The sequence below is a fragment of the Cryptomeria japonica genome, chromosome 5 (genome assembly GCF_030272615.1).
Source record: "Cryptomeria japonica chromosome 5, Sugi_1.0, whole genome shotgun sequence".
In the NCBI taxonomy this organism is placed as follows: Eukaryota; Viridiplantae; Streptophyta; class Pinopsida; order Cupressales; family Cupressaceae; genus Cryptomeria; species Cryptomeria japonica.
In genome coordinates this window covers 255,164,065-255,236,153 of record NC_081409.1, presented here as the reverse complement: position 1 = coordinate 255,236,153, position 72,089 = coordinate 255,164,065, and the positions used below count along the sequence as shown (strand labels likewise).

General features: G+C 37.1%; 1 protein-coding gene across 1 annotated transcript; it reads right to left on the bottom strand.

Moving 5' to 3' along the window:
• Window positions 1-42,516: 42,516 nt before the first annotated feature.
• Window positions 42,517-43,617, bottom strand: LOC131058567 (16.9 kDa class I heat shock protein 2). The gene is made up of 3 exons (XM_057992321.2): window positions 43,479-43,617; window positions 43,078-43,301; window positions 42,517-42,995 (listed from the first exon to the last, which is right to left on the bottom strand). Exons 2-3 carry the CDS (start codon window positions 43,295-43,297, stop codon window positions 42,724-42,726), a joined length of 492 nt encoding a protein of 163 aa, XP_057848304.2. The 5' UTR covers window positions 43,298-43,301; window positions 43,479-43,617; the 3' UTR covers window positions 42,517-42,723.
• Window positions 43,618-72,089: the final 28,472 nt, after the last annotated feature.

Here is a 72,089-nt window from a genome sequence, read left to right as displayed (position 1 = left end):
TCTCCCTTCTCCTTACCTCTATCTATTTGTACACTCCCTCCCTCTCTTCTCTCTCTCTCTCTCTCCAAACCTATCTATCTCCTCATTCTCTAGGTCTCTCACTTCCTCCATGTCTACCTCTCCATCCATCTCCTCTTACTCATCTCTTTGTTCTTCTATCTCTTCTATTCTCCCTCCCTCCCCTCTCCAGGTCTCTACCTTCCTTTCTTCCTCTTTCCCTCACTGTCTCCCTCTCCCACTCTCTCATCTTCTCTCTTCCTCTCTTATTCTCAATATTCATTGTCTAGGTCATTACCTCTCCATCCCACCCTCTCTCCCCTCTCTAGATTTCTCCCTCCCTTCCTCTCCACCTATCTACCTCTGCATATAGGTCTTGTTACCCACCTCTCTTTATCCCACTCTATCTATCTCACTCCTCTCTAGCTATCTAGGTCTCTCACCTATCTATATGCCCCCTCTATAGTTCTCTTTGTCCCTCTCTACCTCTCTCTCCCTCCTCCTTAACCCCATCCCTTTATGAACTCCCTCCTTTTCTCTTCCTCCCCTAACCTCTTTATCTCCTCCTTCCATAGGTCTCTCCCTCCCTCCATGTCTACCTCTCCATCCATCCCCTCTTACTCCTCTCTTTGTTCTTCTATCTCTTCTCTTCTCCCTCCCTCCCCTTTCTACGTCTCTCCCTTCATTTCTTCCCCTCTCCCTCTCTACCTCCCCATCCATACATACCCCCATATATATCTCACTCCCCCACTTTTTTATTCTCTCTTCCTCTTTTATTCTCTCTCTACATTCTAGGTCATCAACTCTCTCTCACCTCTCTAGTTTTATCACTTCCTTCTTCTCCACCTATCTACCTCTGCATCATGTCTCATTACTCACCTCTCTCTGCCCCCTCTATCTATCTCATTCCTCTATCTTGTCATCTAGGTCTGTCATCTCTCTTTCCCAACATAGTTCTCTCACCTATCTATTTGTTCCCTCTCTAGTTCTCTCCCTCTCTCTTCCCCTCTATCTCCCTCCCCTTTTACCCCTATTTATTTTTTAACTCTCTCCTCCTCTTCTCTCTTTCCCCCCACTTCTCTATCTTCTCCTTCCCCAAGTCTTGTAGTCCATCCATGTCTACCTCTCCCTCAATCCCCTCATACTCTTCTCTCTCTTTATTCTTTCATCTCTCCTCTTATCCCTCCCTCCCATTTATAGGCATCTTCATTCTTTTCTTCCCCTCTCCCTCTCATCTCTCTCTCCCTCCTTATCCCCATCTCTCTCTCCCTTCCCTACTAATTCTTATTCTCTCTTTACCATCTACATCATCAGCTTTCCATCACACCCCCTCTACCCCTCTCTAGGTTTCTCCCTCATTCCATCTCCACCTCTCTACATCTCCATCCATATCTCATTACCAACATCTCTCTCTCTCTCTCTCATGCCTATCTCTCCCTCTAGGTGTCTTATATCTCTATATAACCCATCTAGGTATGTGCATGAGCATGGTGGGCCATATGACCCCTTAGGAAACCATTACTATCTATCTTAGGACACCATATGACCTCTTAGAACAACATATGGTGTCATTACAAGTCATATGGTGTGCTAAGGGGTCATATAGTGTCATTAAGGGTCATATGGTGTCCTAAGGGGTCATATGGTGTTCTATGACCCTTTAGGATACCATATGATCTCTTAGAACACCATATGAGCCCTAAAGACACCATATGGTGTCCTAAGGGGTCATATGGTTTCCTAAGGGGTCATTTGGTGTTTTATGGCCCCTAAGGACATCATATGACCCCTAATGACACCATATGACCCCTAATGATACCATATGACCCATAAGGACACCATATAGTGTCCTAAGAGTTCACATGGTGTTCTATGACCCCTTATGACACCATATGGTGTCAATAGGGGTCATATGGTATCCTAAGGGGTCATATAGTGTCTTTAGGGGTCATATGGTGTCCTAAGGGGTCATATGGTGCCCTAATGGGTCATAGAATACCATATGACCCCTTAGGACACCATATGATCCCTAATGACAGCATATGACCCCTTGAGACACCATGACCCCTAACAACACCATATTGTGTCTTGAGGGGTCATATGGTTTCACAAGTGGTCATGTCATGTACTAGGGTGTCCTAAGGGGTCATATGGTCTCCTAGAGGGTCATAGAACACCATATGACCCCTTAGGACACCATATGGTGTCGTTAGGGGTCATATGGTGTCCTAAGGGGTGATATGGTGTCCTAAGGGGTCATATGATATCCTTAGGGTTCATAAACACCAAATGCACCCTTAGGAAACCATATGACCCCTTAGGACACCATATGGCCCCTAACGACACCATATGGTGTCACTAGGGGTCATATGATGTCCTAAGGGGTCATATGGTGTTGTTAAGGGTCATATGGTGTCCTAAGGGGTCATATGGTGCCCTAATGGGTCATAGAATATCATATGACCCCTTAGGACACTATATGACCCCTTAGGACACCACATGACCCCTAACTACACCATATTGTGTCTTGAGGGGTCATATGGTGCCACAAGTAGTCATGTCATGTATTAGGTTGTTAAAAGGGGTCATATGGTGTCTTAGGGGTTTATATAACACCATATGACCCCTGAGGACACCATATGACCCCTTAAGACACCATATGACCCCTTAGAACACCATATGGTGTCGTTAGGGGTCATATGGTGTTCTATTAACCCTTAGGACATGATATGACCCCATACAACACTATATAATCCCTAAAAACACCATATAGTGTCCTAAGAGGTCATATGGTGTTCTATGACCCCTGAGGACACCATATGACCCCTAATGACAACATATGGTGTCCTAAGGGGTCATATGGTGTTCTATGACCCCTTAGGATACCATATGATCTCTTACAACACCATATAAGCCCCAACGACACCATATGATGCCCTAAGGGGTCATTTGGTGTCCTAAGGGGTCATATGGTTTCCTAAGGGGTCATTTGGTGTTTTATGGCCCCTAAGAACATCATATGACCCCTAATGGCACTATATGATCCCTAATGACACCATATGACCCATAACGACACCACATGGTGTCTTAAGGGGTCATATGGTGTTCTATGATCCCTTATGACACTATATGTTGTCAATAGGGGTCATGTGGTGTCCTAAGGGGTCATATAGTCTCATTAGGGGTCAAATGGTGTTCTAAGGGGTCATATGGTACCGTACTGGGTCATAGGATACCATATGACCCCTTAGGACACCATATGATCCCTAATGACACCATATGACCCCTTAGGACACCATATGACCCCTAACGGCACCATATTATATCTTAAGGGGTCATATGGTTTCACAAGTGGTCATGTCATGTACTAGGATGTTAAAAGGGGTCATAGAACACCATATGACCCCTTAGGACACCATAGGGTGTCGTTAGGGGTCACATGGTGTCCTAAGGGGTGATATGGTGTCCTAAGGAGTCATATGATATCCTTAGGGGTCATAAACACCAAATACACCCTTAGGACACCATATGACCCCTAATGACACCATATGGTGTCATTAGGGGTCACATGGTGTCTTAAGGGCTCATATGGTGTCATTAGGGGTCATGTGGTGTCCCAAGGGGTCATATGGTGTCCTAATGGGTCATGGAATATCATATGACCCCTTAGGACACCATATGATACCTAACGATACCATATGACCCCTTAGGACACCATATGAGCCCTAACGACACCATATCATGTCTTGAGGGGTCATATGGTGTCACAAGTAGCCATGTCTTGTACTAGGTTGTTAAAAGGGGTCATATGGTGTCCTAGGGGGTTATAGAACACCATATGACCCCTCAGGACACCATATGACCCCTTAGGACACCATATGGTGTCATTAGGGGTCAAATGGCATCTTAAGGGGTCATATGGTGTTCTATGACCCCTTAGGACATGATATGACCCCATACAATGCTATATAATCCCTAAAAAATACCATATAGTGTTTTATGACCCAACATATGGTGTCGTAAGGGGTCATATGGTGTTCTACGACCCCTTAGGATACCATATGATCTCTTAGAACACTATTTGAGCCATAACAACACCATATGGTGTCCTAAGGGGTCAAATGGATTCCTAAGGGGTCATTTGGTGTTTTATGGCCCCTAAGGACATCATATGACCCCTAATGACACCATATGACCCATAAGGACTCCATATAGTGTCCTAAGGGGTCTTATGGTGTTCTATGACCCCTTCCAACACCATATGGTATCAATAGGGGTCATATGGTGTCTTAAGGGGTCGTATAGTGTCATTAGGAGTCATATGGTGCCCTAAGGGGTCATATGGTGCCTTAATGAGTCATAGAATACCATATGACCCCTTAGGACACCATATGATCCCTAATGACACCATATGACCCCTTAGAACACCATATGACCCCTAACAACATTGTATTGTGTCTTGAGGGGTCATATGGTTTCACAAGTGGTCATCTCATGTACTAGGATGTTAAAAGGGGTCATATGGTCTCCTAGGGGGTCATAGAACACCATATGACCCCTTAGGACACCATATGGTGTCGTTAGGGGTCATATGGTGTCCTAAGGGGTGATATGGTGTCCTAAGGGGTCATATGATGTCCTTAGGGGTCATAAACACCAAATGAACCCTTATGACACCATATGACACCTAACGACACCATATGGTGTCATTAGGGGTCATATGGTGTCCTAAGGGGTCATTTGGTGTTGTTAGGGGTCATATGGTGTCCTAAGGGGTCATATGGTGCCCTAATGGGTCATAGAATATCATATGACCCCTTAGGACACCATATGATTCCTAAAGAAGCCATATAACCCCTTAGGACACCATATGACCCCTAAAAACACCATATTGTGTCTTGAGAGGTCATATGGTGTCACAAGTAGTCATGTCATGTACTAGGTTGTTAAAAGAGGTCATATGGTATCCTAGGGTGTTATAGAACACCATATGACTCTCAGGACACCATATGGTGTTGTTAGGGGTCAAATGGTGTCCTAAGAGGTCATATGGTGTTCTATGACTCCTTAGGACATGATATGACCCCATACAACACTATATAATCCCTAAAAATGCCATATAGTGTCCTAAGGGGTCATATGGTGTTCTATGACCCCTTAGGACACCATATGACCCCTAATGACAACTTATGGTGTCGTAAGGGGTCATATGGTGTTCTATAACCCTTTGGGACACCATATGGGACCTCAAGGCATCATATGACCCCTAAAAACACCATATGGTGTCCTAAGGGGTCATATGGTATTTTATGTCCCCTTAGGACACCATATGGCCCCATACGATACCATATGACTCCTCACGATAGCATATGGTGTCATAAGGGGTCATATGGTGTCCTAAGGGGTCATATGGTATTCTATGACCCCTTATGACACCAAATGACCCCTTAGGAAATCATATGACCCCTTAGAACACCATATGGTGATGTTAGGGGTCATATGGTGTTGTAAGGGGTCATAGAATACCATATGAGCCCTTAGGACACCATATGACATGTTCTAAGGAGTCATATGGTGTCTCAAGGGGTCATAGAGAACCATATGAACCCTAAGGGCACCATATTACCCCTTAGGACACCATATGGTGTCGTTAGGGGTCATATGGTGTCCTAAGGGGTCATAGAACACCATATGACCCCGTAGAACACAATATGACCCCTAACGACACCATATGACCCCTCAGGATACCAGATGGTGGTCTTAGGGGTCATATGGTGTCCTAAGGGATAACACAACACCTTATATCCCCTTAGGACACCATATTACCTCTTAGGAAATCATATGACCCCTTAGGACACCATATGGTGACATTAGGGATTACATGGTGTCCGAAGGGGTCATAGAATACCATATCACCCCTTAGGATACCATATGACCCCTTAGGACACAATATAACATGTCCTAAGGATTCATATGGTGTCTCAAGGGGTCATAGAATACCATATGACCCCTAAGGACACCATATGACCCCTTAAGACACCATATGGTGTTGTTAGGGGTCATATGGTGTCCTAAGGGCTCATATAACACCATATGACCCCTTAGGACACAATATGACCCCTAACGACACCATATGACCCCCAATGACACCATATGACCCCTCAAGATATCATATGGTGGTCTTAGGGGTCATATGGTGTCCTAAGGGGTCATATGGTATTCTATGACTCATTAGGATGCCACATGACCCCTTAGGACACCATATGACCCCTAACAAGACCATATGGTGTCCTAAGGGGTCATATGGTGTTCTATAACCCCTTGGGATACCATATGATCCCTAAGACCACCATATGGTATCCTAAGGGGTCATATGGTGTCATTAGGGGTCATATTGTGTCCTAAGGGGTCATATGGTGTTCTATGACCCCTTAGGACACCATATGACCCCTAACAACACCATATGGTGTCCTAAGGGGTTATATGGTATCCTTAGGGGTCATATGGTACTCTATGACCCATTGAGACACTATATGACTCCTTAGAACATGTAATATGGTATCCTAAGGGTTCATATGGTGTCCTAAGGGGTCATATGGTATTCTATGACCCCTTAGGACACCATCTAACCCCTAACATCACCATATGGTGTCCTAAGGGATCATATGATTTCCTAAGGGGTCATATGGTTTCTTAAGGGGTCATAAGGTGTTCTATGACCCCTTAGGACACCATATGACCCCTAATACCACCATATGGTGTCCTGAGGGGTCATATGGTGTCCTTAGGGGTCATATGGTGTCTTTAGGGGTCATATTGTGTCCTAAGGGGTCATATGGTGCCCTTAGGGTTCATATGGTGTTATATGACCCCTTGAGACACCATATGACCCCTTAGGACATGTCATATGGTGTCCTAAGGGGTCATATGATATTCTATGACCCCTTAGGACACCATATGACCCCTAACATCACCATATGGTGTCTTAAGGGGTCATAAGATTTCCTAAGGAGTCATTTGGTGTCCTAAGGGGTCATATGGTATTTTATGACCCCTTAGGACACCGTATGACCCCTAATGACAACATATGGTGTCCTAAGGGGTCATATGGTGTTCTCCAACCCCTTGGGACACCATATGGCCCCTAAAAACACCACATGGTGTCTTAAGGGGTCATATGGTGTTCTATGTCCCTTTAGGACACTATATGACCCCATACGACACCATATGACGCCTCACCACACTATATGGTGTCCTAAGGGGTCATATACCACCATATGACTCTTTAGGACACCATATGACCCCTAACAACATCGTATGACCCCTTAGGACACCATATGGTGTTGTTTGGGTTCATATGGTGTCCTAAGGGGTTATAGAACACCATATGACCCCTTAGGACACCATATAACCTCTAACAACACCATATGACCCCTTAGGACACCATATAGTGTCCTTAGAGGTCATATGGTGTCCTAAGGGGTCAGATGGTGTGCTAAGGGGTCATAGAACACCATATAACCCCTTAGGACACTGTATAATCCCTTAAGACACCATATGCCCCCTAATGACACCTTAGGGGTCATATGGTGTCCTAATGGGTCATAGAATACCATATGACCCCTTAGGACACCATATGACCCCTAACGACACCATATGACATGTCTTAAGGGGTCATATGGTGTCTTAAGTGGTTATAGAACACCATATGACCCCTAGGGACACCATATGACCCCTAAGGACACCATATGGCCCCTTACGACACCATATGACCCCTAACGACACCATATGACATGTTCTAAGGGGTCATATGGTGTCTTGAGTGGTTATAGAACACCATATGACCCCTAAGGACACCATATGACCCCTAAGGACACCATATGACCCCTTAGGACACCATATGGTGTTGTTAGGGGTCATATGGTGTCGTAAGGGGTCATAGAACACCATATGACCCCTTAGGACATAATATGACCCCTAACAACACCATATGACACCTATCGACACCATATGACCCCTTAGGATACTGTATGGTGGTATTAGGGGTCATATGGTATCCTAAGGGGTCATAGAACACCATATGGCCCCTTATGACACCATATGACCCCTTAGGACACCATATGACCCCTAACGACACTATATGGTGTCGTTAGGGGTCATATGGTGTCCTAAGGGGTCATATGGCATCCTAATGGGTCATATAATACCATATGACTCCTTAGGATATTGTACGACCCCTTAGGACACCATATGACCCCTAACGACACCATATGGTGTCTTAAGGGGTCATATGGTGTCCTGAGGGGTCATATGGCATTCTATGACCCCCTAGGACACCATATGACCCCTTTTACCATCCTAGTACATGAAATGAGCACTTGCGACACCATATGACCCTGCAAGACACAATATGGTGTCGTTAGAGGTCATATGGTGTCCTAAGGGGTCATATGGTGTTGTTAGAGATCATATGGTGTCCTAAGGGGTCATATGGTATTCTATGACCTATTAGGACATAATATGACACCTTAGGATACCATATGACCCCTAACGACACCATATGATGTCCTAAGGGGTCATTCGATATTGTTAGGGGTCATATGGTGTCCTAAGATGTCATATAGTGTTCTATGACCCCTTGGGCCACCATATGACCCCTTAGGACACCATATGGTATCATGAGGGTCATATGGTGTCATATGGGGTCATCTAGTGTCCTAAGAGGACATAGAACACCATATGACCCCTTAGGACACCATATGGTGTTTTTAGGGGTCATATGGTGTCCTAAGGGCTCATATGGTATCCCAAGAGGTCATAGAACATCATATGACCCCTTAGGACACCATATGTTGTCATTAGGGGTTATATGGTGTCCTAAGGGGTCATAGAACACCATATGACACCTTAGGACACCATATGACATCATTAGGGATTATAAGGTGTTGTATGGGGTCATATGGTGTCCTAAGGGGTCATAGAACACCATATAACCCCTTAGGACACCATATGACCCCTTACTAAATCATATGACTCCTTAGGACACCATATGGTGATGTTAGGGGTCATAGGACACCATCTGACCTCGTAGGACACCATTTGGTGTTGTTAGGGGTCATATGGTGTCCTAAGGGGTTATAGAGCACCATATGACCCCATAGGGCACCATATAACCTCTAACGACACCATATGACCCCTTATGACACCATATGGTGTCATTAGGGGTCATATGATGTCCTAAGGGGTCATAGAATACCATATGACCCCTTAGAACAACATATGACCCCTTAGGAAACCATATGACCCCTTTGGAAACCATATGATTTTGTTAGGGGTCATATGGTGTTCTAAGGGGTCATAAAACACCATATGACCCTTTAGGACACCATATGGTGTCATTAGGGGTCATATGGTATCCTAAGGGGTCATAGAAGACCATATTTCCCATTAGGACACCATATGACCCCTTAGGATACCATATGGTGTCCTTAGGTGTCATATGGTGTCCTAAGGAGTCATAGAATATTGTATGACACCATATGACCCCTAACGACACCATATAACCCCTTAGGACACCATATGACCCTTAACGATACCATATGACCCCTTAGGACATGATATAGTATTGTTAGGGGTCATATGGTGTCCTAAGGGGTCATATGGTATCGTAAGGGGTCATATGGTGTCTTAAGGGGTCATATGGTGTCCTGAGTATAAATACGACCACTACCCTCAACCCTATCTACCCTTAACAATGTTCCATCAATCTTGTACCCCATACCACAAACCTTATATCCTACAACCTATTATCTAAATCCTATATAGGGGAGGGAGAAAAAAGAGGGGAGAGGTACGAATAAAGAGAAAGAGAGATCTATGAAGAAAGGGAGAGGTGGTAGGGAGTGGCTGAGAGACCTAGAGAGGGAAGAGTAGATAGGTGAGGGAGAGAGATAATAAAATAAGAGAGATAAGTGCACAAAGAGAGAAAGAGGGGTAAGGAGGTGGAAACGAAAGAATTAGAGGAGAGAGATATAGAGGTGAGAGATCTAGAGCCTAGGAAGAGAGAGGTGAGAGACCTAGGGTGGAAAGATAGAGGTGAAGGAGATACAGAGGGATTAAGAGACAAAGAGGGAGATGTAGATATGTAAAGATGGAGGGAAGGAGAAAAATCAGTATGGAAAGAGAGGTTAGGAGGGAGAGGTATTCATTAAGAGAACACAAAGAGAGTGGAGAGAAACAATAAGAAGAGGAGAGATGGAGGGAGGGAAGGATAGATATGGAGATAAGGAGGGAAGGTGAGAGAGAGAGGGAGAGAGTATAGGAGAGACCTAGAGAGGGGAGAGAGAAAAAATAGAGATAAGAAAGGGGGAGTAATAGATCTAGATTTTTTGGTAGATAAAGAGGTGATGATAGAGATAAGAGAAGGAGAGAGTTCATAAAGGGAGATGGGTAAGGGGTGATGGAGAGAGAGAGGTGGAGAGGAATGGAGAGAACTAGAGAGGGGATAAATAGATAGATGAGATATGTAGAGCATGAGAGAGAGATTAAATACCTAGATGGGAGAGATAGAGGAGAAATAGATAGAGGGGATTCAAGATAGGTGCCTAATGAGACATTAATGGATAATTATAGAGGTGGAGAGGGAATGAGGGAGAAACCTATAAATTTGAGAGAGGGAGGTAGAGAGAGTAGGAGTGAGAGGTGACAACCTAGACAATGGAGAGAGGGAATAGATAGAATAGAAAAGAGATGACTAAGAGGGGATGGATGGAGAGGTAGACATGGAGGGATTCAGAGACCTAAGGAATGAGGAGATAGATAGGTTTGGAGAGAGAGAATAGAGGTTGAGATTTTATAAATGGACATGGGTAAGGGAAAGGGAGATAAATATGGAGATGGGTGGAGAGAACTAGAGGGTGGACAATTAATTAGGTGAGATACCTAGAGGGGGGAGAAAGGTGGGTAATAATATAGGGAGGGAGAGGCAGTGAGGTGAATAGGGAGGGAGGAAGAGACCTAGATATGGGGAGAGAGAAAATAGAAGGGATAGGTAGTGACCAAGAGAATGGAGAGGGAGGGGAGTGAAATAATAAGAGAATGTGAGAGAAGAGAGAGGGAGGGAGTCAAGGATAGATATGGGGTTAAGGAAGGAATGAAAGGTAGATAAGTTGGGTTCACTTAGAGAGGGGAGAGAGAAGTGAGAGAGACAAGAGAGGGATAGAGTTAGGTCTAGAGTTTGGGGATGATAAAGAGAGTGAGATACATAGCTGAAGAATGCTAATAGGAACATGTTGATTACTAAAATTTGACTAAGTCATAAATTTTATATGATCCTCTTAAAACTAGAATCTACATTATAAGTCCTATAGAGCTGAAACCACTCTAAAAAATCCTGCCAATATATACATGAAATATAACTTAAAGTATAAGAAATAAAAAAGACATATTGAAATGTGACATACTTATTTCATGTATATATTCTCCTTTGAGGGTGGATATAAATTGTGCCCAGATTGGAAAATCTACACACTCACAAAACATTCACTTTGGACAACGCAAACCATTTGGCGTGCGCCAAATGGTTTGGATTGGAAACCACCAACCCTTTGGGTTGAATTGTACTTGGGCATCCAACCCAAAGGGTTGGACGACCATTTCAGGCATGAGACATGTTTTTATCAGAAGATTAAAAAATTTCACATATTTTTGGTTGTGCTCTCCATCAGGTTTGCACGTGTTTCAATGAAACTAAAAAAAACACCATAGCAACCTCAATCTATCTCTTAGCTATCCAAGCATGTAATTTGTTTTGCATTTTGATTTCATTAAGGCTTTCATCCATAATTTATTTTGTTAGTGTGTCCATTTTTTGTCAAAAACCAACATGCACTATTCTGGGTATAGTTTTTTACACATTCATCGGATTTTGAAGAAACTTATATTTTTAGAAACTAGACTCCATTCTACACAATTTCAAAAAAAAGTTTTGATTTTTGATTAGTTATCAAAGATTTTAGGGGGGAGCACGCTCAAATTTCTATTTTTCAGGATGTGTCCACTTCAAGAATTAGTAAAAAATCATATACTCACTAAAAAATTAGCTGAAAAATCTTGCATAAACTACAAGGTGTTAGCTAATTTCTCACCGAAGTGATTTTAAAAATTCAAAAAAAAAGTTAACATTTTAGGGGGGCCACAACAAATGCTATGTTACATTTTTTGCATAAAAACATGACCACTTTTTGTGGCCCCCCTTTTTGAAGCCCTTAATCTCCACCATTTTAATTTTTTTTAGTAGTTTAGAAAGTAGACTCGAAGCACTCTGACTCTTGTTCTTGTTGCATCTTCAAATTTGGAGTGTAACTATCTTCAATTTGTCATTGAAGTTCAGACTTTGTTGATTTCAGAAAAAAAGTGGCATCTTAAGACCCCCCTTTGGTACCACAACTTGGTGCACATACCCCCATGTTATAAGTAGTGAGCCACAAACCTCTCAGATAAGTCTACAAATTTTGGGTAAAAGCACAAAACTCTGTCACATTTCAGGCCAACTTATCAACACAAGTGAATTTAAGTAATTCTAAATAAAATTAATTTTAGTCAAACATATGGTTTATAAAGATGCATTATAGCTATCTTATACATGGTCCACAACTTTTCCAATTGGATTTGTCTACTAAATGTATATTTTATACCACTTTGGGTCTAATTACCAATTTTTTATTTTATTTTTGTAAAACTCGATGTTTCAACAACTCCCACTCTTATAGACCCAAAGTAAGTTATCAGCGGGTTTTGAATGGATATCAACTTTATATTTTAGTACTTGATATGTCACTTGGTGTGAATGGATATAGTTTGATTGTTGTGGTAGGTTTTGATCTAGCTTGTCACATTTTGATAGACAAGGGCTTGTTACTGGACAAGTGGTGGTTGTTGATATTGGGGTGGTTGTGAGTATGTTGCAACATTCTGTTGTGGAATGATGTATTGTTGTTGATACTGCACATTTGGAAGTTGTTGGACTTGAGGAGTACCACCCTGAAGATAAATACCCCTTGTATGGTTAGGATGAGGTACATTGGATTGAGAATTATACAATAGGGGATTCGGATTAGCACAACCTAGTAGTTGATGAGTGTTAGAAAAAAATGCAAGATGAAGGTAGTGCTTGCAAGTAACTAAATCACAGTTACAAGACGACAGGTTCTGAAGTCACTTGCAGTTGATACCATGGGACACTGACAACTTGTGGTATGAACTGCACAAATGGGGGTACAAATGATGATGGCACTGCATAACTCATGCCCCTAGTCATAGCCTACATGATAGGTGGTGGTGGATAACTCGACATTCTAGTAGTCCAAGCTAGTGTTTGTGTGGAAGACACATTTATAAGTCGTGTGACTGAATTAGCAAAGGGGGTAACATGCACAACATTGGAAGTCATGGGAATTTGAGCCAGCATGGAAAGTGACATAATAAGTTGTGTAGATGGTGCATAATAGATACCTCCCCTTGAAGGTGGAGGTGGTGCAAGTTCAGATGAGTTGGCATAAAAAGGTTGATAATGCCTTCCCAGGGTACCCATGGGTGGGAATCCAATTGATACAAGTTGGAAACTCTGTTGTGGTGCCCCTGATAATAAACACTCAAGATAATGATGATTAAGAAGGAAAAACTAGATAAACAACACAAATGCCAATTAAAAATGCAAACTTTGGATTCATCCTTTGATTTGATATTCCTCTGATTTAATGTGTGCTCGATTTGGTGCTTCCAAGGGCTCTAGATGCGCTCAATGATGATGGTTGTGCAAACTAAGATAAGATGAATACAAATGATAGATAGATGTGTTTACAAATGAAAATTATGTGAGAAATTATTTCAACATTACGATGATATGATTGTGTAAAAGTGGATGATTTGTGAAGGAAAAAGAGGGGGTTAAATAGGCATGAATGGGAGATGAGAGGGCCCTGAAAATTAGAAACTTGTCCTCAAAGAGGACAAGTGGATCAACCAAGGAAGACAAGTGTCCTTGAGAAGGACAAATGTCAAGAAGGGAAATGACATGTGTCCCTGGGGACATATGCCTATAAACACCCAAATAAACAAGATTCTTTTCTAAATATAAAATATATTAGGAATGTGCACACACATGTGAGGGGGAGGTTGGAAGGGATAAGGTTGGTTAGAAACCAAGGGTTACATAGTGGGTTAAATTAGAAGAAGGGTTAAATGAGGGTTTAGGTTAGGAAACATGTAGGGAAATAGGATTAATTAATTTAATTAATTAATTCTATAATTAGATAAAAAGGATGAAAGTGAATTAAATAATCAAATCATGTATTTTATCTATTTAATAGAAGAAGAGGGGGGGCTCATTTAATTAATTAAATAATTTATGGTCATCAAGTAATTAATTAAAAGGGGACCATGGTGTAATTAATAAAATTAATTAGCTAGACCTGCAGGGAACATTGGTTTTTTATTAAGGGTAAACAAGTTTTGAGGGGACCAAAAACCTCGTACAAAAAGTTTTGAGGGAACCCAAAACCCTAGGACTCGAAACCCTTAGATTTCACCAGGATCTGGAACCCACAATACAACATTGCTAAAAGAATAGAGCAACAACAAACTAGCAGCCACACCATAAACTGGACATAAAATCATCCCTAACACATAAACAAGGGTTTTACAAGGATCCCTTAACCTAAAGACACCAGATTACAATAGGTAGGCATACAAACACAATTTGGATACAAAGGGTTTTGAAAGGCTCCCTCAACCTTCAGCCTGGGTTTTGAAATAGCTCCCAAAACCTGCACATAAGTGTTTTCCAAGGCTCCCTTAACATGTAGCAAAAAAATCAGGTCACCCAAGGAAAAACCTACCCTTAACCAAAAAAAAAAGACAACAACTGGCCAAATTGGGCCCTTGAAAACTAGCTGCAACCAGCCTGCCTGTGGGTTTTACCAGGATCCCACAACCTAAACTAGGAATACAAGCCTTCTGAACCCAAACAGATCCAGGAGGGATTTGAAAGGGTTCCTCAACCCACAAAATAATCTGGGTAATAGGGACAAAGAGGACCCAAACCTTACCATGAATAAACACATGAGTGAAATGAAGGACAAACTCCACCACCAACACAAGCAACAACATCAACAAAATGCCTCCTCACACCATCTCCCCTCATCAATAGGGAAGAGATCCACCTCAATATGACAAGAGAGAAGGCAAATTGTTAGCTCCAAAAGCCCTCACATAGCAAGCAGAAACCTGACTGCTCTCAACCACCAAATCTCCACCTCTATAGGAGAAAGGGCCACCTCAGACAGGCAAGGAAAAGAACAACCCAGAAGCCCAAACATTTCAAACATAGTCCAACACAAGAAAAGCTCCTCCACCTCAATTGGAGGACCACCCAGATCAATGTCACAACCCTCCTTTATCACTTTTTGAATTAAATACAATTCTATTATGTTTTTGGTTAAATTACTTAAAATGATTGAATAAATGTTATAAAAGAATAAAATGAACACACACACACACTTGGAGAGTATAATTCAAAGGCATTATTTTATTTTTTATTTATTTTTCCCCACTCCCAATTATGGCACATGTTGTAGGAAGAATAAGAAGCTTCTAGAGGAATCTCCACCACCTTGCATGTAGCTCCCCCACTAAGTTTAATGAATTTGCATGAGTCCAATATTGGAAAAGAATCTCTTTTTTTAAATTCTCTAAATAGTGGAATTGAGGGATTTTTCTTATAAAATTGTATGCAAGTTTCAAAGAAGGGAGTTGATTATGTTTTGAAGGAAATTTCCCAAGTTTTAGTAGTAGGATCTTCTTTGGTAGTCTCATTTTCGTTGCAGGGTTTTTAAGTTGTTGTTTGAAGGATTTCTCTCAAGTTGCAAGGAAGGATCAAAAGGATAGCTAGAGGATTCAACATCAAGCTTCAGTAAACCAAGTTCTCTCCTTTTGTCATATGAGGAATTTGTATTATCAAAAAATATATAGTTTCTAGATTCTTTCGTTGAATATAGTTTTCTGGAAGAAATCATTTCGTAATTGCTAGATAGGAAGAAAATCTATTTTGTTTCCTTAAAGAAATGTAGTGATATAATTCTTTTTTTTTTTTAAATACAAATGCAGATTTCTCTTGCATATTTTATTTGATCTATTTAAAAGGTAGAAAATCAGATTTTTTGCTTTTCTATTTTCTCTTGAAAACTAGAGATGATATTGAATATAAAAATAAATCTCTCTCTCTCTCTCTCTCTCTCTCTCTCTCTCTCTCTGTGAGTGAATAAATAAATCTCTTTGTGTGAAGAAATAAATCTCTCTATGAGTGAAGAAATAAATCTCTCTGTGAATGAAGAAATAAATCCCCCTCTCTGAACATTAGTTGAGAAATAGAATATAAATCCCTCTGTGTGAGCTTTGTATTTCTCAGTATAAACATCTTCCTATTTCTTTGATAATCTGTGCATCGCTGGAGCAAATTATTTCTCTGTTATATTTTCATCCCTAGGATTAAATTTTATTCTCACTCTTACATTAATGTTTTCTTTTTATATATACACATACCTGTTATATACTCTTCTTTTATGTAATTTAATAATCTGGAAATGTAATCCTCATGTATATAAATATACAGAGAGAGAGAGAGAGAGAGAGAGAGACACACACACACACACACATATAATTTATTTCAAACTTTAAAATTTATTAAATGTTGCAAGGCGAATATAAATTAGCAACGACACGGTATTCGAAAATTATTTCGAATGAATAACGGATGGCATGCAGGGGCGGCGGTTATTGTAACCGCTGGGGGCAGTGGTACCCTCCACTACTCCTGCGGTCACTGTCATGACAGTGGCCGTAGGGGGAGTGGAGGGGCCCGTAGTGTCCCCTCAACCCTGCGGGCCTGCGCATGCAGGACCATAGGGGTGATGGGACCCGTGGTCCCTGTAGACACCTAAAATTGTCATGTCTAATTAAATAAATATTTTATTTATTTAATTACTTTATCCTAATTCTTCTATTAATTAAATAAATATTTATTTATTTAATTAATTCATTTATCCTCTTCTAGCCTTATTTCTCATTTAAATAAATACATTTATTTATTTAAATTCCCCTTTTCCTAAATTAAATAAATACTTTTATTTATTTTATTGATCCCACTTCCTCTATAAATTAAATAAATCTTTATTTATTTAATTAATTCATTAACCTTTTCTACCTATGACACATGTCATTCATCTCTTAATTCATACACTACCTACCCTCTTATTATTTTCTTATTTTCTTTACCTACCCTTTAATCATAGCTGACCATTTCTCTTTTACACCTCTCAATATTATCCCTCCATTTCATATAGTGTCTTCTATATGAGAGGATACTTCCTTCATTATCAACCCCCGCTTACGACTCGACTACACTACATTTTTGCACTTTCATATGCGATCCTACTTGCAACCACACTTCCGTACTTTGTTGAGCTCTTGTGCACATAAAATCTGAGAGCAAATATATCAAGCAAAATCAATGGAGATAGGAAGAATGAAGATCCAAACCCTATTGGACATGTGATGGTATAATCTTTGTGATTTCATTTGATTTGCATTGTCTTAGGTAATCTTCATATGTTATGGTTGATCTTTGTTGTTGTTAGGCTAGGGTTTTGTGGTTGAATTCATTTAGTCTTTCATCATTGTTGTTATCCATTTTCATCGTATACATTTTGGCACGCTCGGTGGGACACTTGTCCCTTTTGCATTTAACATCTTTTGTTGCAGATCTAACATTTCTGACAACATTTTGATATTTTCGCGTCTGCGCACTTTCGGATCACGTTTTTGATTTTCTGTCACGTCTGTGACTTCTGGAACCGTGTCTGTGTCTTCGACAATATTTTATTTTTTGCAGATTTTGGGAAACGCGTCTGTGTTCCATAGTTGCGTCTGTGAAGTCTTCAGGCACGTCTGCGTTAGGGAAACGCGTCTGCATTTGGGAGCCGCGTCTATGTGTTCTCGCAACATCTGTGTCTATGACAACTGCGTTTGTGTTCGGTTGTTGCATTTTTGGTTTCATTGATTCAATTTTTTGTCATTTAGATTTTAGATCTGGTTTATTTTGAGCTAACATTTTCAGATCTAGCTAACGAAATTGGTGCAGCTTGTCTTGAAAGCAAAATTGTTTTGTTGAAGGCCCCTATTTCACAAAGTCTTTTGGATTTAAAATTTACCTAACTTGTGTGCTTGCAGGAAGGGGTGATTATTTCAAACAATCCAAACTACTAATAGATCTTTGTTGCAGGACCTTGGCAAGGGTTTTTGATATTTATTATGTGCCTTGTTTTCATAGATTAGCAAACACTTCAATTGGTGCACTAAAATTGAACCATTGTCTTTTGTGTCTTGAGCAATAGGCTCTTTTTGTTTAATCTTTAGAGGGCCTGTCTCCCCGTGTGGTCATTGAGTCTACTAGTGAGGAGAGAACGACCCAAGTGGTAGCAAAAGAAAAGCCATCTTCTTCCAAACCACTACAAATAACTGTACCCATGGTGAAAACTATGGATAACGTGTGTTGATTAGTTCATACCGACACTATGTCTCCTCATAAACCCATTTGATCAAATTTATTTGATCAGTTGTAGGGCGTAACCCCTACCGGCTGGGAGCCTTCTGTATTTACAGAGTTGAAAGTGCCGCATGTATCGCCACACAAGCGGATGCCCTTACTAGCACTTTTTTGTTTAAGAAGCTGAAATCCTTCTAGTTGTTGGGGTAGGAGGTCAGACCTCTGGTAGCAGCCCACACACATACGGTTCTTAGTAGAGATACAAAGTTTTCCACGAGGAGTTTTTGTGGGGACTGATGCTTGGTTGCCCCCCGAGAAGTGAGTGCCGAGGGTGGAGCCAGTGGGGTCAAGCATCTAAGTATTCGCTCTGAATAGCGTAGCCTCGGGGGAAACTCCATGTGGGATCAACAACTATTGTCTTGGCCAACCATAAGAATTGTGCTTGACTTATTTTGAACAATCAAACATTCAAGACCAAACATCAAAACATTGTGTCTTTTGTGTCTTCAAGTGTATGCAAAATAATTTTACATCAAACAACACACTTGTCTTTGAGTCATTTTGGAGTCTAAACACTTGCAAACATTGAGTCCTCATCAACACTGTGTCCTCTTGTCATGAAAAACAGTCAAACATTCAGATTTGGTCACAACAAGCAACTTCACAGATTGGAAAAATTACACAAAGTTTGTAGAAACGCGTCTGTGTCTGACAGACCCACGTCTGTGTCATCTAAACGCGTCTGTGAAGGGCAGAAATGCGTCTGTGTCTTTTGAGCAACATTCTAACATCTCAGAAACGCGTCTGTATCTGACAGACCTGCGTCTGTGTCATCAAAACACGTCTGTGAAGGGCAGAAACGCGTCTGTGTCTTTTGAGCAACATTGCACCATCTCAGAAATGCGTCTGTGTCTGACAAAATAGTGTCTGTGTTCTTTAAGCACATCTGTGAAGTATATAGGCACGTCTGTGTTCAGGATTGAAAACTTTCATAATTCAGCAAACAAGAATAGTCAGTTTCAGGATTATTGAGCTTCCTAGGTTATCTCTCTGGGGTTTTCATCTAGCATTCAACCTGTCTTTGGGTCTTACAAATTCCATCATTGCTTTACATCTTGCATTACATTCACATTTGTCTAAAATTGAGTCAAAAGGTCACTTGCTTGTCCTCATCTTGCTTTGTCAACACACTACATACAACAACATTTTGCTAAGTGGTCCCTCATCAAGGTCTATCACCTTTGGGTCTCATTTGGTCTTACTTAGAGTCAAGGTCAACTTACCTCATCAAGAGAAACTATCATCTCTTTGGAAGTCACACCTACTCTACTATATACATACTTGGTCTTACACTTTGGACATTGAAAGTAAACCTCAGATTCATTTACATTCCATCCAACTCTTGGTCTTCCATACTCTTTTCCATTTTCATCTAGTCTCACACATCTTGGTCAATACCTAGTTCATGGTTGAAACCCGTTCCCAAAAATCTAGGAGAGAAACTAAAGAGGCTCAAGAGTTCGCAAACATGAGTTCCTATGAGTATGACAATGATATCTTTTTCAATTCTAATCATACTACATTACCAGACATGGATGCTTATAGAAACATTCCAAATGTTAAGCACATGGACACTACAAACAAAAATGATACACATAATGACAATATGGACAACTTTTCCATACATTCAGCAGAAGTGGAAGACACCATTATGAATCCTCATTTCAATCGATTGGTTGAGGAAATAATGAGGAGAGATAGACAATACTTTCTACAAGTGATGGCACAAAGTGGAACCAAGATCCCTCATGATTTTGATATGTCTTAAATAATGGAAAATCGACCTTTGCAACAAACTCACTCCAACATGGATCAAAGGAGGCCTAATAGTGGAGGCAATAGAGGACCACATCTTGTGCCTGAATCACCATCATCTTTGTTTCAAAAACCAGAGGTCCCATACACACATGGTCAAGCATATGATACTCACCTTCGCAGACCAATATGGATGTCTTATGCAGAAAAATATGCTCAATCACATACCAATGCTAAGGATCAACCACCAAAGCATTTGGATATTCAAAGGCATGCTCAAAATTTGGACACAAGGAAACCCTGCATCAAATTTGGGGGCAACACATTAGAACAAACTCATGACATGCCTATAGAGTATGGTATACAGGGATAAAGTAGATATTCCGTTCCTCATCATGACTCTATACCAAGTGGTCCTTATACACAACATCATTATAGACCTCCTTCATATGAACATGTGTATGATCAATATCATACATATATGCAACATGCTCCTCCTCCACTTGGTGGTTCAAGCATGGGGTATGGTCCAAGAAGTCGGTCTCCACCTAAGAACAATTTGGAGCAACAAATCAGGAACTTACAAAAGGAAATAGAGGACATAAATACACCAAAGCCAACTTACACAATGAGAGACATATGTCCTTATCCATTTGACAAGAGCATTCCAATGCCTCCTTTTCCTACACACTTTGTGACACCTAAGTTTGATAAGTATAGAGGAAAAGGGGATCCTAAGGCACACATAAGACAGTTTTTCACAACTTGCATTGAGGTAGCAGTAGAAGAGACATATTTGATGAGATTATTCCCACAGAGCTTAGGTGATCAAGCTATGGAATGGTTCTCCCAACTCCCACCTGGAATTAAGTCATGGGATGAATTAGCTGAGGCATTTATACAACATTTCTCATACAACATAGAGACAGACATATCAGTCACTACCTTATGCAACACCAAGCAAAAGGATGGAGAATCTTTTTCATCATTTTTACAAAGATGGAGAAATCTAGCTAGCAGATGCTCTTGTGAAATTCCACAAAAACAAATGGTAGAAATGTTCACCCAAAATATTAACAAAGACATTGGTTATGACCTAAGAAAAGCTTGTTTGTCCACCTTCAAGGACGTCATTAAAAAAGGCTTAGCAACAGAGAAGGTCCTAATTGAGCAAGGAGTCATTAAGATATTCAAGGAAAACAAAGATGACTTTAAAGGAAAATATAAGCCAAAATTTTGGAACAAAAACAAGAACACAATCAATGATGGTGTTGTTGATGCCAATACAGTGCAACTCAAAATCGTTTTTCGGGATCAAGCTCTATAAATAATCAAGTGAATACTCAAACAACTTCAAAGTCATGAAGGAATTACACTCCATTGGGAGAACCACTTGAGTCAGTTTTCAAGAAGCTAGTGGCAAACAAAGTAATCACTATTCTAGATTTTCCTCCATATGAACCAAAGGTCAAACCAAATTGGTGGAATGATGATGAGTATTGCAAATTTCACAAGAGCGGATCATAAGACAGGAAATTGTCACCGACTGAAAAACATCATACAAGATCTCATTGATAGAGGTGACATTGAAATTGAAGGACACTCATCCAACCAAGAACATGAAATGTTTAAGGAACCATTCCCAAAGCATGACAAGGGAAAGTCTAAAGCCACAAATGACCAAACCAACTATACAAGAGCATCTTATAACTATGATTCAACTATCAATCACATTTAAATGGACAATTATGTCTCTACCATTATCATCAAGGACAAAACACCTGAAAATTCTACCCAAAGACCCAAGATTGTCCTAAAAGGCATTGGATCTTCTTCCGAACCTACCTCTGAATGTAATGTCACAACTCGTTGAGGTAAATTCACTTTGCAAGGTGCTCCAGCTAAAAATGCCGCTTCCTCATCGACCAAGCCTGAGTATGACCTTGTAGAATAGTTAGGGAAGACACCCGCGCTCATCTCCATCCTTGAGCTCTTATGCATATCCCTGCACATAAAGCCATTCTTGACAAAATCTTGAGAGACACTTCTGTCCCTACTGAATTGAACGTGGACCAATTTCAAGCCATGGTGGGATACCTTTCCATTCTACACTCCCTTACATTCATAGAAGCTGACGATGCCTCCGTAAGTCAGCCACATAACACACCTTTGCACATTGAAGCCTTCATACACAAACATCGAATAAAATGAGTCCTGATAGATGGAGGAGCTGGTCTAAACATTTGTACATTGAGCACAATTAAACAATTGGGATATTCTAATAAAGTTGTGAATTCTACAAAAAAAATTACCATCAAGGCATATGATGACGAAGAGCATTCATCCAAAGGCACAGTCACCTTGCCTCTCAGAGTTGGGCCAGTTACAAAGAATGTGGTTTGTCAAGTTCTAGACCTAGATCTCACATACAATATATTACTAGGACATCCTTGGATTCATGAAATGAGGGCAGTCCCATCTACATACCACCAATGCATTAATTTTCCTCACAATGGAGTTGAAATAACAGTTAATGGAGATCCTAATCCATTCATATACTGCAATAACTTGAGACCAAAAACTGAGATGATCATTCCAAATAATCGCGAAGCTGTTCCTTCTTCTGCATACATTGATCCTGAGTCATTAAAACCTTCGACATCAAAACAAGGTGAGCTTAAAGGCAAATTTCAGGACAAGGGCATGGGTGAATACACTTTGAATCAAACCATGTACTTACAACAAGTCATGAGTTCACCAAAAGAATATGGAAGACCACATCCTAATAAGCAGGTATCTATCATTATACTCAAATGGGACCCTACTATCTTTCAAAGATGGGGTGAAATGGAAGAGGAAGACTTATACAAAATGCTTGACAAAGACCTTGAAAATGATACACAAGATCACATCAGCATACCATGTGAAAAGTATGGCAAAGGGTTCAAGATTATAAAAAATTTGGGTATGATGGCAAAAGCCCTCTTGGCTTAAGAAAGGAAGGCATCATTGAACCTTTACAACCTGAATTGACATTCAAAAAGGAACGCTTGAAGGGACTTGGTTTCGTGACTTCCAAGGTCCACACTCAAAGGACAGAAGAAGCATTACAAATCAAAGCTACCAAAATTCAACAAGAGAATCGCTATTCCATAGACTCCAATGAATGGGAATGGGGTTCAGAAAAATCCGCCAGTGACTACGACATCACTGAGACATTCAGAGAGCCAGATGAACCCACAGAAGAAGAGGAATTTTATGAAAAATTTAAAGTTGGTCAAGAAACAACCCCAGAGGATCCCATATAGTCCTTGCCTCTAGGTCCTAGGTTGAAATCACATAGAATGAGAACACCTGTCCCAGAATGCGCTACTAGTGATGATAATTTAGATTCGTTCACGATCGAGACTAATGAGGAGAGTGCCAACTATGACCTTGATAACTACCTCGACATACCTGAATATAATTGCATCTTCACTCTTAGCCCTGCTAACTTCGAAGACATCAAAGGCCTTCCCCTTATTCACCACGAACTCATTGACCAGGACCATGAAGGACCTGCACAGTTCGATACATTCCAAAATGATGAAGCCTTCATTGATTATCTAGGCATACGAGATGATCTTCCCCTTGGGGACCATAAGGCAAGATACACTATAGAACTCAACAACGTGGCATATTTTGGTGAGGGTGTCGGGCCTTCCAATCACAAAAATATAAAAATAAAAACAAACCAAGGGTCTTATGGGGAAAACCACATTTTGGCACTGTCTGACCCCAAAAAAGTAAAAAGAAAGGACATATCTGAGGGCAAAAACCTCTTTGAGGCACCCAAAGATGGAAGGCTCAACATTCTCCTAGCATCATATGAGGAAAAGTCATCCATGTTGGTAGAGGAGACTATCAAAACAAACATTGGCACCGAAGAAGTTCCACACAACATATTCCTGGCTCAATCTTTGACAGAGTCAGAAAGGTCAAAATTTATAAGTTTCTTCATAGAACGACAAATCAACTTTGCATGGTCATACACTGATATGCCTGGATTGGATCTGGATTTGGTAATGCATCATTTAATAGTTAAATCGGGGGCAAAACCAGTAAAAAAAAAATTAAGTAAGATGCATCCACAAGTCGCATTATTAGTCAAAGCAGAGCTTGAGAAATTATTGGATGTCGGATTCATACGCCCAATTGATTACCCCGGATGGATCTCCAACTTAGTGCCTGTCAGTAAACCAGATCGTAGTATTAGAATATGTATAGATTTCAGAGACATCAACAAAGCTTGTCCTAAGGATGATTTTCCATTACCAAATATTGACTTGATTATCGATCTCACAGCAGGTCATGCGATGTTATCTTTGATGGATGGATTCTCTAGTTACAATCAAATAAAAATCGCATCCTAGGACCAGCACAAAACATCATTCACTTATCCTTGGGGAACTTTCTATTGGAATGTTATGCCCTTTGGGCTAAAAAATGCAGGCGCTACGTATCAAAGGGCCATGACTACTATCTTTCATGATCTCATGCACGTAACTGTGGAAGATTATGTTGACGACCTCTTGGGTAAATCAATAGACAAAGATACACATCTGGACATACTTTCAGTCGTCTTTGATTGGTTGGAAAAGTATAAAGTAAGATTAAACCCCAAGAAATGTGTCTTTGGAGTAACCTCCGGGAAGCTCCTAGGATTCATTATATCAAAAAGAGGAATCGAAGCCAATCCAACAAAAGTCAAGGCCATCCTAGAGATGCAACCACCAAGAAATATCAATCAACTTCAATCTTTGCAAGGGAGACTCCAATCCATATGAAGATTCATAGCACAACTTGCAGATAAGTGTAATCCTTTTCAGCACTTGCTACATAAAAACATCAAATTCAAATGGGATGATAATTGTCAACAAGCTTTCCAAACACTCAAAAATTATCTTCTGAATCCACCAGTTTTGATGCCACCAGTTCTGGACCAACCTCTATTACTATACATATCAGCTACTTCATCAGCACTGGGGGCTCTCTTAGCACAACAAGTTGCTGAGGGCAAAGAAAAGGTAGTATACTATATCAGTCACACATTGGTGGGATATGAGCTAAACTACACACCAATTGAGCATTCATGTCTTGCTGTGGTCTTTGCTTCGTAGAAATTACGACATTACTTGCTAACTCATAAGACTAAGTTGGTTGCAAGGATCGATCCATTGAAATACTTTCTCAATAAAGCAACACTTACTGGGCGACTAGCCAAATGGGCGATGCTCCTGAGTGAATTCGACATCAAGTATGTGGATAGAAAAGCAATAAAAGGACAAGCCATCGCAGATCAGTTAGCAGATGCTCCCATGTTAGATGATATTCCTCTAATTTCAGAATTTCCAGATGAATCCATTTTAACAGTGTCACATGCAAAGCCTTGGCAACTATACTTTGACGACTCATACACACAGCATGGGGCAGGAGATGGCATCCTCTTCATAACCCCTCAAGGGGATTCTATACCAAAATCATATCGATTATCATTTTCCTACACTAATAACATAGTGGAATATGAGGCATTAACAACTGGATTATGGATTGCAGTTCAGTGGAAGATCTAGGAACTTCATGTTTTTGGGGACTCTCAGCTTGTAATTCGTCAAGACACTAATGACTACCAAACAAAGGATGAGAAATTAATGCCCTACAAAAGAATGGTGGATGACCTAAAACAACATTTCATGAAGATAGACTTTGAGCAAATACCAAGAGAGCAGAATAGAGTCATGGATGCCATGGCTACAATTGCTTCACTAATTGATCTACCACCGAATGAGACCTGCTATGAGTTCTTGGTGGATAACCTTTTGGTTCCTTCATATGAAATCACTCCTACTGAGATGATATGTGTTGTTGGTCCTGAGTCCCAGTTATACGGTTCCATTTTCACATACCTTCATGATAATATCCTACCTCCTGACCTATCCAATAACCAACATCACACTTTCATTCGCCAATCTTCTTGATATATCATTTTAGCCGATATCCTATACCGTCGAGGTCTAGATGGAACTTTTCTTAGATGTTTAGAAAGCGACGAAGCTCAGATTGCATTACATGAAGTACATGAAGGGATATGTGGTCCACATTCAGCTCATCAGGACTGGATATTACTGGCCCAATATGGAAAAAGATTCATATCAGTTTGTCAAGAAATGTAAGAAATGTCAACTTCATGGAGACCTCATCCATGCGCCAACACAAGAACTTCAACCAATTGTGACTCCTTGGCCCTTTTGTCAGTGGGGACTCGATCTCATAGGCAAGATTCACCCTCCATCTTTCAACGATCATAAATTCATCATCACTGCCACAGAGTATTTCACAAAATGGATTGAAGCCATGCCTCTCACACAAGTCACTAGAAAACAAATTGCTACATTCATTCTCAACTATATCATTTGTCGATACGGTATTCCTGTTTCGATCATCACTGATAACGGGCGTCCCTTAAAAAATCAGGATGTTCGTGAACTCTGTGAGTGCTTCCATATTACCCATCGTTTTTCCACACCTTATTATCCCCAAGGTAACGGTCAAGCTGAGGCGTCTAATAAAACAATCCTTAAAATCTTGAAAAAGATAGTCGACGAGGCTGGCCGTAATTGACATATCTAACTTAATCCCGCACTTTGGGCTTACCGCACAAGTGTCCACACACCTATAGGAGCTACACCTATTTACTTGTCTATGACACTGAAGCTATCTTGCCTATTGAGGTCGAGTTACGTCTCTTTGCAAAACATTATCAGTGATGAAGACTACAGTGTCTCTCGCTTGCACGAACTTGAACTATTGGATGAACGAAGACAAATTGCTTTTAATCATCTCAAGGCTTATCAACAACGAATGAGTCGCAGCTACAATCATAAAGTCAAGCCTCACACATTTGAGGTAGGTGACTTGGTCCTCAGAGAAAATAAAAATCAACAAGACAGAGAGAAGAAGGGCAAGTTCGAACCAAACTAGCTTGGTCCTTACATCATCACAACAACATATGGATCTGGTGCATATCAACTTTCAACCACAGAGGGTGAACCCTTGGAGGATCCTATCAACAGCATGCACCTTCGCAGGTTTTACACATAGCTCTTCAGCATATCCTAATTCAAAAATACAAAAAAATCAAAAAATTCAAAAATACAAAAAAAAATAAATTAAAAAATAAAATAAAATTGGAAAACAGAAAAACATTTCGTCCAACGGTGAAAACCACTTTAGTGGCGCCCTGGGCAAGTACCATGGTGAAAACTGGGTCACCGGCGCCATGCGTAGAGACATTGCTCCTCCCTCCTTCAGGATTCCATTTCATCCTTTCACTTTGCACACACTCACGACCTATTCATTCATAATAAACTTACCCATTTCCATCATGGCTTGTTGTTGATCTACCTAAGATTGGTTAGCCATTCATAATAAACCTCCCTTTTCACCCCTTTCCATCCATAATAAATCAGCTCCTATCTGTGGCTAAGGCAAATCCTACGTCTAGTGATGGGTGTGGAACTCAGAGCATCACATATTATGAGGAGTTCAGTTTCTTCCAGTTTTCTTCAATCTATCTGCACACAATCCGCAATAAAGCAACATTTGCATCGCCAATTCACAATAAAGTTCCATCTTCTTCGCAATAAAGTTCAGTTTCATGGATTCAGTCAGTTTCAGATGAGACACAATATCGATGGGCTTCAACAAATCAAATCTTTTAACAGACTCAGACAACATATGGTTCAATGCTATCTATCCTTTTGTGAAAGTAAACATTGTGACCACAATCAAATAAGACTTATACAAGTTACAAGAGACACTAAACTTGAGGACTACAGTGGATGTTGGTGTCGAGTCTTGGTTTTCTTTTGATTTTATCTTTTTGGTGACATGTCTTTTAGCTTTTCCAGGATGTCTATGGCTAGAGCTTTTTATCTCTAGGATGTCTTTGACTAGAAAGGCGAGGATGGGGTATCGTCACCTATTTTTCTTTTGCTGTCTGTGGATTGCCTCTTAGTAATGCTATGACTTGTCCAAGGATATGAGGACACTGAGAGTCTAGTATAAACTGGGGCATTCCTTGTTTGTCACTATCTTATCTCCATGCAAACAAGTACAATGACTTTCTGGGTCGAACATATGCCTCGATTGTCATAACCTACTTGCCATAATAAAGCTCAATGATGATAACACACAAGAAGCTCTTTTCACTTTCATATCTTCTATCTCCCATCCCCCTTTCTTGATTGACTTCCATTGTCCTTCTTGAGTCCGTGTAGCCTGCTATCACATGACTGAGTATAATGACACGCCAAAAATATTTGGATTTCATGTAGTTTGCACCTGCATTACCACATATTAGCATTTCATACATACATATAGATATCACAATTGCATCACATCCTGCACACAACACATGTTAGCACATTTTACATTTTCATCATGTAAATAGTCATTTGCATTATCATATTCATATTAGCATTTCATACATTCATATTAGCATTTCATACATAACATATTAAAAACATAAAAGAACAAAAATATTGCATTTCATCATGTACATATTTGCATCTATATCATAAGCATCATAGAAACATAAGCATCACATAGGTACACATGCATATAGCTGTCGCAAAGATGAATCATCTCATATATATATAATCAAAAGTGTCATGATACAATGATGTCAAAATCATATGGCTACAATCACCCAAAGGTGTCTACATCATCATACAAAATAGTACAAAACTGATACATAGGGAGCCCTCTATGGCTATGATGAACTCCCTCCCTCAGAGCCGCTTGGCCTCGATGGAGTCTGAGCCCTAGAAGGACCCACCCCAGGATCATCTCTCCTGCCCCCTCTATCTGGTGGTGGTGGAGGACCCATAACTCCACCGCTAGACGCCTGCCTCCTCTGACTCCCTCCTGTAGCTGTTGCTGTCTACGATGGTCTACAGAAGCTCCTCACCTGCTGCTCTGGTGGCACTGCCCCGTAGTATAGGTCTCACCAATAACCTATCTCCTCCCATGCCCACAAAACATAGGCATATCCAGCCCCTGTGTCCTCTGTCGCCTGCCTCCCAGCCCTTAGTGCTGTCTTAGCCTTAGTGTAACGCTAGATAGCTTGATCCCGCTCCCGCTCAGTATCCCTCAGATGTCTCCTGAGCCTAGCTGTCTCCCTCTCCAGATCTTGGATCTCATCTGCCTATCCCTGGCAGATCTCCCTCAGCTCAAATAGCTCATCCTCCTCCTCCTCGGCCCCCTGTGACTGTGCCTGTGGCTCCCCCTGTACTGGTGGTTGTGCCTGTGCCTGTGCCTGTACCTGTACCTATACCTACCTTTATCCCTGTCCCTGCACCTATCTAGGACCCTATGCTGCTGGCACCTGTAGTGGCAATCCACCTCAGCCCCTCACCACTCGAGCCTGTCTCTCTTCTCCACCCTCTCTCCGTGGAGCCACTCTCCTATCTCCTACTGCACCTCGCCTCCTCCGTCGGCCTCTACCCCCACCATCTCCATCATCATCCTCATCCCCGCCACCATCTCGATCATAGGGTATCAGCTCCCCGTCGATCGGTATCCTCAATATCCTGTAAACATTCTCCAAGGTGACTGTCATCTCACCCATCAGCAAATGAAAAGTGCATGTCTCAGAATGCCATCTCTCGGCTAAAGAAGTCAGCAAACCCATGTTTGCCCGAAACTCAGGCACATATAGAATGTATCACAGACCCATAACCTCAATGGCAACCTTATCCTCGAAGGTCAGCTCTGGTCGTAACCTCTACGTCGACAGGAATCTCTCTCGTGACTCTAGCATAGGTAAGTACTCCTACAGTCAAGCAAATCAATCATGTCAGTCAAAGTGACACTCACTGTTCATCACAAAGTATTGCTTCTATCCTAGTGACACTCACTGTTCATCACAAAGTGTTGCTATTTATCCTAGTGACACTCACTGTTCATCACAAAGTGTTGCTATTTATCCTAGTAGTACTCACTGTTCATCACAAAGTACTACGTGTTCTTGCACTCCCTATTCATCACAAAGTGCTGCTCATATTTGCACTCCCTGTTCATCACAAAGTGCTGCTCCTATTGGTACTTCCTATTCATCACAAAGTACTATGTCTTGGTACTCCCTGTTCATCACAAAGTGCCTCGATCTATCCTATCTTAGGGCCTCTTCTTGAGTGTATCCTCTCGAGTAGTTTCCTAATTGGCAACATATGTTCTATCACAGAATTGTCAATCCTAGCCCTATCTGCTATCCTAGTCTTCCCTAGAGGACCTGCTTGAGTGTATCCTCTCAGCAGCTTATCCAATCGACAGTGTATGTTCATCACATAATTACCGATTTGACCTTGAAGACATAAACGTGCCTTCATGACATAAATGCGCTTACAGACTGCACAAATGCGCCTTCTCTGCACAGACGCACTTGTCCTGCACAAACGTGCCCACATTTCACAAACGCGCCTGCACAACGCAAACACACTCACATCTGGCACAAACGCTTTTCCCAGCATAAACGCGGCTGGCACAAACGCAGACGTGCCTAGCCAACCTAGACGCGCCTGGCACCAATGCAGACGCGCCTACACGTTTTTGATATTTTTTGACATTATCCTAAAGCACATTTATTGCACTACCTAGCATGCATTAATGACAACAATTAATGTGACAAAGTACAAGGAGGTTTTGTGGTACTTACCGGCTCTCCTGCATCTGCTGGCCTCTGAAATCGGCGAACGCGATCGAATCTATGCACCAATGCCATCGCTGCTGACTGCTGTTGCTCTATTCTCTCTCTGCACTCTGATCTCTTGGATGTGTGGATGACAATGAGGATGTTTTCCCCTCGTGGTCTATTTTATAGACTACCCTAGCCCTAGCCCTAGCCCTGGTCTCCCGGTCAGTCTTCTTTATCCCGTGACTCTGTCACTCTATCCTATCCGGTCAGTCCATTCTAGCCTTTCTTTCTTATCGAGAGATTGTCTGCGATCTTTTCAGACATTTTCATCCAATCTCTCGAGGGGGCATATCATTCCCATCTTGGGGCAACTTTGTATCAATTCATCTTATCTTCTTTGAAACAATGCAACAAGCCGCATTGTCTCAAAGAGGGGCAAAATGTAGACACCTAAAATTGTCATGTCTAATTAAATAAATATTTTATTTATTTAATTACTTTATCCTAATTCTTCTATTAATTAAATAAATATTTATTTATTTAATTAATTCATTTATCCTCTTCTAGCCTTATTTCTCATTTAAATAAATACATTTATTTATTTAAATTCCCCTTTTCCTAAATTAAATAAATACTTTTATTTATTTAATTGATCCCACTTCCTCTATAAATTAAATAAATCTTCATTTATTTAATTAATTCATTAACCTTTTCTACCTATGACACATGTCATTCATCTCTTAATTCATACACTACCTACCCTCTTATTATTTTCTTATTTTCTTTACCTACCCTTTAATCATAGCCGACCATTTATCTTTTACACCTCTCAATCTTATCCCTCCATTTCATATAGTGTCTTCTATATAAGAGGATACTTCCTTCATTATCAACCCCCACTTACGACTCGACTACACTACATTTTTGCACTTTCATATGCGATCCTACTTGCAACCACACTTCTGTTCTTTGTTGAGCTCTTGTGCACGTATAAAATCTGAGAGCAAATATATCAAACAAGATCAATGGAGATAGGAAGAATGAAGATCCAAACCCTATTGGACATGTGATGGTATAATCTTTGTGATTTCATTTGATTTGCATTGCCTTAGGTAATCTTCATATGTTATGGTGGATCTTTGTTGTTGTTAGGCTAGGGTTTTGTGGATGAATTCATTTTGTCTTTCATCATTGTTGTTATCACCGTATACAGTCCCCACCCTCCCCTATTTACTATTAAAACAAACAATTCACTTATTTTATTTTTGTAGTTAGTTTTTTGTTAATTTATTCCTTTTAAATTGCAATTTGGAATTTTAGTAATTACTTTGGGTTAAATTTTAAGTAATTGCTAATAATTGCTTTAGTTAAAATTTAAGTTAATAAAATTAGGATTATTGTGTAAAAGATTTGAAATTTAAAATTTTTGTCTCAATCCCTTTGAGGATTTATTGGATTACTTGATTGATGATTTTAGGCTCGCTTAAAAACAAATAAGTCTTATTATTATGATTCGATCCAAAATTTCCAAAAGTATAAACTAATTGCTCATTTGGAACTAGTAACTCTATAATTAAATATTCTTACGATAGAAGTAAACAATGCTTAATTTTGTATGTAAATGACACTATTTTTGCATCATGCGTATTGCTTATATATTAAATTGCATTCATTGATGAGCAAGTTACATTTCCATTATCTTCATGCAAGTTACATGTTTTTTTCATAATTGTCATTATCATACCATTATATATTAATTAGTTTAGTTGTAGAAGAATGGTATTTCTTTTTATCAAATGGTACTTGGTTGCCATCGAAGTAGTTAAACTTCGCAATGTCTAATTATGTACATTCATTTCGTGATTAATTTCAAGCATGATGATTTCATAGCTTCTTAGTTAGAAAACTAAACAAAGGAAGTTGGAAAACCAAAACCTAGCAGCGTTCGGTATATACAGTGCCTCTGGGTCACGGTGCCTCTGGGTCACGCTTACGGGTAATGCCATCGTGTTGAACTACTGCACTTAACACCTAATAAAGATGCATCAACGACGTCTATGGCATCATCCCTATAAATCGTCGGGGAGTAATAAGGGACACTTGGAAGTTCAAATCCAAGGGGCGGGTAATCCCTCTTGGATCGATAATTTAACAAGATAATCCTTAAATGATTTTACATCCGTTGAGTTAAACCATAGTAAACCCCCTTTAGGGTTGATTAAGTAAAATGCTTTTATGAAATTGATTTAATCTTGAAGAGATATTGGTGATTGACAATTTGGTCAACAGTGATGCTTATGATAGGTGTTAGGATGTAGTTGTTTTAGGCCACAAACAATAGGCCATCTTGAGCCCTTATTTAAGCGCTACCACCGTGGGTAGCAACCGCAGAGAAACTGTCTGGGACATTGACCCTAGAAAGGGTTGCGTACCCACTAATCAGTTTACATCAAACCATAGAATAGAAAATAGAACTACATACTTTACGCCTTGATCCCGTGCCGAAACGGGTATGTAGGCAGTCTTGGGACGGAGTTGTCCCTAGTACTCAGGCATTCGTGGGTGGGGTCTAGGCTTGGTAAGAAGGAGGATTGAGTAAGAATCCTGTTTGAAAGATAATTAAAATGGAAAAAGTAATTCAATGCATACTCGGAAGGAATCCCGTATGGATTCGCTTGACTTCCCGAGGCTTTAAGCCAAATTCTGAGGCAGAATTCAAGCTTGTATTATGTTATTTAATTACTCCTAAGGACGACGACCTCGGTGCACTTCTGTTAGAAGAGTGTAGTACTTAGTGAGTGGCTCAGGACCCGAATGGTCCCGATGAGTCTAAGTCTCTGGCCAGAGCACCTCCTATCCCGATTGGATAGATGCCTACCCCATATGGGTAGATGCCTATCTCGTATTGGATAGATGAAATCTTATGTCCCGTATGGACAGATGCCTATCTCGTATTGGATAGATGAAATCTTATGTCCCGTATGGACAGATGCCTAACTCGTATGGTTAGATGCTCATCCCGGATGGATGAATGCCTAATCCAAATGGATGGATGCCCAGAGTATGCGATTGAATCAAACACAAATGGTTAAATTAAACAAAAAAAAAAGAATGGTCAAATTTGTTGGGTTAAGCATGGTGGGTTATTACAATCAGAAAAAAACCCAACGGGACAGATGCCTAACTCGTATGGTTAGATGCTCATCCCGGATGGATGAATGCCTAATCCAAATGGATGGATGCCCAAAGTATGCGATTGAATCAAACACAAATGGTTAAATTAAACAAAAAAAAAAGAATGGTCAAATTTGTTGGGTTAAACATGGTGGGTTATTACAATCAGAAAAAAACCCAAGAGACCTCTTGACAAGAAAAGAACAAGAGGAGCACATAAAGTCTTCAAGAGGAACACTAGTTAATTAAACAATGCACACTTATTTAATTTAAAAGCATTTGATATGACTAAATTCAATTAATTAGATTAATCAAATTTAGGTGTCTACACAAATAAAAATAAAAAATCAAATAATGTGAAAATAAAGTATATAAAATAAAAAACAAAATATATAAATGAATATTAGAAAGAATAAGTGGAGTAAAAAATATCAAAAGGATATGTCATGGTGTGAAGGAAGGAAGAAGAATGAAATTAATGTTAAATATCTTGTTTCCATGCCATAGGGAAGTTCATAGTAAGGAAAAGAGGGGCATAAGGAGAAAATAAGGGCACACCATGAATGTAGCACGACATCCCTATTCGTTGAAGGCCTATTTTATCAAGAAGGAGAAAAAAGGGCTCCAAATAGTGAATAAAACCCTTATGCCTCCCTTTTAGATACATAAATAGACAACTAGGAGAAAATACACAAGAAATAGAGTTGTGATAGAGGTGCGAGTTGTTAAAGGGTGCTAGAAGGCATTTGAAAGAGGGGAGAGGTAGTTGGAGGCTCATGAAATTAGTCTTGTTGAGTGGCCCTATGTACGACATAAGTGAATGTTTGAAGTTGCTACTTATTTCTATCATTAATCTCAAACATTAAGATGATGTTGTTTTAAAACAAGTGTGACATTATTAAATTTTGAATGCTATTGGGAAGTAAAATAAAGAATAGATTCAAGTAATTTATGTTTAACTTTAAGGTTGGTATAGGATTCTAACTCTTGGTCAGTAGAAAAGGTTGTAATAGGATTCTAACTCTTGGTTATTCTCCACTGAATAATCAAAAAATATGATCTTTATTTTTTGGTTAATTGGTATAAACTTAACTATAAAGTTAATTGATTTTTATAAACATAATTGATTTGCTAGTAATAATTGTTTTCAAGATATTGTAATTGTATAAATTTAACTCATTTTTACAAACTTAACTAATCTGCTGCTTTTGAATATGATTATTGTAACATGTTTACATAAAAATTCATCCAGACCTTATCTTTATCCTCTCCTATAATCCAATTTAGCTTTATCTTTCTCCTTTTCCATCATCCAATTTAGACACTATCTCTCTCATCTTCCATCATCCAATTTATTCCATTATCTAAAATGATGTATCCTTATCTCTCCCCTCTTCCACTACCCATTTTCTTCTATTATCTAGAATGATGTCTCTTTCATTGAGAACCTATCTCTCCTTTTCCATTATTCACTTTGTTCCATTATCTAGAATGGTCTCTTTCATCATCCAATTTCTTCCATTATCTAAAATGGGGTCTCTTTCATTTAGAATTTCTCTATCCTTTTCCATTATCCAATTTCTTCCATTATCTAAAATGATCTCTCTTTCGCATAGAACTTATCTCTCTCATTTTCCTTTATCCAATTTCTTTCATTTTCCTAAAATTATGATGTCTCTATTTTTTCTAAATTTTTTTTTGGTTTTATTAAACTTCAATTTTCTAAAATTAAAAATTAAATTGATGATGATGTCCCTTTCATTTAGATTACTTTTGTTTTTATTAAACTCTAATACCCATTTTCTAAAACTATAAACTAAATTAATGATGCTGCCTTTTTTATTTAAATTATGGTAAAATCTTCATTTTCTAAAATTAGAATTTAAATGAATGGTACTCATTTTCTAAAATTACAAATTAAATTAATGATGATATATCTTTCATTTAAATTATGACGTTCTTTCATTTAAATTATAACATCTCTTTCATTTAGATTGTTTTTTGTTTTTATTAAATTATAATATTTTTATTGAATTATGATGTTCCTTTTATGTAGATTATTTGTGTTTTCATTAAATTATGATGTTTCTTTGATTTAGATTATTTTTGTTTCTTTTGTATTGAATTATGATGTTCCTTTCATGTAGATTATTTGCGTTTTCATTAAATTATGATGTTTCTTTGATTTAGATTATTTTTGTTTCTTTTGTTTTTATCAAATTATGATGTCCCCTTTGTTTAGATTATTTTTATTTTTTGTTTTTATTAAATTATAATGTCCCTTTCATTTAGATTTTTTTTTTTAAAATAAATTATGACGTCCCTTTCATTTAGATATTTTTAGTTTATTTTTGTTTTTATTAAATTATGACGTCCCTTTCATTTAGATTATTTTGTTTTTATTAAATTATGATGTCACTTCATTTAGATTATTGTTTTTATTTATTTAATTATTTTTTTAAATTATGATATTTCATTTAATGTCTTTTTTTAATTAGTAATAACAGTATATTTTATTAATATTTAATAAAAAGTACATAATCAATAAATATAAGCAACATTAATAGTCTTTCCTACTAACCATAACATATATTTGTAGCATAATTCATTTACACATGAACACTTCGCCACCCACCTAGCATAACTCTAACTCTATATACGGATTCTTCCAACAAAGTCCTAGGGCTTCAAAAATCTATGCAAAAGCTACATTCTAAATATATAAAAAGCCCAACACCCCATCTACTTTATAAAAAAAAGTAGAGACACCAAGTAGTAGTAAATATAAAAAACATACAATTCTAGCAACCAAAAAATAACCAAGAAACATGTCCTCATTCTTTCGTCACCCTTTTCAGAGATCCGTTCACCCAATAGTCACTCAGCTCCAACCTCGACCGTTTTTTTGCCCTTGGGTTACAAAATAGAGGCCTTGAACTGTTCCCTTTCTTTCTCATGAAGAAAATCCTTCAGTGCTTCCCAACTTATATTAGCCTCCATTTTTTGCTCCTCCCCGTTTGACTTTGTACTCCAGCAAATGAAGGGTTGTAGAGGGGGGCATAATTTCCCAACTTGAATCCAATTGTCATCATTTATTACAAACCCCACCCCTGGTCCCACCATCAGCAACATAGACTGTATCCTAAACAACCATTCTTCCTTTACACTCTATCTCTTCCTTCTCTCCAAGCTCCAAACCCCATGCCCTACAATATCTCTATTCCTCATTGATGAATTCTTCACCCAACAGTATGTCAATGATTTGCATGAAGATGGTCTCATCAAAATTAAATAAACTAAGGCTAATTGTTGTTTAGTTGTAATGGGAGAAAAATTCGTTGGCATTCATAGCCTTGCCACCCGTCTGCAAATACTCTTCTTCGACTCCACCTCAATATACTGAGTGTCAAAAATCCACCTCTCCTATTTGATTTAAAAGCCAACTACCTGCCATAATAAATGCCTCGTCCAAATCATCATACCCATCCACCTTTGGTAGTGTACGGTCCACCTCACGGGCCTAGGCACACATTCTGGAAGATCCTTTGAGATCTCACAAGCCTGCCCATCATTAGTTGACACGACGAACTTTGACAACATGTTAGCTTCCATGTTGCCCTCTTGTCTCATATGTGAGGCTTTAAAATCTAGATAAGAGATTGTACTTTTTTAATAATCTTGACATATTTGTTATAATTCCACGATGGAGCTTTATCTTTAATGATAGAATCTAATTTTTTTTTTGCCATTTTGATTGCGAAAAATGCAACATGATCCTCTACTTCATTATTTGTTCCATACAATAAATTTTTTTTGTCTCGAATGCCACCATATCAACATTCAAATCTCTTGCCACAAAAACCATATCAACATTCAAATATCTTGCCACAAAAACAACTCCAAATGGTCTCAGGTTCCCTTTTGAGAAACCATCAACATTAACTTTAATCCATTCTTTATCAACATTCAAATCTCTTGCCACAAAAACAACTCCAAATAATCTCAGATTTTCTTTTGAGAAACCATCAACATTAACTTTAATCCATTCTTTAACTTTAATCCATTCTTCATTAAGCTTGTTCCACATCGCCAAGACGATCAACCCAAGAAGGCCCATGAACAAACATTTCATTTTTGTTCATTTAATAATATTTCATTTAAATTGCCACAAAATTATGATCTCTATTTCATTTAATAGAATTACTTTCTAAAATTAAAGCAAAACCTCCACAAACCACATGGCCTAATAAATCAAAAGTGGCCCAATAAATCAAATAATATTATATGATCTCTAAATTTTGAATTACCACTAAATTTTTATTTTTTTTATAATATTATATGATCTCTAAATTTATCAAAAGTGGTCCAATAAATCAAATAATATTATATGATCTCTAAATTTTGAATTACCATTAAATTTTTTTTACGCTGAGAGCCATTTACAATGACATATAAATATCCGTAAACAAAAAAACAAAAAATTAATTTTGAATAAATTTGATGTGTTTAATACTTTGAATAAAATAGAATCATTGTCACTTGTCTCTATATAAAACTGTTACATATTTAATGAGAGTGAAAAAGTGCAACATTATTATTCGACTTTATGTTTATTAGAGACAAGGGAAATAAATTCTGATTATTAACTGAGTTTAAAATTAGTATTAGAGATTTAAATCTAATCTCCTAGTTATTATGTAACTCTAAATTCAGTTCTTACCTCATTTAATTTCAAAATTAGCGCATAATATGTTTGGATTTTAGAGGATCAACACGTAGAAAATCCATTCTCTAATGCAAGTTTTTAATTTCATATTGGTTACGCCATAATCGAGTTAATATTTATTAATAACATGAACTAATTAGTAGCGGTGGACTAATACGCATTTTTAAATATAGTTAAATTATCAAAACCATAAACTCGACCGACAATTGTGGATAGAGATGATATGGGTAAACAAATGCATCTTCCGGGTGATGTCCTTGCAGTTTAAATGTCTGTAATTAAATTGGTTAGTTTATAGTAAGACTTGATATGCTAGTTTTGGTCATAAGTCGGTCAAAACCCTAGTTAGGGTACCGTCAAAACAATAGAATTTAGGTTTGGTTGTCTTCTTTTGTTATGATTTAATTTTACCCGTTTTTAAAAGGGATCACTATGTAATAAACTAACGAGGTAGAGGTGGAATGGTGTATGTGTTCGCCTAGAAGGCAAGATTGTAAAGACATGTAATTATGTAACCTTAACTATATATAATACCAAAGGGGTCTTGCAGTTGAGCAGACCCGGAGATGTAGCCCATCCGGGGTGAACTCCGAGATCATATCTGTGTTATGCGATGTTTATAGCGTGCCTTGTTTTATGTTTTGAATTATCATGAAAGGATGTAATCTTGCATGAGTGTATGGTGGAAGTTTAATGAATTCGAATTTAAATGCGTAACATTATTCATATGGCTAACTGTAGTTATTTAAGTTCATAAAACGTTGTGAATTATGAATATGGCATGGTATTTAAATATTGCAAAAATTAAAGTGTGGAAATGGTAATTGGGTAATGTTAATTTGAATTGTAATAGTGGAAGAAATCTAGATAGAAATACTTCATTGGATTAATTGTTAAAAAGAATGTTAATGGAATGAATGTAAAAAGGGAATAACAAAGTTAAAAAAATTTGTCACAATTCTTAGATCGAAATTTAAAAGAAGAACATCATAGAAATATCTATCCTTTTACCTTAGTAAATGAATCACACCATGTCAGTTATGTTTCATTATATAGGATAAATTTGCTAAGTTATTTCACGTTTTAATCTTAACAATAATCCTCACCGGATTAAATTGATAATCGTGTGGACTCAATCAAATATTCATGTTGTGTATTGAATGAATATACTTAGTAATTTATGTTGTAATTTTAATCATTAACCCTCACCAGATTACTTCTAAAACCGGGTGAACCCAACTAGAAAACCCATATGTTAATGTTTATAAAAGGAATCCCTCATGTTCGCTAAGTTTGAACTAGAATGGGAAATAATTGATCAGTTGTTTATACATTAAATCTTAGCAAAAGCATTCCTCGCATATTAATTCATTTAACAAAAAGAAAAGAAAAGAGTGATGTCTCTCCTATTACTATCATCTAACAAATAAAAAAAAAAGGAGATATGCAATAAGATAATTCGTATTTTAATTCTAAAAGAAGAACGTCGTTTAATCTTGTTACTCCAATCTTGAAATGATGAATATCACCTTGCTAAATATATCTTAATTTAAAGGATGAACTCATGGGATTCCTAATACACTCTCATCTAAATGAAGTTAGTCCATCTCTTTGCATTATTAAAACATCAAATGAATCCTATGGCTACTCACATTATACCCTTCATAAAAGAACTTCAACTCATCAGTTGGCTGTGCACGAAATCTAATGAAGGGAATCTCATTCTATTAACTGTAGTTAATCTTTAAGGAATGAATTTCTCTTATCAACCATGCTTTAAATATTTAAGAAGGAGATCAAATGTGGGTGTATGTTTTAAAATCAAATGATGGAACCCTCGCTTTACTAATCATAGTTTAACCTTGAACGAACGTATCTCATTGAGCACATTTATAGCAATAAAAGATGATGTCAAGTGTGGATGGTTATTTTAAAACTCTAATGAATGAACTTTGTTATATTTAAAACGCTTGAACCCATTTGGAGACCTCCTAATGTAATTATGAATTTAAAGTGCAATGAATAAATAACTTCTCAATGGCTCCCTAACCGTCTAAAGTAAATGATCTCTTCCTAAAATTATAAGACGTCAAACCATTGAACACATTTGTAATTAAGATCTATGCATTGTCCTCGTAATTAAGTTATCCAGTTTAATGGATCAAAATGAGAGCCATTTACAATGACATATAAATATCCGTAAACAAAAAAACAAAAAATTAATTTTGAATAAATTTGATGTGTTTAATACTTTGAATAAAATAGAATCATTGTCACTTGTCTCTATATAAAACTGTTACATATTTAATGAGAGTGAAAAAGTGCAACATTATTATTCGACTTTATGTTTATTAGAGACAATTATATGATATTTCTCGATATTATTTTATATGTATTTTTTAATTTTCTAAATAAGTAAAAAAACACATCCGAGGTGGGAGGGAGGAATTAGAAAAAAACCTCCTCCTCGGGGGCATCCAGCTGCTGTAGGTGGCCTCCCAGCTTTCGCACAATCTACCCCTCCATCCCAGCAACTTCCTCCCTCTTTCACACAATTTACCCCTCCATAATCTTATATTGACATCTTCAGACCAAATAACTGCAAAGTATCTATAATTGTAGGTATCAAAAATCAGGTTAAGTAAAAATACATCTTTGGACCACATCTAGATGTCCAAAGATGTAACACTTTTTCACCGCATCTAGCTACAACTAGCATCTTTTCTATCTTTTTTATTTCTTTTGAAATATTACAACTAATCTTTTTATCTCCTTTTATTTCTTTTTTTATCTGATTTTCACCGCATCTAGCTACAACTAGCATCTTTTTTATCTTTTTTATTTCTTTTGAAATATTACAACTAATCTTTTTATCTCCTTTTATTTCTTTTTTTATCTGATTTTCACCGCATCTAGCTACAACTAGCATCTTTTTTATCTTTTTTATTTCTTTTGAAATATTACAACTAATCTTTTTATCTCCTTTTATTTCTTTTTTTATCTTCCGAACTTATGATTCCTTTACTTCTTCTTTATCTTCCAAACTTATGATTTGTTTGTAGTATGTTACGATGTTGCATTGATTGACGTATTTTATTTTTTTTAAGCTCACTCGCATCTTGAACCTCATTCACTATGTCTTTAACTTAGATATTATTTTCTTGTCAATAATTTTAAACTTTTCTAAAATTACAAATTTTCCTCCATTATATCCTTATTGTCAATAATTTTAAACTTGATTTCCTAAAATTACAAATTTTCCTCCATTATATCCTTATAAAATTATCTAAATTATTACCCATCTTATAAAATTATCTACATTCTTTCTTTTCAAATATCAATGTTAAAAAATAAAATATCTAGATGTATTTTTGTATTGTCCAATGCTAAAAAATTGTATTTCCTCTGTAACCCAATTTTATAAAATTATCTAGAATAATTAAACGAATACTAATACTAAATCTGAAATACTCAAAACCGTGAAACCAACATATATATATATTTTCAGAACACAATACAAACTTTTCACAATATTATTACACGAAGAATCCCACACCAAAACCTCTTAAGATAACAACAACGATATATCCATTTCCCTCAAATCGTTCACAACCAAAAAATATTACACATAATACTATATACTTCTACCCCACAACTATTAACAAGCATTTATTATTAACCAGAAATATGAACAGTCTGGACTTGAGGCTTGCTCTTCTCAGGCGCCTTGGGAACAGTCACAGTCAGCACGCCGTTTTCCATCCTCGCATTAATATTATCCATCTTTGCATTTTCCGGCAGCCGGAAACGGCGAACAAAGCTCCCGGACTGCCTTTCAACGCGGTGATATTTATCATTCTTGTCCACCTCTTCTTTCGTCCGCTCTCCACTTATCTGCAGAATTCGCCCATCTTCCACCTGGATTTTTATGTCCTCTTTCTTCAGTCCTGCACAGAATATTTGAATTCAAACCTTATGGTGGAGAATTTGGACCTCTGGTCATATGAGAGAAAGATTTGTGCTTCTTACCAGGGAGATCTGCTTTGAAAACATGCGCCTCGGGAGTCTCCTTCCAGTCGACATTAGCGCGAGCCACAGCAGAAACCTCGGCTCCAGCGCCTTCCTTTTGGCGGTAGGGGGCTACGTCCATAAAACCACCCACGAAATCAAATGGGTCCCACACGTCCAGGGCGAACGGATCGTACGCATTCGTCCTTCGCCCGCCAAACCATGGCACCATTGACGACATTTTTCTGCAAAACAGGAGAAAAAAGAGCTGCAGAAGGTTAAATTCACCATGAAAACGAAAAAAAAAAAAAGAGAGAATCGGCTATCTAAGTAACAGGGCATAGAAATCTTAAGAGGAGGAAAAAAGAATGCTTGAAGGAAAATTTATGAGCAAAGTTGATGCAGAATTTGTGGGTCTTTACCAGACACCTTCCTGGAATTCGAACCGTAAACCAATGCCGCTGCAATTGAAGATGAGAGGAAGTAAAGAGAATGGGCGTATAAATTGGGCGGGTGGAATCCAGAAATTTCTTTTCATTTGCCACGCGTCTCTTTGTGTTGATGCCGCGATTTGATGTAACGGACTCATAGCAATCTTTACAATTGAGGCTTGTAACGGGCCAACGCTGGGCTTCTGCGAAAAGTTTTGGATTTAAACGTAATGTTTTGTGCATTCAGCATGGCATTTAATGGGGTCTTTGCTGTAATACGTAATCTCTTGTATTTGAAAAACCAAAAACTGTCACTAGGATGTGATAAGGTGATGAGATTGACATCTGGAATATCGATTGAAGACGCACGTAGCTCTTTATACTGACCCAATGACGATAGAACCAACTCTTAAGTAATGACTAGATTAAATACAGTACTTTTCTTTGTACACATCACCTCTAAAGTGTTTTTTAATAAATATATTTTATTTTATTCTAAAATAATACTATTGTGTCCAATAGGCATATAGATTGGTATTTTTAAAAGCTCATTTGTTATTTTTCCATAGTTTATCAATGGAATACATGGATATGTATCATATTTATGTTTATTCAATGAAATATTGTGTTTTCATTATGATTTGTTCTTCTTTCTACAATCAAAAGATTTTGTATGACGTGGAGTGTGCAATCATTTCAACCCCAACTCTTAAATTATATCTATGGACATTTAGTTGTTTGCGTTACTACTGTTAATTTCAACTTACAACACTTACCATCCAAATTATGCTTAGTTGTTTGTGCTACCATTGTCAAATATCAACTTACAACACTTACCCGCCCAAATTATACTTAGTTGTTTTTGCTACCACTATCAGTTATCAACTTACAACACTTACCACCCAAATTATACTTAGTTGTGTTGGCAACAAGGCAAAACTGAGGGGCTGGGGGACGAGGGGGAGGCGAGGAGAGGGGCAGGGGGGTGTGGATAAGTTTTCTCACAAACTTTACTTAACTCAAACACAATTTTAGATTTGATAATTAACAGTAAAAGTATAAATCAACACCACATCAATAACACACATAACACCAAGATTTTTGGCGTGGAAAACCTAGTCAAGTGAAAAACCATGGTGGGAACCTACCTACAATATGATGATACCTTGTTAGAAGTATATGAAATATTACAATGGGGAATTCAGGCACACTACCTAGAGCTCTCTGCTCAAACACAATAACAAAAAGGGCTATAACTCTGAGGAAGACTCACTGTCTTACAAAAATATTCAGATTAAATCCGAAAGATTATGAATTGATAGAATAACATCTTCTCATGCCTGGTTACAGTTTCGGTTAGGCGCATTAACTGCTCTCTGCACACTTCTTCACATTTCTTCGCACTTCTTCTCTACTACCAAAAGATTAAAGCATTATTCACACATCTCACACATTCATGGATACCGCAGATACATCCACAATATGATATTACATTAATTTATACATATAATCAACTTATATTTCAAGCTTGGCTCAACACATATCACAAATTACAAAGATATAACCATACACGCTACAACATAACATGTGGACCAAAACAATGTCGCCTAAGACACAGTTTGGACCCAAATCAACTCCTCGAACACGCAACAAATCCAAGAATTATACCAGGAACATCCGCAACATGCTACAATCATCCAGTCACCAAGAATGTTGCATAACACGAACTTATCGAAAAATCGTCAATAATGAGCACAACAATCAATGTAGACTGTCAACACAAATAAGACACGATCTAGAAACATTCACAAGCATCATGAATTACCACATCAACAATCGCAACCTCACCACTTACTAGAATCTTCCTCATTATTTTACTTAACCTCATTATTTTACCGAACCTCAAAACCATCAACTATACTGACTGTCAAACTGAAAGATACACTTGTGAAATTCCAAATCATGAACCATCTGAATTGAGGACACACCATAATGTCTCAAACGCTTTGCCAAATCCGCAAACCAAGATATTGCAACGCGAAGCAAAATCCAAGACACTTATCAACAATGAACAACCAACCTCAATACCAGACCACATAACTTGATCAAATCATCATACAGACCACTGAAACTATAGCTAAACCAATTAGAGATACTTATCTCAAAACCCTTTAATCTCCAATAGCTCAACTACAACACATTGGCCAAACCAACTAACTTAATTTGTCTGCAACATTGGAACACACAAAGAAATATGTTGACAAAAATGACAACACATCACTCGAACAATGCAAACACATTTTTGCACATTATCTCAGCAATCTCCCTCCTAGAATTGATGTCAACACATGACGTGAAAAACAATCAATGACAAAGAAAAGAACAACTCACAACAATCAACAAAGTCCCCCTGAGATCAAGCATATGATATGACAATTTTTCACATGATTCTCTCCCCCTTTGACATCAATGTAGAAACACATATTTGCAATCTTGATTCTCTCCCTTTGAACTAAACTCACAAAATTGAACATCTCTCACCCACAACTGAACATCTGAATCACAACACTAACTACTCCCCCTGAGTATTAGCCACCACTTATCGATATGAATAACAAGATATCTCTGTGAGGTCCATCGGACTGACAGATCAATGCATCTTAGTTCTCATCAGGAGGGGCAATCACCCCTAACTTCTCTCTAGGATACTCAAAATTATCTTTAGGCAAAGGTTTCGTGAAGATATCTGCAATCTGTTCTTTTGTAGACACATACTTTAATTTGACTTCCGCCTCATTCACCTTCTCTCTCAAGAAATGAAATGAAGATTGATATATGCTTAGTTTTAGAATACAACACCAGATTTTTAGAAATGTTGATAGCACTTGAATATAACAATATATAGCAGTAGGCTCTTTAGCATCCACTTCATCCATATTACCTGAGTACAATTGCTAGCAGGAACAATGCATTCATCTTCTGTAGTAGATAAGGAAATAGCATTCTACTTCTTACTCATCCATGAAACCAATCTCTTTCCCAAGAAAAATGCACCACCACTAGAACTTTTCCTTTCATCAACAACACCTGCCCAATTAGCATCAGTAAAAGAACTCTAAGTAAAACAATCATCTTTAGGATACCACAAACCAAAATCAGCTATCCCTTTCAAATATCTAAAAAAAATTTTAATAACAAAAACATGAGATTCCTTAGGATCAACTTGAAATCTAGCAACAAGACACACAAGATTCATAATATCTAGTCTAGTCTGAGTCAAATATAACAATCCACCAATCATAGACTTATATCTAGTCTGATTTACTTTCATAGAATCATCATCCTTTGTCAAATTACATCCGGTTACCATAGGAGTACCAACTGGCTTTGCATCATCCAAACCAAACTTATTCAACAATTCCTTCACATACTTGGACTGAGATATAAAAATACCTTTATCAAAATGAGTAATTTGCAATCCCAAAAAGAATTTCATCTCACCAATCATAGACATCTCAAGCTCATTGTGCATGTCATTAGCAAACTTCTTATAGAAACCATCATCTCCACCAAAAATAATATCATCAACAAATACCTCAACAATCAATATGTTATCATTATCAAATTTAAAGTACAAATTACTGTCAGCAGTACCTTTATTGAATTCAAGCTTCATCAAATACCTATCCAATCTGGCATACCAAGCTCTTGGGGCTTGCTTCAATTCATACAATGTTTTTTTCAATCTGCAAACCATATCTTCCTGATCTGTCAATTGAAATCCATTTGGTTGCTCAATATAAACTTCCTCTTCCAACTCACCATTAAGAAAGGATGACTTGACATCTATTTGATAAACTTTGAAATCTCTGTAAGCAGCATAAGCAAGAAATAATCTAACAACTTCAATTCTAGCCACTGGAGCAAAAGTCTCATCAAAATCAATTCCTTCCATCGGAGAATATCCCTTACAAACAAGTCTAGCTTTATTCCTAACAACTTCACCCTATTCATTCAATTTATTCCAAAAGATCCATTTAGTTCCAATTACATTTTTATCCTTAGGTTTGGGAACAAGAATCCATGTATTATTCTTTTCAATTTGGTTCAATTCTTCTTCCATTGCTTTAACCCAATTTTCATCCTTACATGCTTCATTAACATCCTTAGGTTCAATCTTAGAAATCAAGCAATAATCTTCAACAATTCTTCTTCTAGTCATCACACCTTTATTCTTATCACCTATGATCTGATTCTCTGAATGATTCAACCTTACATACTTGGGAATCTTTTGATTTTTTTGATTTTTAGACTCTTGAGCTCTTACTTCTGCACTAGCACTTGTATCTTCTCCTTTGGGTAAGTGCACCAAGATGGTGAACAAAAAGGGGGGTATAAGTGGCCACTTTTTTTCTTCTGGAAATAAGTAAATCTGAACTTCAAAGAGATATTTGAAGGTCATGCACTCAAAAATAGGAGTTGAGAAAAGAATAAGAATTATAGTACTCTGAATCTAGTTTCTAAACTACTAATTTTTTAAAAAATTGGATAATATTAAGAGGGTCAAACCTTTCTCGCACGAAAAACCGTTCCTGATTTTTTTAGAAAAAACATAACTTAGATTTATTATTTTGCAAAATCCTTTGGTAGAATGATAGGTAAGAGTGAGATCTAGAAGTTGTGTATTTTTTTGTAATTTTCCATTTAGTATTTTTTTTAATGATTTTTTGAAGTGACCGCATCTTGAAAATTTGGTAACTGTTCGTGCGCTAGGCATAACTTGCATCAAAATAATTGAAAATGCAAACTTCTTTTTTTTAAAGTGTATAGAATCTAGTGTAGAATAATAATATGTAATTTATTTTAAATTTGGTCAAGTATATCAAAAGTTATTAAAAAAATGGTAGACATATGTCTGTGACGACTGTCAAGGCACTGGTAAAGAAAATTAAAGTTTACTATGCTAATATTGTCCAAAAATAGAAAAAATTATATGGTCAAAAAAATGAAAAGACGTGTGAGATTATGGTGGTAATTTTAGAGATACCCACTTGATCATTTGTAAACTTGATGAGGACGAAGTCAAGAAATCATGTTGGAAGATGAAAAAACGTGTAAAGGGACAAAAATGGGGGGGAAATGGGCTTGCAAGCCTTAGGATCGTTTTCCAACTCTCTTACCAAGCCAAAACCCACACAGGTTTTGAAAAACAAAAAGTACTATTCATAGTTCTACATAACCTGCACAGGTTTTGAAAAACAAAAAGTACTATTCACAGTTCTACATAACACGTATAGGTTATGTAGAACTAAAACCATTATTTTGTGTTTCACAAAACCCGTACAGGTTATGAAGACATATTAATGTATGCTTGTAAACTTAGCATTTACTACACATATGCGTAGACATACATATATAATATGTGTTTATGTATGTATATATGCATATCTACAGTTATATATACATATATTTATATAGATATATGTATATATATTTGTATACATTCAAGTCTCTCTTCTTTTCCTCTCTCTCATCTTCCTTCCCCAATCACCGTCTCTGTCTATTCTGAGCCTTAATTATTCTCCTTGAGTTCTATCTCATCTTTGTCCCCCTCATACTTCTCTCTCTGCCAAGTCTCTCACCCTTTTCTCCTTCTCGTTCTCTCTCTACCTCATGTCCCACCCTCTCCTCCTCCTCTCTCTCTCTCTCTCTCTCTCTCTCTCTCCCTATCCCCTATTCTCTCTCTATTCCCTCTCCTTATCCTATTCTCTCTCTCTCTCTCTCTCTCTCTCTCTCTCTCTCTCCTATTCTCCCCATCTCTTCCCTCCCTCTCCCTCTCTCCCAATCTCCTCTCTCTCTCCCCCCTCTCTCTCCCTCACCCTCTCCTTATCCTATTCTCTCTCTCTCTCTCTCTCTCTCTCTCTCTCTCTCTCTCTCTCTCTCTCTCTCTCTCTCTCTCTCCTTTTCCCAATCTCCCTCTCTTTCCCTCTCCCCCTCTCCCTCCATCCCCCCCTCTCTCTCTCTCTCCCTTCTCTTTCTTTCTCTATCTCTCTCCCTCTCTTCCTATCCCCTTCTCTCTCTGTCTCTAACTCTCTCTCCCCCCTATCCTTATCCTATTCTATCCCTCTCTTCCTACCCCCTATAATCTCTTTCTCTTTCTCTCAATCCCATTCTCACCCTCTCTCTCTTTCTCTCGATCCCATTCTCACCCTCTCTCCCTTCTCTTTCTTTCCCTCTCTCTCTCTCCCTCTATCTCTCTCCCCACTTTTTTTTTGGTTCCTAGTTCTACACAATCCATATGGGTTATGTAGAACTAAGGCCAAAACTTTTAATTCTGCATAACCCACGGGTTTCTAAAAAATATAATGTTCCTCAAAACCTGTACGAGTTTTGAGGAACTTTTTTTTTTAATTGTTTTTGGCTGGGCTTGGTGTTACTAAGCCTAGCACGTTTTTTAATTTCTAGAACACACATGGGTTATGAAAAATTTCATTTTTTTTTGCATGTGGCCATTTTTTTGTCCACCATCTTGGTGCACTTACCCCTTCATTCTCAGGCTTTTTCGGAACACTCTGAATTTGATTCTGGGTCTGCACTTGCTTTCCTTTATCTGAACTGACATCCCGATCATCTGAATCATAGTTGGAGCATCTGATGTGTCTCTCATTTCTTTCATCAACCTTCACATTAGTAGTATATGTGCCTAACCGGAACTGTAACCAGATATAAGGATATGCTATTCTATCAGTTCATGATCTTCCGAATGTAATTCAAATATTTTTGTAAGACAATGAGTCTTCCTTAGGGTTGTAGCCCTTTTTGTTATTATATTTGAGCAGTGAGCTCTAGGCAGTGTACCTGAATGCATGTGCATTCCCCATTGTAATATTTCATATACTTTTAATAGGGTATCATCATAATGTGGGTAGGTTGCCACCATGGTTTTTCCCTTGACCGGGTTTTCCACATCAAAAATATTGGTGTTATGTGTGTTATTGATGTGGTGTTGATTTATGCTTTTACTGTTAATTATCAGATCTAAAACTGTGTTTGAGTTGAGTAAAGGTTGTGAGCAAACTGATTCACTCCACCCCCTCTCAGTTTGTTGCCTTGTTGCCAACAATTTGTTTGTGCTACCAGTATCAATTATCAACTTACAACATTTACTGCCCAAATAATTTATGTTTATTCAATTAAATGCTATGTTTTCATTATGATTTGATCTTCCTTCTACAATCAAATGATTTTATATGATGTGGGGTGTGCAATTATTTCAATTTCAACTCCTAATTCATATCTATGAACAATTTAGTTGTTTATTCTACCATTATCAATTATCAACTTCCAACACTTACCATCCAAATCATACTTAGTGTGAAAGATACTCTTCCTCAATCATGGTTAGTTTATTAATGCACATGCTATAACATAACATTGCACATCATTAATTTTTTCCAAGCTTTGAGAATTGCTTTCTACTTCACTTCTTGTCTCATCTAATCCTTTCTATGTGAGCTTGCTCTTGCATGGCACTTGGACACTTAAACATTTGATAATATTCTTTCTCACACTTCAAGCAAGTCTCACCAAAATCCTCTACCATGGCCATAGTTCCTTCTTCATCCACCTTTGCCAGAGGTGTACTCATCTCATGAGCTATATGTAATAGTACTAGACTTTGCAATTTCCTTCATAGATTTTCCTTGTCACCATGTTTTCCCTTCCCTTTCCTTGGTCCACATGTTCTATTTTCCTTCAGAGGTGATTCCACAATAGTGTTCAAGCATAAATGAGACATTGAAATCAACATTTTAAAACCAAAATTTCACTTTGTGTCATTTATAATAAGCAAACAATAAAAAAAATGAAGATGGCATGAACTAATAATTTTTTGGATTTTATATGTAGATCCAAAATATATACTTAATTTTTTTTATAAATAATTTATCTTATTTTTCAAACATAAATCTTAATATTTTTTTTTTTATATTGCATTTAATGAGTGATATTATTTCATAACACATTTTTTTTATTCACTTCTTAAACATAGATCATTAATATCAACATTAGGTGCATGCATATTTTCATAAACTTTATTTTTGCACATTTTTTTTAATTTAGATTAATTATAATTTAAGTACTATTCTATTACATAATTTTGTTGGTATATATTAAAAAAATTCTATTGAAACAAGTATGTCAATAGAAAAGTTTTAACTTTCTTGATTTTTCATTGTGCATCAAACATAGATCTTTATGGAAAAATATTTCACTAGAAAATATAAAATAAATGCAATTTCTTTTACATTACAAGATTCAACTTAACCCCTATAACTTGTAGTGCATTGGGAAAACTTTTGAACTTGATCAGTGACACTTGCACAACATGCCCTTCAATAGCACATACATGGGGAGATTGGAGCTTGTGATCACTTGCTTGAAATATGTAAAATAGATATAATAATTTGATTTTTGAAAATCTTAATGTAATCACTATAATCTTATAGAATCTCATGTCATGGTGACTCTATTTCATTATCCAACACTTGCTTTCAAATGATTACTTCTTTAAGGACCTTTAAATGAGATTTCTTTAGCTAAATAATCTTCAATCAAATATCCTTTATTCAAAGGTCTTAAGTCACATACACACATCACTCACTTTCCACACATTTTTCTAAATCAAAGAGTGTTATTTGGTCACTTTTTGTTCTCTAAAATATTTTTTCTTTTAGTTGCATTTTTTAAAGAATTTTTTTTTGGTTGTTTTTTCATTGGAGAAACGTTTTTGATCATTTTAAATGATAGATTATTTGCAACATGATTTTATGAAAAAGAATATGGGAGATAAAAGAATTAGGACAAAGAAGACTATGTGTTCATATTTGAAAAAAAAATAAAGAACTAAATGCATAAAAGAAAGGATGAAAAAACATTTTCATCAAGATCCTTTTGTAGCTTATGCTTTGAATCTATTTATTTCCTAGTATATCTATATGTCTTTCTTGAGATTTAATTGATTGTTTTTCCCTTGCAAGTAATTTTAAAAAGACTTTAGGCTATAAATCATACGTTGAGCATTTTAAAATATCCATAAAAGAGAAATTGTTTTTGGTTAAGCTATATTTCTCGTTAAGGGTCTAGTGAATTGAGGAGGCTTAAACTCTAATACCTAGGTCTTAGATAGACCTTATACACAACCTCACACTTTCCTACAACTTTGAGTATATTGTAATAACATATAGAATTATTTTTGAAACCTATAGTTCTAACCATTTATAGCATGTGGGGCACTAGTAAATAGTTAGCCTCAAGAAGTTAGTATTTGTTGAATATTGTTGAGAAGTTTGTTGGAATGATGTTTTGTCATTAATGTCAACATATTCTTCTATGTATTCTAGTGTCACAATCAGATTAAATGAGTTGGTTTGTTTAGTATGATGTAGATTAGTTGTTGTGGTTTAATGGGTTTTGAGATGCTTATCTCTATTTGATTCAGTAGAAGTTTCATTGGTCTGCATGTTGTTTTGATCAAGTTGTGTGATCCAGTATTATGGTTGATATTCAGTTGTTCATGTTATGGTATTTTGGATTGTGCTCCGCATTGTTCCTAAATTGCAATATCTTGGTTTGCGGATTTAGTAGAGTGTCTGCGACGTTAAGGTGTGTCCTCAATTTAGATGGTTCGTGATTTGGAAGTCCGCAAGTGAATCTTTTAGTTTGATAGTCAGTTGAGTTGATGTTCTTGAGGTTCGATATAATGATGATAAAGATTCTAGTAAGTGGTGATGTTGTAGTTTTTTCAGTGGCGATTCATGTTTCTTGTGGATGTTTCTAGATAGTGTTCTATCTGTGTTGTTGGTTCGCATTGATTGTTGTGCGCAATATTGATATTTTTCTTGATCTTGTGGTGTTCTTCGTGTTATGCAACATCTATGATGATTGTAGCATTTTGTGGATGATCGAGGCGTAATTATTGATTGGTGTTGCGTGTTCGGGGAAAATTGATTTTGGTCTAGACCATGTATTAGCCGACAATGTTTTGGTCTGCATGTGTTGTTGTAGCATGTGAGGTTATTATTTTATAATTTGTATTGAGGGTTTAGCGGACCTTGAAATATAGGTTGATGAATTATATATATACATATATTTATTTGAGACATGTCTTTGCATGTGCGAACATTGTTTTGATCATTTAGTAGAAGAGGAGAAAAACTAAGAAGTACGAAAGAGTGTGTAGAAGTGTAGAAGTGCATAGTTTGAGTATATATGCTTAACCAGAATTGTAACCAGGCATGATGAGATGCTATTTTATTAGTTAATGATTCTTCGAATATAATCTGAATGTTTTTGTAAGGTAGCGAGCCTTCCCAAGAATTGTAGCCCTTCTTATTCTGTGATTTGAGCAGTGAGCTCTAGGTAGTGTGCCTGAATGCATGTGCATTCCCCATTGTAATATTTTACTTACTCCTAACAGGGTATTATCTCATTGTGGGTAGGTTCCCACCAAAGTTTTTTCCTTAACTGGGTTTTCCACATCAAAATTTTTGGTGTTATGTGTGTTATTGATGTGGTGTTGATTTGTGATTTCATTGCTAATTATTAGATCTGAATTTGTGTTTAAGTAAAGTTTGTCTGCAAACTGATTCACCCCCCCTCTCAGTTTACTATCTTGTTTCCAAAAATTGGTATCAGTGCTAGATCCTCTAAAAGAAGCTTGACTGCTTGAGGAGATCCGGGATGGAAACCTTTTCTTTTAAGAAGGATAGTCTGAGGTTTCATGAAATGAATTACACTCTCTGCAAGAACCTAATGGAATGTTATTTGAGATGCATTGGTGAATACTATTGGAATACTACTAAGAACGTGTATAATGTTCCTCAGAATGGTCCTACATCTTTGGATGAGATTAAGGAACCTGAATTCAATATTAGAGTGAAGGAAGCATTGCTGAGTGCCTTGTCTGATTCTGAGATGACTAATGTGATGGATTTGCAAACTGCTCATGAGATCTGGAAGAAGCTAGAGACTTTATATGAAGGTGATAGTCACGTGAAAGTTGCTAAGTTGCAGATCTTGAAAGGAAAGTATGAAATGTTGAAGATGGGCAAAGATGAGAATATTACCTCCTTTATGTAGAAAGTGAATGATCTTGTATTGAACATCAAATGTGTCAGTGGAGTATTGGAAGAATCTGAGATTGTTGCCAAGGTACTAAGATCCTTGCCTCCTTCTTACAAGAACAAGGCTACTACTATTGAAGAGATCCAGACTATGACAAATGCGACTAGAGACATGCTGATTGGAAAGCTTGTTGCTTTTGAGCTGAGCGAATTTGGTGAAGCCCCTCCTAAATCTAAAACTGCATTCAAAGCTACTATATCCAGGAAGTAGAAATATGATCTGGGAGAAATCTCTACAAGGGTGTCTATATATGAGGAAATGAGAGAGCTTCAGGAAGAAGAGAGAGAGCTTGAAGAGCTTGAACCCTTGATTTACAGAAGATTTACTAAAGGTGCCGATAACTATGAGGGTAAGTTACCTCTTAAATGTTTTCCATGCAATAAGATAGGACATTTTTCCTCAAGATGCCTGGAAAGAGAAAGAATTCCTAAGAAGCCATTGAAGTCATATAAGCCTAAATATTAGAAGAAGTGTTATTTTGCTGCTTATGAAGATGTGACAGATGACGAGTTTGAGAAAGGAAATTCAGGAGATGAATGGGTGTCCATTGGTATCAAGGAAGATGATATGGTGATTCTTGATTCTACTAGTTGCATTGTTGAAGAGAAAGATTTAGCTAATGAAGTTGAAGAGAAAGATGAATGGGTTATTGATAGTGGTTGCTCTTATCATAGGGCATGTGATAAGAGTAAGTTTGTGAGTATGGAAAAGTATGATGGTGGTGTAGTAAGTTTTGGAGATGACAAAGCTAGTATAATCCATGGTAGAGGTTTTATTTCTCTTGATAGTAAGCATAATACTAATGGTGTTTTGTATGTTGAAGGTCTAAAGTATAATCTTTTGAGTGTTGCATAGATGATTGATAAGGGTTATGATTTGCAATTCAAGAGTGGAAAATGCAAGATCTTGAGTAGCTCCAGAATTGAGATTGCATCAGTTACAAAGGCTAAAGGTAATATATTTCACCTAAATGTTGGTGATAAAATTTGCTTGATTGCTCAGATTTATGAAAGTTGGTTATGACATAGAAGGATGTTTCATGTAAATTTTGATTGCATGGTTAAGATAAGTTCTATTCAAGTAGTGAGAGATTTGCCTAAGATTGTAAAGCCTTCTAATCCGGTATGTAAGGAATGTTATTTAGGGAAGCAGACAAGAGTTTCTTTCAAAAGAAAACAATATACTTCTAATGGGATATTGCATCTTGTGCATACTGATTTGTGTGGTCCTTCTAGAGTTAGAAGCTTGGAAGGTGATATATATTTCTTGATATGGATTATTTTCTTGTGGATTACTTTGTTGGTTGAAGTCATTAGATTATTCCTTGCTTATGTTTCTTACAAAGATTTCAAAGTTGATCAAATAGATATCAAGTCAGCCTCTCTTAATGGTGAGCTGAAAGAAGAAGTCTATATTGAGCAACCAGATGGATTTCAGTTGACAGAGAAAAAGGATATGGTATGCAGATTGAAGAAAGAACTGTATGGATTGAAGCAAGCTCCAAGAGCCTGGTATGCCATATTAGATAGGTATTTGATGGAGCTTAAATTCAATAAAGGTACTGTTGATAGTAATTTGTACTTCAAAATAGATAATGATAACATCTTGATTGTTGAGGTATTTTTTGATGACATTATTTTTGGTGGAAATGATGTTTTGTGCAAGAAGTTTATTGATGATATGCATAATGAGTTTGAGATGTATATGATTGGTGAGATGAAATTCTTTTTGGGATTCAAAATTACTCAGTCAGGTAAAGGTATTTTTATATCTCAGTCTAAGTATGTGAAGGAATTGTTGAAGAAGTTTGGTTTGGTTGATGCAAAGCTAGTTGGTACACCTACGGTGACCAGATGTAAGTTGACAAAGGATGATGAATCTTCAAAAGCAAATCAGACTAGATACAGATCTATGATTGGTGGATTGTTGTACTTGACTCAAACTAGACCAGATATAATGAATGTTGTTTGTCTTGCTTCTAGATTTCAAGATGATCCTAAGGAATCTCATGTTGTTGTTAAAATAATTTTTAGATATTTGAAAGGGACAGTTGATTTTGGATTGTGGTATCCTAAAGATGGTAATTTCGCTTTGAGTGGTTTTACTGATGCTAATTGGGCAGGTGGTTTTGATGACAGAAAGAGTACTAGTTGTATAGGCATGTAAGAAGCATAATTCTATATCTTTATCTGCTACAAAATTTGAATACATTGTTGTTGTTAGCAATTGTACTCAAATGATTTGGATGAAGCAGATGCTGAAGGATATCAGAGTTGTTTTTGATGAGCCTACTACTGTATACTATGATAATTCAAGTGCTATTAATATTTCTAAGAATCCAGTGTTGCATTCCAAGACTAAACATATATCAATCAAGTTTCATTTCTTGAGAGAGAAGGTGAATGAGAAGGAAGTCAGATTGGAGTATGTATTTACAAAGGAACAAATTACAAATATCTTCATAAAGTCTTTGCCTAAAGATACTTTTGAGTATCTCAGAGAGAAGCTAGGGGTAATTGCCTCTCCTGATGATAACTAAGGTGCATGGAGTTGCATTAGTACAATGAGGTACACAAAGATATTTTTTATGATCTGGATTAATGAGTGAGGCTGCTATCCAAGAGAAGTAGTTAGTATGTGGCTTAGGTGTTCAGATTTGTGTGTTTATCTAAAGGAGAGAGAATCAAGATTTGTGATGTATGTGTCTTTGCCATTGTTATCAAAGGGGGGAGAAGCATGTGAAAAACTGCTATATCCTGTGCTAATCTCAGGGGGAGATTGTTGAGAGTAATGGGTTGTTGATTTCTTTCTTTGCATTGATTATTTTTCACATTAATATTTTTCCATCAATGCCAAAGGGGGAGATTGTTGAATATTATTGAGAAGTTTATTGGAATGATGTTTTGTCATTGATGCCAAAATATTGTTTTGTGTATTCCAGTGTTGTAGTCAAATTAAATGAGTTTGTTTGGTAAGTATGTTGCAGATGAATTGTTGTGGTTTAATGGGGTTTGAGATGCTTATCTCTAGCCGATTCAACAAATTTTTTAGTGGTCTACATGTTGTTTTGATCGAGTTGTGTGATATGGTATTATGGTTGATATTCAGTTGTTGGCGTTATTTGATATTCTGGATTTTGCACGACATTGCTCTTGAATTACAATATCTTGGTTTATGGATTTGGTAGAGTGTTTGGAACGTTCAAGTGTGTCCTCAATTCAGATGGTTTGTGATTTGGAAGTCTGCAAGTGAATCTTTCAGTTTGATAGTCAATTGAGTTGATGTTCTTGAGGTTCAATAGAATGATAATAAAGATTCTAGTAAGTGGTGATGCCACAGTTGTTTTAGTGGTGATTCACATTACTTGTGGATGTTTCTAGATCATTTTCTATCTATGTTGTTGGTTCATATTGATCGTTGTGCGTGATATTGATCATTTTCTTGATCCGGTGGTGGTATTCATGTTATACGACATTTATGGTAGTTGTAGCATGTTGTAGATGATCAAGGTGTAATTCTTTATTGGTTTTATATGTTCAAGGAATTGATTTTGGTCTAGAATATGTCTTATATGACATTGTTTTGGTCCGCATGTGTTGTTGTAGCGTGTGAGGTTATTATTTTGTAATTTGTATTAAGGGTTTAGCCACCTTGAAATATAGGTTGATGAATTGTATAAATACATGTAATACTCATTTGAGATATGTATTTGCATGTGCGAACATTGTTTTGATCATTCAGTAGTAGAGGAGAAAAGCGAAGAAGTGTGAAAGAGAGTGCAGAAGTGTAGAAGTGCAAAGTTTGAGTATATGTACTTAACTGGAACTGTAACCAAGCATGAGGAGATGTTATTTTATCAGTTCATGATTCTTTAGATATAATATAAATGTTTTTGTAAGGTAGTGAGCCTTCCCAAGGGTTGCAACCCTTCTTGTTCTATGATTTGAGCAGTGAGTTGTAGGCAGTGTACCTGAATGCATGTGCTTTCCCCATTGTAATACTTCACTTACTCCTAATAGGGTTGTAAAGTGGAAAATTGAACCCTAGTGACTCCCCACATAGGAGAGAGAAAGGAAGTCACTAGGATGATTTTCATTGAGGGAGACTTTACATTCAAAAGAGGGGCTTGAATCCACTAGATCTAAATCCAAGGGAAACAAGGATGTGAAATCCAAGTGGATTGAAAGGGTTGAAGTGTGTTTTGCCCTCTTTTGTAAATAGGAAAGTTGACTTGTTCACTATGTGGAACAAAGAGAGAAAATGAGTGAAATAAGGAGCTACTGGTTCAGGATCACATTGTAACTTCATCTAAGCTAATTAGATTGATAAGAATCTACCTTGCAAATTTGGAGAAAAGTCGTCGGGACCATGGAAAAAGTGTACATGGTCCTTCGAAAAGTCCATGAAATGAAAAGGGTTTTTTTGTCTTTGCAAATGGAGTCCAAATCTGAAAATACAGCCACAAACCTACAACTTACACACATAAAAGAAGGGAAGAAGGGTTGTGGATAGGGGTTTGCCTTAGTCAAACCCCAGTTGAGGAATCAACCTTGAAAGAAAGTAATTGCAAATGCTGAAATGCAAATAATGGAAGTGTATACCTTGTAGATCTACAATTTGTTGATGATGGTTGCTTTGCTTCTTAAATGTAATCACAAGTGTTGCATGAAATGGAACGTAATATGACAAAACCCTAACACACACACACACACATATTTGCTAATGAATATTGTAATGTTGCTCCCATGGATGAATGAAAAAGACCTAAATACTTGAGTGCTTGATGAATACCTTGAAATCTTGTGTTGTATTCTTATGCCTCTCAACCTTATCATGTGTTGTTTTTAAATGAGGGAATTGAATCTCCTTTTATACATGCCTCAAGGATTAATTCTCAATCAATGAAGGCCGACAAAGAAGAATTGCAAACCTCGAAGTCGAATTATGCATAGGGGACCGGGCATACCCATCTTAGGGCCACCCTAAGGAGTGGGGACATGGGTGCCACACCCCTGTCCTAGGGGGATAGGGGTGCCATGCCCCTGTCCTACCCTATTTTGGGGCCCAAACAGGGTCTAAGGCAGAAACAGAGCCTAGACAAGGAGGGTTTCAAGGGTGAAAATGCAGGAAAGGGGTCTTGGTTAGGAAGGAGGGTGTCTTCACCAAGGTGAGGACTTCAAATATGGTTAAAATTGCTAAGGTTGCAATTTTATGAAACTACATTTAGCCCCCACTTTAGCGGCAGTATGACTTACGCCACTACCGTTGGTAAAGTAGAAGAAATAGAGATGAAGATGAGAGATACAAAGCAATACCACAAGGAGTATAAGGCGTCACTAATCTTGAGGAACGTAAGCCCCCAATCCAAGGATCTTAAATCACTCAAACACATGCAAGAGAACACACACAAAAAAGGAACACAATGCACAAAACAAAAACAAAGCGCAAACGACACATGACAAAAACAAGACACAAGACGACAAACCAACTAGCCGAAGAGACCTCAATACTCAGATGTCGTAACAACTAATCAGGACACAAAGACCAATGTCATCACATAAACACAAGCGATCACATAAAAGAGAAAAGATGACATCATCGATGAATCAAGAATAGAAAAACTATGGGTTCATGAGAGGAAGGAGAGAGAGGACATGAATACACACTTTGGTGATCCATGAGAAGAAAGGAGAACAAGAGAGAAACCATGGACATCTCGCCCCTAAAAATAGGTGATCCATGGAGAGAAGGACATGGAAATATAGACCCCAGAGTCTGTCTTGGTGATCCATGTAAAGGAGGAGAGTGAGAACATAGTTAGTTCCACTCAGTCTCAAGTGTGTGTGTGTGCAAGTGAGGTTCGAAGTGCTTCATAGGAGTCTGTGCCCGAGTATGCTACAACATGTATAGAATGTATAATACAAGTGTCAAGAAAGGCGTGGCATCTCACTCTAAGAGTATGTGCTTTGGTTCCAAGAATAATCACCCTGCATAGGAGAAAAGTGGTGTCATCTCGCTCTAAGAGTCTGTGCTCTGGTTCCGAGAATGACCCACTATACAAGAAAAGAATAATTGAAGACATCTCACTCTAAGAATATTTTCTCTGGTTCCAAGAATGACCCACTATACTAGGAAAAATAAGCGTCATCTCTCTCTAAGAGTATGTGCTCTAGTTCCGAGAATGACCTATTGTACAAGAGAAAAGTGATGACATATTGCTCTGAGAGGCTTCCCTCTGGTCCCAAGAATGTCTCACTGTACAAGAAAAGTGATGACACTGTTCTCTAAGAGGCTTCCCTCTGGTTCCAAGAATGTCCCATTGTACAATGCATAAAAAAATTATAGTACAAAGGAGCAGTGTGGGTTCCCCCCCCCTTAACATGTCAACATAGGTTATTGTTGATATCTTAAGGAAAGTAGAACAAGAATACCTACCTTAATCACAAAGAAGATATCCGTTATGGAAAAATTTCATAAATCCAAGCAAGAGAGGGAATACTCTTCAAGCAAGGATAAGATGGTTGAAAAGAGATATCTTGCTGTAAGTGTAAAGGAGATCTTTGGAGGAGAAGAGATCTTTGTTAAAAAGATATCTATCCCCAAGAGGAGTTGTCTTAGACAAATATAACATCTTCTAGAACACAGAAAAGGAGAAAACAAGAATGCAATCCTTCCTCCTATTCCTAGGTGAAAGGGATTCTTAATGAGGGATGACTCACTTTTAGCCCCAAGAGGGATGGGTGAATTTATCATAGATGTACATTACCAAGTGTGAAAGAGGTTTTAGTCAAGGATCTACACCTCTTGTATAAGGGAGAAATTTTGGGCAATCTACCAACAATTTTGCACAAAGAATGACATCAAGTAATATAGCTCACACCATCCACAAAATCGGGCAAAGTGGATCCCTAGAGAAAGAGAGTGAGAGAGATCATTTCCCACCAAGTGTAGGGACAATGAGAAGAACTTACACAATCTTCTAGAGATAGATTAACATAATCAAATGCACAATGTAGTGTCATGAATGCATGCAAGAAAAGACATTAGTATATGTAAAATACACGTCTCAAGAAGTGGTAATCTTCGAAAGGAAGAAAAAGTATCAGATATTCCCCAAGGGGGATTAGGCATATAGAAATGATAATCATATATGAAAAATGCAACCCCTAAAGGAAATAGTGATACATGAGATAGAGAGAAAGGGATAGGAGTGAAAATCCTTGCCCCCCAAGTAAGAAGGACAAGGGGAAAAGGGGTACACATTTTCCAATGGTGTTTATTTTCAAGTGATATGCTTTCTAATGGAACAAATTCTCTAAAGGAAGGAATATGCACTTCTCAAGAGATCATTCCATGCAAGAAAGCATATTGTGTTGGAGAATAATCACAACCATAGAAAAGATATGTTTTCCAAGAGAATGAAATAAAGAGAAGGGGTGCATTTAACTTATTAAAGAAACTCCTCTCTAAGAAAAATGAAAAACCAAGGAACAATTACCTGCTCACATAAGAATAACCCAATGCGAGAAAGGAGATCTAATAATGAATAATGCACAAAGACAAAGACAAGTGTATAGAAAGAAGAAGGAAAATGGACTTCATGTTGCTGCTCCAAAGTATGTAAAATTGAAACAATACAACCACAAATGATAAAGAGCTTCCATTAAATGGGCTAGTTATGTCATAAGGTGAAGATCAACATGAAGGGAAAAGAAGTGCTAAGGCACTATGTTTTTACCAAGAAATATAGCTAGATCTGTTGTGAGACAAATTTGTGCAAGATCATATTGTAGTTGAACAAATTTCTTAAATGCATAACATTTTCCAAGAGAATAAGAATATGAATCGTGAAAAATGCAATATTCAATACCTTTCACTTGCTTAAGATTTTTGTTTTTATTTTGAGGAGGAAAGGAAATATTCTTGTCATATTTCAATCTCCAATAGATTCTTGCAGCTAATCTCTCAGGATGGTAAATATCGTCTTGACATAAAGGAGAGGGTTTGTTAGGAGAAGAAGTTTCATTATCCACAATTCTAACTTTGTCACTATCTATATTGTCTTGAATATAATTTTGGAAATCAGGGCAATCATCAACATTGTGATCATGGGTTTGATGAAATGAACAAAAAGGACACTTTGAAGAAGAAGCATTCTTATGAGCTATTTTGATTTGTTGTCTTTGAAGATGGTTTTTAAAAATTTTGGAGCCTAAGGAATTCATCCATAGAAAGAGGGGTACCACTTTCTAGGCCTTTTGTAGTAGTTTGTGTAGGAGGATTTATAGGGACACAAATTCCATGCTCAAATTTCCCAATTCTTTGTTCTTTAAAACCTTGTTTTGTAATTATATGAAAGCCACGACTATAAGAATGTTGCAATTGACTAGATGGAGGAACATGATCATGAATTTATTTGAAATCTGATGTGTAAGGAGGAAGAAAAGGATTTGTAGATGAAGGAGTATCATGTGAAATGACAATATCTTTTCCTTTATCAATCTTATCCTTTTTGGAAGATTGGGGAGGAACATCTTCATCACTGAAAAGCTTATTTTTAGTTACTTCTATGAGAGGGGAAAGGTCATGAATAATATGCACGACATTATCCTCCCTACATATACTTTGATGTTGAAGATAGGTCTTAGGAGAATAAGGAGGATCCAAAGATGTAAGAATGTTGATGTTTTGATTTTCCCCCCCTTGCTCAAGGGTATGTGTATGAGAAGAAGATGGATCCATATTACTTTCCAATGCTTTCCCTTTTTTAGAAAGATCATCGGTTAAAACATTAGGTCTCATCTCATCCACACAAGATACCCTAGGAGAGATACAAAGGTTAGGATCTCTAGGGTTAGGGTCGACAAAAGCTTTGAGGTTATTGACATAGGAAATGCATTTTGTTAACAACATCACCATAATGCAACATAAATGATACATGAAAGCTTTGAGATTAATTTGAAAAGAGAAGATTTTTGAAATCCTAATAACACAATATGACCAAGTGCTATGAATAAAGAGGAGCAATAGGAAATGAAAGAAACTCTTATCTGACACATGATTGTAGTAAATATATGTAAAAAGTAATGTAATCATATGCGAAAGAGCAAGTAAATCCAATTTATTAATTGCCATTGAAAGTCTCTTAATTAAAACCTGAATTTGCTGGAAAAGAAGATTTAAAATTAGGACCTTTTTATGAAAATTAATTTAAGATTTGAATTTGATGAATTTTGAATTTGTGTTTGACCTTAGAGAGTATTAAAATTGATAAAGTATGCTGATTTTCTAGATTTGAGTAGAAAGATATAGTCAATTCTTGTCTCCCAAAATTTCAGAAAAAAAGTCGAGGATCGTGGCAAAAGTGCACACGGTCCAACCAACTTTTTTCAAAATTTTCAGGGATGATATAAATTATGACATTATTACGGAATCCAAAAAAATAGTTGATTTGGAAATGTCTAGATCGGTCAAACTTGCAGTCAAAGGTAAAAAATAGAAGAATCTTAAAAATTAGGGTTTTATTATTTAGCCACTGAATTTTCAGAATAAAGAGACAGATTTGAATTGCAATTTTGAAATAGAAATCAGATCTGAAACAAGTAATTAAAATTTTACACTTCACAAGCTTAATTTTCTCAAAATGAAAAATTAGGGTTTTTATGCCATTAACCTCTAAAATTTGCAAATAGATCAAACTTGGAAATGAAAATTTGAAGTACAAATTGCAATTAATCAGATCTAATAATGAGAAATCAGAAATTAATGTGTAAGATGTCGGGTTCACCAAAATGTAAAGTGGAAAATTGAACCCTAGTGACTCCCCACCTAGGAGAGAGAAAGGAAGTCACTAGGATGATTTTCACTTGAGGGAAACTTTACATTCAGGAGAGGGGCTTGAATCCACTAGATCCAAATCCAAGGGAAACAAGGATGTGAATTCCAAGTGGATTGCAAGGGTTGAAGTGTGTTTTGCCCTCTTTTGTAAATAGGAAAGTTGACTTGTTGATTATGTGGAATAAAGAGAGAAAATGAGTGAAATGAGGAGCTACCGGTTCAGGGTCGCATTGTAACTTCGGATATGAGCTAATTAGATTGATAAGAATCTTCCCTACAAATTTAGAGAAAGGTCGTTGGGACCGTGGTGAAAGTGTACATGGTCCTCCAAAAAATTCGCGAAACGAAAAGGGTTTTTCCGTCTCTGCAAATGGTGTCCAAATCTGAAAATACAGCCGCCCACCTGCAACCTACACAGAGAAAAGAAGGGAAGAAGGGTTGTGGATAGGAGTTTTCCTCAGTAAAACGTTGGTTGAGGAATCAACCTTGAAAGAAAGTAATTCCAAACTCTGAAATGTAAATAATGGAAGTGTATACCTTCTAGATCTGCAATTTGTTGATGATGGTTTCTTTGCTTCTTGAATGTAATCACAAGTATTGTATGAAATGGAATGTAACATGACAAAACCCTAACACACACACATACTTGCAAATGAATGTTGTAATGTTGCTCCCGTGGATGAATGAAGAAGACCTGAATACTTGAATGTATGATGAAGACCTTGATATCTTGTGTTGTATCCTTATGCCTCTCAACCTTATCATGTGTTGTTTTTTTTAAATGAGGGAATTGAATATCTTTTTATACATGACTCAAGGATTAGTTCTCAATCACTGAAGGTCGACAAAGAAGAATTGCAAACCCCGAAGTCGGATTATGCATAGGGGATTGGGAAGACCCATCTTAGGGCCACCCTAAGGAGTGGGGATAGGTGTGCCACACCCCTGTCCTACCCTATTTTGGGGCCCAAACAGGGTCTAAGGCAGAAACAAAGCCTAGACAAAGAGGGTTTCAAGGGTGAAAATTTAGGAAATGGGTCTCGGTTAGGAAGGAGGGTGTCTTCGCCAAGATGAGGACTGTAAATGTGGTTAAAATTGCTAGGGTTACAATTTTATGACACTACAAGGGTATTATCTCATTGTGGGTAGGTTCCCATCATGGTTTTTCCCTTAACCGGGTTTTCCACATAAAAAATCTTGGTTTTATGTGTGTTATTGATGTGGTGTTGATTTGTGCTTTCATTGCTAATTATCAGATCTGAATTTGTGTTTAAGTTAAGTAAAGTTTGTGTGCAAACTAATTCATTCCCCATCTTAGTTTGTTGCATTGTTGCCAAGACTATTATCGTACCTCATAGACAAGATAATCTGATATAATCTAATAGTCTATCATTTTCAATCACACTAATTATGAATATGATTGATACATAATTTGTAAGATGATATAATAGACACACCTTCAAAAGCCCTTCCTCTATTCATCTCCTTGTGTACTCTTTGAATATTGTGTGTATTTGTATAGTTTTTTATTGAGTTATGTTTCTTTAGCATAAAATATGTACTTTCTTTCTTCCTTTGGGCCAAGCTCTAGTGCTAAATATTCCAAACTACAACTTTTATCCATGTCTTGTATTTGTTGTCAACCTCTACCCCTTTTGTATGTGACACTTCATTACTTCATCCATTTCTCCTTTCCTTCCCCTAGCATTACCTAGTGGACTAAATTATGGATTCCACAACTATACCCTCTTAACATTTCCTAGAACACTCTTTACCTACTTACAAGTTCCATCAACCCCACCTCATATAATACCCTCAAATCATGTATAGGTTTCATTTTTAAAAAACTTTTCACCTATTTGTGTTATCACAACATATAAATATATTTCTTAGATAAAACACCTAATTTTTAATAAATGATATAATTTATCTATCTTTAATTCATTGGTATTTGCATACAACACTTTCCCAAAATTTCACAGTGTCAAACTTTTCTTAAAACTCACCATTTTAATTAGAATATCTTATCCCTAAATTCCTAAAAAATTTAAATAAGCTTTGATTCATTATAATAGTCATTGAATAATAAGGTCCCTCAACAAGTTCTTTACAACACATTAATGCACACTTCACTACTTCGTCATTTTTACCTCTTCTTGCACTAACCCTTTCTTAAATTGCTTCTATTTATCTTTCACAATACAATTTTAAAGATTATAGTTACCTTACTCCCTAAAATTGTAAATCACAAATTGCTAACACTTCTCAATACTCTCAAGTGAACTTGTCAAAATTTCATCTACCCATGTGCATCATACTAGTGCCTCATGTCCCAATAGGTATAAATTATCTTTTTTTAATTTATGTGTGTGCTTAATTTCCATAGTTTTACACTATTTTGTTCAAGTTACAAATCCAAGCTACACCACTTTAAAATGTCATATGATTCATTGTAATAGCCCATTATGTTTCACTTGAAACTTCACTTTTTTGTACAAAAAATTCACACTTGTTTCCTACAATTCAATGTACTTAAAATTTGATTTTGCCTCTTTTTTAATGCCCCTAACATTTAGTTGGTAATAAGTACGTGTGATGTAGTGGAATGGAGTTCACTAATATAAACATGCAAACTAGGAATCAAACCCATTCACATGAACAATACATTCAATAATAGTCAATAGGCCCAACTACAAATCCTTGGGAGAGATGGGCACATGGATTGATTATTTCTTCTCTTGATTTTGAGATGATTGGATAAGATAAAATGGTAAAATGTAGGAGCTAGATATAAAGATCTAAATTTCACAATAATTAGCATAAAAAGTAAGCTACAAAACAAATATGCAAACTTTGAGAACAGATCTAGAGATAGGGATCACAAAGGAACCCATGTCTATAATTTGAGTTTGAAAGTAATGGACTATGTGGTTAGGTGTCCTAGTCTTGAATATGTCTGATGCCGATGTTGTAAACAAATGTTGGATTAGGATTTCACAAAGATTATCTTCCTAAATTTTTGTCAGAAAAGTGTCAGACATTGGCCATAGTTACCACTGTCTAGGGGTTTTTCAAAGTTTGTATCTCTTTGTCTCAGTATACACTTCCTAAATCTTTAATACTTCTTTGCCAAACTTGAATCCTATACACAAAAGACGAAAAGGTGTTGGGTTGTATAGGGGCTTGCCTAAGTCAAACCTTGGGTTGGAATTAACCCTACAACAATGATGATAAGAAAAGGGAAGCTTACCATTTCATGGAAGAGACTAAATCTAAAGTAAAATGTTCAATTACTAAGATTATACCTCAATCTTGATGATATTGATGATGTAATAACATTGCATAAAAAGACAAGATCAATCATAAAATATCACTTTCATGAAGATTATTGTAACTTGTTTCTCCATAATGCTTAGATCTAAAAACAATTGTTCATAATACTTTCTTAGGGAAGTGATTATGATGTGAATATATAAACATGAAAAAGGAAAGGTGCTTTTATTTAAGGTTACCAAGGTATTTTATAGCTTAGGTTGACCTCCAATGATCATATACAACTATCAAGATTGGATAACAATTGGCGACAACTGATGCACTAACAAATTCAAATTTGGACCCAATATGGGGGAACTATGGCACCTAGCACCCTATTCCATTAATACTATGGTTCCTAATGCCACAGTCCACCTAAAAAGGGGTGGAATAAGGTAGGTTATGTATGCATAGGATCAAATAATACAATATGGTCACCATATTAGCATATGAAAACTTGACAATAAAGGGTCCAAAACTAGGCTTGGAAATAACTATGAGGAAACACACTAAGACAAGGGCCCAAAAATGAGTGTAAAATTGTAACAGGTTATAATTTACGACACTACATTCAACCCTCACTTTAGCGAGAGTGTGAACTTATTCTCATACTCATGGTATAGAGAGAGAGAGAGAGAGAGGCGGCAGGGGGGGGGGGGGGGGGGGGGGGTAAGATGTCACTAAGTTTGAGAGAACAAGCCCCTAGTATTAGGATCTTAACTCACACAATCACATGCAAGGAAGGACACAAAACACAAGGCAAAACAAAGAAAAGCCAAAAAGAAGGGAAAAAAGGCAAACAAAGGAAAAGAAAAAGACATGTAAAGGGGTTAGTACTAAAACAAAGGCTTCAAGTCAACTAATTGAAGAGACTTCAATAATCAAAATATCTCAACCAAATGAAAAATTATTGTTAAAGAGATATGGAGCAAGAAATGTTTTGTGTCTTCCTTACTATGTGTTTTTTCCTCACCCTTACATCATACTGCTTTAACTGCAGGAGCCCTTTGGTTTTATTATGGCCTTGGGAATCCTCAACACAACAGTTTTTTCTGGGGTTGATGCTTTGGCAACTAGCGATAATGGCTCTTGTGAAAAAAAATTCTAAAAATTTTATGCCCAAAGTGTTTCACGAGGTACATCTTTTGATAAACCTACAAATGTCATTTTGCCCATTTAGGATCTTAATAATGCATGTCAATTGTTAGAACAACATACTTTGATATATTTGGTTGGGAGGGTCCCCCCTAAAAACATGCTCTAGGATTGGGTTGCCAAAGCATGGACCCCTCAAATGGTGTCCAAAACTTGACCAAGGGTTTTTTCCCTTTTCACTTTGCTAAGGTTAACCATGTTTAGGTTGTTTTATAGCATGGCCCCTATCATGTTAGGTCTTCTCTATTTTTTTTCCAACCTTGGTCTCAAGACTTTACAATCTTTGATGGAAAAAGGCTTTGTGTCCCAATCTGGGTTGAGTTTCCTAGGTTACCATTGCTTTGTTGGCCATTTTTTCATGTCATTTCCCAATCTCTTGGTAAAGTTGTATGTTTCAAACCCGGCCACATTTATCATTCTAAACCCCCAAAAAGGATATGTGTTGTTTTAAAGTTGATTTATCTTGTGACCTCAAAGAGACGATTGATATTCAAATAGGAGTTATGTGTCACACCCAACATGTGCTTTATCTAAATTTGTCTAATACTTGTTTTAATTGCTAGTCTTTAGAGCACAAAATTAAGGATTTCCCTCTGGCCGTTCTGTTGGCTATGTCACCTCCAAGGTTGTTGATTCTCAATGTTCTCTTGACGTTTCCAAGAAAAAATAAAAAATGGACTACGGTTACTTGCAAGGGTAAACCCTTTTGGTAATTCTAGTAATGGTTTAGCTAAACAAGGTGATGTGGGTGCTACCCTCAGTACCTTTTATAATCGCTCCTGAGAAGGGGAAGGAGGCTATTGTTCCTATTGCCGCTAAGGATTTTATTCTTCCAAATTTTTTGTAGACACCCAAGCCTATATCAGTGATTTTATCTTAGCCACAAAGCCTTCATCACTGTTGTACCCTTTTGGGCATGTAGAGGAGGGCAAGATTGTTCAAAAAAAATGACAAGGCAGTCTTCCTGGCTTCCACTCTGTTGGCATTTGGCATAACTGATGCATATGATGTGATGCAATTGAAGATGGATGACTGCACCGGTAAAGGATAGAAGTCTATTTGTGATGAAGAGATTGAGATTTTATGAATAGATGACATGTTCAGTTATTTGTGTTGTCATTGATGGCAACTGATGTCAAATGATGTTCCTGATGTTTTGTTTTGTCATCTTAGTGATTTGGTTTATCGGAAGACAGGGTTTACCAACAGTGAACTAAAGTTTGTGAAATAGAACTTTAACTGGTAAAGTAGAGATGTTTTGATTGGATCTGATGATCAACAATGATTGGTGATTTGCGGTTTGGATGGTGAACTTGTATAATGGAAAGGTATATGTGACCGGAATCGAAACTTGTGAAGATTACTAGAAGGCGTGTTTCAAATTTTTGATTAAGCTTTGCTAAGGTTTTAGTAAGGTTTAAGACCGATGAAAAAATCATCAAACCGGTAATGATTTATGTTATGACGGTGATCAATGACAATTCTACATGAATTTGGTAACATGACACAACCTGCGTGAAAAGATTTGATTACTGTTTTGGCGTGATTCAAGGAAGAATTTCTTGGGAATCAGTGAAATGCTCAGTAGAGTGTCTTGAGGGTTTGACTTTGGTACATATCAGATTTTTGTGATGGGTTATGATCAAGCAATGATTGATATTGCATTGTCATTTATTGTAATGATCTGTATATCAATATGTGATAATCTCTTATGATTTGAATTGTAAATTCATGATGTAATTAGGGTTTAGTGGCCAACCTAGTTGAGATGGCTATTTAGGAAGACACAGTTGATGTTTTTGATGTCGGTAGTCTTAGAGAATGTGTTAAGCCATCCAAGTGAAGTGTGAGATCTACCTGAGATTTGTAGATGTTATGTATAACTAGATTTGATCAAGCAAGTAGAGAAGTGCAAGTAACAGATCATTTTCTTACAGTTGTTCCCTAACAGTTGCAACAGGTTAAATCCCTTATCCGGGTAGGTCCTAAAAAGACAAACATTTAAGTCCCCTAATAGGGAAGCTCTCAAAAGAGTTTTAAATCCTCTCATGAGGTTGATTCTAACAGATCATCAAACTCCTTACTGAGCTGCTAGGCAAATCCCTTAACCGGGTGACTCCTAACAGGGTCTGCTCCTAACTGGGCATATTATAAGATCCTAACAGGGCATACTTCAAAAGAGTACAAATATTTGTGGGTGCCAACTCCCACCATGGTTTTTCCCTATTTGGGTTTCCATATCAAAAACTTATGGTGTTCACGTGGAATGTTTTTCATGTGATGTTCTTGTTTATGTTTCATTTCATGCATTATTTCTGAGACACCGGTTATGATGTTTTATCAGAAGTTTATCAGAGGTTACTGGTACTAATAAGGAGTTATTTGAGAAAGTATTTGATCTGATTGATAAGGTTAATGAGTTGGTAAATGATCAAGTTTATATGATTGATTTGGTGGTGAAAGTATTGATAAATATGTTAAATAATTTGATTAATGTGTTAAGAAAATATGATAAAGAGGTTGTTAGATCTGATTAAAGAAGTTGAGATATTTGTTAAATGGTTTCAGATCTGATATAAGTTTGATTTTGGGTTCAAAGTTGCAATTGTTCTTAATACTGATTCACCCTCCCCTCTCAATATTAACCGGATCCTCATAGGATTAACAATTGGTATTAGAGCTTTGGTCCTTTGTGTGCAGCAAGCCTAACTGCTTGAGGAAAAGATTTTGAGGAAGTCAAGATGATGAAGAAAGAAGGTCCTAAGTTCAACAAGGATAACGACAAGATCTAGAAAGATAGAATGAAGATCTACATCAAAGGTCTTGGTGCACAATATTGGAAGAAAGTTGAAACAACATATGTTGCTCCTACCACTACTCTCTTGACATCAGATGAACTCAGAGAGTAGAAAGTTAACATGAAAGCCCTAGAAGCTATTGTAAGTACTTTATCTAATTCAGAATATATTGATGTTCAAGGATTGGAAACTATAGGTGAGATTTGGGAAAAGTTAGAGACAATCTATGAAGGAGATGAGCATGTTCAAAGAGCCAAAGAGGAAAGCTTGAGAGGAAAGTTCGATGACATGAGAATGCTTGAAGGAGAGAATATTG

Excerpts from the sequence above, each read along its gene's own strand:
- LOC131058567 (XM_057992321.2), bottom strand. The coding sequence starts at position 43,297 with ATGTCGTCAATGGTGCCATGGTTTGGCGGGCGAAGGACGAATGCGTAC. Across the intron at positions 42,996-43,077 it reads TTTCAAAGCAGATCTCCCTG|GACTGAAGAAAGAGGACATA; the intron begins GTAAGAAGCACA and ends TATTCTGTGCAG.